The sequence below is a fragment of the Nelusetta ayraudi genome, unplaced genomic scaffold (genome assembly GCF_046127955.1).
Source record: "Nelusetta ayraudi isolate G7.1 ecotype Tasmania unplaced genomic scaffold, CSIRO-AGI_Nayr_v1 ptg000005l, whole genome shotgun sequence".
Lineage (NCBI taxonomy): Eukaryota > Metazoa > Chordata > Actinopteri > Tetraodontiformes > Monacanthidae > Nelusetta > Nelusetta ayraudi.
This window is the reverse complement of record NW_027466055.1, coordinates 5,848,695-5,920,610: the sequence shown is the minus strand read 5'-3', so window position 1 is coordinate 5,920,610 and position 71,916 is coordinate 5,848,695. Positions and strand designations below refer to the sequence as shown.

The following is a 71,916-nucleotide window of genomic DNA, read 5'->3' as shown; positions in this document are numbered from 1 at the left end:
TAGTCAATTCTTTTTGATCTGATTTGCATTTTAGTTTGCCGGCTGATCCTGTACTGTAGGCTTAAAAAAAAAAAAAAGGAAGAAGCAGCAGCAGCATATGAGAAAATCCACAGTGTGCCTGTGACATTCATCTGGAACACAGCACATTAATCGGTTACACAGCCGCTGTGACAAGAGGCGACAAAATGTATATTCCTAGCAACGGTCGATACCCGCCGGAAATCCTGTCAAAAAAAGTCATTCGCACCAAATATATTTACACATTTGCTCGGCGAGCACTCCGCATCACTCTCGCAGCGGGAGAATGGCACAAGCACACATCTGCATGTTTTGCAAAAGGAATTACGCGTCAGCGGATTGAAAGGACATGCAGGGTGACAGGTGTGACAAGTCAAAGAAATCATCCGCTTCATGAATTATTATATGTCACGCATCTTTAATGCATCAAGGCATTTTTTTCTCAGGTTCTAATATCGCCATGTGTGATTCAGCCGGCGATGGCAATCTGACCTTTTCAAAGAAAGGGGACGGACACACACACACACACACACACACACACACACACACACACACACACACACACACACACACACACACACACACACCAGTGACTGCAACATCTGGTTGGTACCGTTGCCATTCACAAATGAATTAGTCAGTTCAGTCGATTTTTTTCATTAGTCACCAGTTCTCAATTTTGCCATCACAATCCAGCAGCCTGACGTGCAGATATCCTGAGAAAATATTCAAACTGAATCACGTTTCTATGATGCGCACCGAGAGGAATGCACTACTAAGGAGTGATCGCAATCTCATCAGCCACTGAAACCAACACAAAACACTCAAGGTTACTTTTTTTTGGATGCAAAAACTGGCGCCGATAGCGTTGACGGGCGAACGTCCCGATTGGCCCGAGTGCAGACAGACAGCCATTCAGTCGAAAGTAACTGGCTCACTGCAGTCAGTAGCCCCGCATACTGCAGTCAAACACTTGGGACCGGTTGAGGCAAATCTCCAAAAATAAAGCCCATCCATCTCTCTGCAACATTTTTCTCCATTGGAGGCGGCGCAGTGACCCGGGCAGAGCGCTACAGCCAGAAATAATACACTTTTCATGGCCAGTTGCTACAGTCCCCACACTTGTCTTAATCTGTGAAACTGTGGGAAGAAGCAGATGATGCAGGGGGCTTCGGCTTCTGAGCCCTTTGTTGTATCATTTGGAGAGGGAAGTCATTCCGAAGGACATTATTTTTGAGGTTATTACATGCTTCATCAAATTTTTATGATTAAAACGTCAAATATGTTGCCACCTTGAATGGAAAATCATTGGAGTGTTAGCAACAAAAAAAAGAGTCAAAACTGGAGAAATAATCTACTCGAGTGGAAATGAGGATTAACTTTATAAAAAGCTATTTAGTCTCTGATGAATAGAAAGGAAGAAACAAATGGAGGGAAGGATGAGGGCATCGTGTTAATGACAAACACGGTGTGAGTCAGGGGTGAGGAAATAGTATTTTTCTAATATCTGGCAGAGGGAAAATACTTTTCAGCCGCTCGTCTATATGTTCAATTGAGTACTGATCCATCAACATTATGCCCAGTCGCTGAATGATTTCTGACTTGTTCTTTAAGACCCACTGTGTACATTTTAGGAGCAACTTTTAATACTAATCCCTCTTCCCCTTTTTCTTACTAGCTGTAATGTGAAAGCAAAACACGTCACAAAACTTTAAGCAGATCCACGTTCTGAGTGAATAATGGCAGTATATCTACAATAGATAGGCATGCCAAAATTCTAACTATATATTCTATATAAAACAATACATTGCAAAAAAAAATAAAAAATACCTAGCTGAGTGTTTCCAAAGCCAAAGCCCTGGCTTCCAAAGCCTAACAGGGGCCTCCCCACCCACCGGGTGAAGACCTTCCTCTTGCCGTGACATGATGTTCACTCCACTGCAGCTCCTCGTGCCAAATCACATTGGTGAAAATGCTTTTCCCACATTTTATCTTGTGAATGTGTTGAGAAGAATGTGTTGCGTGCTCGCTTTTGTCCCCATGCTTGTCACAGGGAGAACCCAGTGGCGCGGAGGATTTTTCAACAGCATACAGTAGTTTTTAAAAGACAGACTTTGCATTTCTTTCCTTTTTAAAAAAAAATATATTTATTTAACATGCCCCTGTTTTTGCCTCTGTGTATTCTCATGCAGATGCTGGCTAAGTAGCTTAAACTAAGCATTATATTCCTCCAGTGGGTCTTAGCTATAATGCGCAGTGTCCACAAGCGCTTTCTTTCACGGGGCCGCCGCCGTCGTCGTGTTCTTGTTATTGGTAATGAAAAGAGCAGGCTGCGGCCTCCTTCCACCACACAAGCGTCTGCAAAAAGCTGTCAAAGCGTTTGAGCTTCGCCAATGATTTAGGACCATTCCTCGCAACAAACAAATTTGCAATTGTATCAAGAATGTGCTAACGGGCGCTTCCCAAGTGAATCCAAACAGTGTGAGATTCTAAGTGGAGCACATGAAAATATCCCAAGGGCTGCGCGGAACAAAATCCAGCCGCCACACGCTGTATCGCTGAGATATGGAATATACATGACACAAAACGCCAGAGATGCCAAAGCAAGCACATAAAAAGTAGAACAGAGAGTGACTGGAGGGCCAAGAAATGAGCAGGACGAGCAGCGAAATCAAAAGGAAGCGCTCCTACGGTCAGAACGGGTTGTCAGCACATGATTTGTAAGAGTCAGGTTTTGTTTTTATTCTCGCAGCGCCGCTGTCAGAATATGCAGTGTCATTGCTTCTAACGACGCGCGAGTTAAAATTAAAGGCTCAGATAGCCGCCTGCCAAAACGGAGCCCATTAACGGCGCTACCTGCTGCAGTCATTAGACCCGGGAATAACTGCACGCCGTCCTCCTGCCCACTCAAGACAAAGGAGGGACATTAGCGGCATTACCGACTTTTAATCTTGTGGTGAGCGCATAAAATGCAGGGCTGCAAATGCATTCTGTCACAAATAAAAAATATTGGGGTGTCACGTGAGGGTGCAGGCAAACTCTGGGTTTGAACAGAAGACTACAGAAGAATAAACAAAAACTCAACTAAAGGTGTCCTCAAAGGGAACATAAACATAAACCAAAATGGGAGACTGACACTAAAAATAGGAAACAAAACTGAAACAGACCTTGCCGCCAACACCAGACCGCAGCCAACACAGGCGAGGCAATCGATGACAACCGGATACAAAGGGAGACAAGGACTATTTATACAAGAGGGCAGGAGAACACAGGTGAGAACAATCAAGGGGCAGGACTGGCAACGAGACACAGGTGTGGAAATCAAGGGTTGACAAAAAAAAAAGGCGGGAAAACAGAGACAGGAAGTAAAGCACAGAAAACACAAGGAGACAAGATGATAAAAAATAAAACAGGAAACACAAAAACAACAGGTCGTGACAGGGGCAATTAAAGGGGCCGCATGCAAAATAGAATTGCAGCAAAGTTTTTCACGCCGTATTCTAAAACTGCACTCACGAAAAATTAACTTCTCAAATACTTTTCATAAGCGTGCAATAAAACTAAATATAATATGATATAAAATATTATGCACATAACTAAAATTAAACTGTTCTTTCTTAGTCTGTAAGTCTTTAGTCTTAGTCAATAATTTTATTTTATTTCTTTATTGGCTTTTTGGGTTAATATAATTTCTCTTTTTTTTGCAGTGTATTGTTACTGTAATTAAGCAGCTGTTTTTAGCATCTTCTTCTTCTTCTAGGAGAACATCCCTCTTGGTATTTCTTCAGTGATGTGTGTTTTCCTACAAATTGCAATTCAGGCTGTCATTTTATCACGCTGTGCTATTGTTGACACTGGGAGTTGTCTGTTCATTCTGTTGTTAAAGGACGTGGTGTCGTGAGATCCACACACGGCAACACCAGTGCTGATTAAACCACCACACACGCACAAATGGACGTATGACATCACTGTCTACTCTGTGTAATTTCACCTCTAGTTCTGTTCATGGCAAATGTGTAACAAGCTGAACTTTGCACATGGAGGAGGTAAAAAAAAAAAAAACAGTTGCGACAGTCCAACATGTGAACTTGTGTGGACACATTGGCAACAACTTAGAAGCATCAGACAACCAAAGAGAGAAATGAACAATTAAAGTCTGAAACATGACCTGACCTGTGGTGTGCTTCAGGCAGTGAATTTTAGGCATGGCTCAGTCTTTCTCTTTCTCTCACACACACTCTGCGTGTCACACACACAACAAGCAAACAATAGTTTGCAGATGCATGCTTGCAAGCTAATTGCAAGAAAGAGATCACGTGCAGCGAAGCGGAAGTGATTAGATCCTCAGTCGTTCTCCGTGGTGAGACGGCGGCGAGTTGCACACACAAAAAAACAACCCCACAGCAGGAGAGGAAACCATGGGTGTCGGCTGCTGACGCCGTAAATGGAAAAACATGAGGAAACACCTTATGCCAGGCTCTGACGCTGTCAGTCATGGACAAATGAGGGCAGCACTTCAGAATAGCCATTCGAAGGCAGGAGGAAATGAGGATAAACCGTATTAGCACAAAAACACTGTAAGGATAATATCGACGTGTTCCAAAGGCTAAGTGAGCAGGGTCAGATTACAGAAAGTGCTGTTGTACTGAACATCATCATAAATGTCCAAGATAACGACACAACCTTGTGTGCAAGAGTAGCTCAAATATAAACTTTAGTGTCAGTATTAAAAGTATATTTTGGAGCCGGTTGAACTTTTCGGTGGCTGCAGTGCGCCGCAGCTTTAATCGCGTCCGCCACTTCTACCAAGACGAACACAGCGAGCTACGCAATCCAGCGTCACACAGTGGGGCCCTGTGAGGTTAGTGACTGAGACCCCGGGACTTGGTGTGAAGAAGTGACTTGAACACTTACGAGGTGGAATAAAACATGAAGGTGGAATCTCGTGGAATACCGATTCAAAATTTTACTTTAATTCAGGGAAGAGGTTTAAGTGAAACATGGACACTTCTTACAAAGTTAACGGTGGTGTAATCTTTTGCCTGGATTCAAATGAAAAAAAACAAACACAAGGACTAACTCGTGTGCACCTATTAGATATGTAGAGGGATGCATAAATTCCCTTGATCACACCAGGCCTGAGCGATCCGAGTGTGTGACTGTCTCTTTGAGGTCAGTTCAGACGACACTCACCGGGGACTGCTCTCGCCCTCCATTGCACATCACAAAGCATCTTGAGCTGACGTGCCAATGTGAACTTGTCTCCCGGGCGACAAAATGATGTGCCATCATTAACTCAACTCTGACCTTCAACCCCCTTTGCACGTTCTTACCTGGCGCAGTATGACGTGCTTCATCTTCAGCTCAGGCCTTCACGCTGAGTGGACGGCTCTATATTTTTTGGAACTTTAAACCTTTCGGTGGCCTTGCTGCAGAGCGAGGCAACGACAAAATAAAAACCTTGACCTCACAGTTGTCTGGTTATGAGAGATGATGATTCGGCAATAAGCAATATCTCAAGTCTGCATACTTTATGGAAATCTGTTAAAACCTAAGTGTGATTCCAAATTCGTTTTATCGTTTTCTAACGATATGTGAAATGACAGCAGCCCATATTTTATTGCTCAATGTTTCGGAAATGTATGGTAAAACATTCAGTGCTGTTAATTATGCACATAGGACATTTCCCCTCACTGACTCCCTGCCAATGTTTCCATTTCCGCGACCACCTCATGACCCCCTTGATTTCATCCCCTTCCAAACAAGGGGAAGGTCCAACAGTGCATCGCTTTTGGCAGGAAGCTGAAACTGAGCATTTTTGCAGGAGGACTAAATATTTTTGTAATTAGTTGACAGGCTGCTCCTCTTGAGTACCAAAAAGACAGATGTGTAACCACGTCATCAGGACCTTCAACACTTACAAAATGGCACTTGCATACTTTATTTAACTTAAAACCCGCATTACACAGACAAACAATCAGTTCACTCCAGGAAAGAATATTCTGTGTCTTCCCCTTTTTTTTCTTTTTCCCTCCCGTCCACTGTGCGCCATATATTTTATTTGCCCTGACATTTATTTCACTCCTGCGGCGCATAATCATAAGTTTATTGGCGACACTGATGACAAGGTGACAGCATTCGGCGTGGGTAATCTTGTCTTATTAGCTGCCGCCCGCCCGACGGCCGACCCATTTTTAGCCACCGTGTTTTGTGGTTCAAGTTGAGGTCACTTCATTAGGGAATGTCGACACGCACATTGTGAGCGTTATTAAGTTTGGCTCCTTTTGTTTGGGCACTTTGCCGCCTCAATTTAATGCACACCGCTTGGAAAAATAAGCTTTCATTGAATGTATACCACTTTCTGTCGCGTTTTTCCTTTTACATGGAGAAATCTACAACTGATGTGCTCTTTCACCACTCTATATATCCAACTTATATGTCTAAATGTAGGATGTATCCAAATCAAAATAGAGTATACATATCTATATGAAGGCTCAAACTGCTTCAACAATCCTCTTCTAAGTTGACTCCCTCGCTTAGAATGAGAAAGGGCAGAAAGACATGGCTTGAGAGCCCTTCATTCTTCACTCTAGCAGGTTTATGCGAGGATAATTAAATTTAGTGGAAAGAGAGAATAGGGACTAGATGAAGAGCCAGCATTGCCAAAAAGCCCACCTCCAGTCCTGAGGTCTAATTTTTTCACAGCCTACTGCAGAGAGATTCAGTGGCACAAAATCAAGGGCGTGGGTAATTAATCTTCTGGCTCATGCTCTGCTTTTTGACCCAATTAAAGTAATAAAAATGTGAAGGAATCTTCATTTCTGTAGGGATAAACACGCGGAAGAGGTTCAGCTGGCTTTGTTATGGGAAATGAATAACCACTGGCTGCAAGATAGTGAGACAGTTGAATAGAAGGAGGTGGGGATTGGTGGATTTCCTTGCAGCTGCAGGCACTCGCTCCCTGGTCCTGATCATAGCTCGTCCCTGTGCTGAGCATATATACGTCTGAGTTTACAAACATTCCACTGCTGGCATCAATCCTCCTCTTTAAAAATGATGGGAGTGTCATGTCGTAAATATCTCTACGTACCGCCTGCCTTAAAGGCCTAGTGTGTCAGATTTAGCTGCAATCTAGTGGTAAGGAAGCATTATGCAAACAAATTAATACCATTATTCTCACGCACGGCTACTTTACTTCAGCTGTCCATAAAAAAAAACAAAAAAACAAAACTGAACCTAAAACCATGTGACTTCAACCTCACTCTGCGATGATTCTTGCGAGGGGATTTGCCAATGTTACCTCAATGGATCAGCTTTGGCAAACGACGACCAACTTCTGGGATCCTTTTGGTTTTACCAAGTGGGTGGAAGACATTCTGATATCCAGGCATATACACATATCTGGTGGGGAAAGCTTTCGTGTTCACGTGAGAGATCTTTGAGGAAATGAAGTCACTGAATGACTTACATAAAACTTTGTTATCTCCACTTCCTCGTCTGAATCTGTCTGAGCAGCACTTCCCTGCTGAGTGCATCTCACATACTCGCCATGGCCTGGGTTTATATTAGCTTCGAGTAGAATCACTAAACCATTATTCTTTCGATGGATCTTAAATGTAAATTCTTAGTGTTGGCAAATTGAAACAGCATTTTTTTTTTTTCATCTTCAGTGACCTTAACTAAAAACATCCTTCTATCAGCTCCCTCTTCCATGACATCGCGGCTGATCCCAGCAAGTGTTACACATTGGGCCTTCAGAAACATCTGTCTTGCATTAAGGGCTGGCCACCAGACAAGCGCTCTCACTTATGTTTCCTCATTTTCCTCCTCTCATCAGTTTTTAAGGAGTATGCAAATTTTCCAATCCCTCCTGGCACGCCGAGCGGCCCATACGGTTACGGCAACGGGGCAATAAATTCTCATTAAGGATCTCCCTTCCTTTAAGGGCCGCGGCCGAAGTTTGGATACACGTGTTTATAGTCCGGAGGAATTGGAACAAACGAGGAGATCTTGTGTGGGAAGATGGGCTTCCAGCCTTAATCAGGTCTCCCGCCCCTCCGCCAGGCTCTGTGGGGAGTGTCGGTGATGAAGTCAGCGGCGGCCCCGCTCTGCTGTGCTCAGCCCCTCTCCCCGCTGACAAAGACCATATTTCATCCGGCTCTTTCCTTCTCCGCCGTCACCGGGGCTGCTGCGCTCACAGCGGCGACGACTCCCATCATCATATCGATGATTTCACAGGCTAGTGGCGACGGTAGCGCTCCTCCCTTGTTGTTTGCTGACCGCCACGACCCCCCCCACACACACACACACACACACCACCTGCTGCTCTAATTCCTCTTATCGTGCACGCGTCAAGATGAAGGGTCGGATCGCCGGCCGACCGCAGTCGCACGGTTAACAGACGTCAAGACGTTTGATTGTTTTCCGTGTCAACGTGAATATTTTGCCGTGCCCTTCTGGAATGGGAGGACGAGAAAATAAAAAAAGAAGTGAGTTGTCGCGACTGCAACCTCACGGTTCCGAGACGTGACAGCAGCATTTGTCACTCTGGCTGCTGAGGAAGTGCTTTGACATTTGGGGAAAACACATGTCTTTGCTGTCTGGCGGAGGAAAGCTATTTTCAACAAACCGGCCCGGCGGTTCAAAATGCTTCACACGAGGCGATGCTAATGTCGGCGAGTGAATACAAAGACACACACACACAACACAACACAACACAAATAACTGAAATCTAAATTTATTCCAAATGTAATTTATATTTTTGGAGTTTTACACCAAAAGATGCTGGACATTAATGAGATTTTACAAAGGAACTTGAGGCACATTTATACTACAGTCCAAATGAAGGTAAAACTGAAAGATCATCTCAATAACGCCCAGCGCACTCATTTGCAGAATAAAGTGTTTGTGTTCACACTTTCTAAATGCATTTTGAAAGTCACATGCTATCATTTTCATTACTTATTTTTTCATCCCACTCTTCGGTGCAAAGTGCAAAAAAAAATGGTGTAGTTCTGTTAGTTAGTTAGTATAGTATAGTATAGTAACGGATGCTTTTTAGACCTTCCACATATTTGGAAGGTGACGAGAACAAGGTGTTCACATAGTGCCCGCTGTGTTGAGTTGTCACAAACCTGCGAGAGCTATCAGTGCCCTTGGTGACATCAAGGGCACAAGGGCTCTTTTTCTTAAAGAGCTGCATACTTCAGGGCCAGTCTCTGAAAAGCTGTAATAGTAGCAGTACTAATAGTCCACTTTTCGGGAGAGTTCATTGACAGGGCTGAGAAATGTGTTGGTAAAATGAATTTTAGACGTGGGTAAATTTATTAGGCAAATTTATTTAAGGATTTGAATGACCACATTTTTCATGAAATATGAAGAGAACGCCCAGAAAAGGGACAATGCAAACAAAGGTCTTCCCACTGTTTTAAATGAGCCACCAAATGTCGATTTTATGAGAGGCTCACATTTGCGTTTGATCATTTCAGGTCACCGCAAACGCTGGATCATCTTGTCAAAGAATCTTTTGATTGGGGTGGATTTTATTTTTTCAGGTCACAGGACTCTTAGACGATAATGAGCAGTAAAGGAAAAAAAAAGAAAAAATACAAAATTCACAAAATATTTTTTTGCAAGTATAAGCATACTTAATTAGGCATTCCCCCCTTTGAGCATTAATCCCCTTTGCCAGTCTAATCGTTATCTCCACTATAGGCTGCAGATACACACTCAGAGGCAGAGGTAAATGACTCACCCACAGCCATTGACTAGGCTACAGTTGTTTTCTTTGGATCACATTTGGATTCATGTCGTGCGCTCACTATTAGTCTCTGTCAACTTAGTCTGCCTCTGAAGATGACGGTCTAAACAGGTCGCCGGTGGGAATGGCAGAATGAATCAGCGGTATTTTAAAGCCGCACGCCTGTCCTCATGTTTTAGGGAAAGGTGCTTCTGTGACCTCTGAGACGTCTTTTGTGCGTGACATGTTGGGTACCGTGTGGCGCCATGTGTGCCTGATGCACGAGCATAAATGCAAGTCTGTAGGCGCATGACTGCGTGATTGTACCCTGCTGAATGAAAGGCCACTCTATCGCCCTGAGCGGCAGAACAAAAAGACTCTGTTTTTCCTCAACCTTTCGGTCATAGTGTCCTTTTTGTCAACCTGACTTCTCCTCCAGCCACTCTGTTCTCCCATGTTGGAATAAATCACCGTTCAAACGTGGCTCTGAGTGTTGCAATTTAGTCATTAAATGCAGGAGCCGCGCGTTGTGCCGAGCAGTGACGTTCCAATCCTGACTCAACCGGATCGTTAACACTGCACATCAGTTCAGCACTGATGAATGTGAGGCAGACCTCAACCAGTGGTACAAATCAGAAGAACAGTTTTGCCTCCCACTCAGACTCAAGCAACATGTTACAGTAAAGTGTCAAAGCCCAATATCTACTAGTTTGAGAGGAAGCACACTTGATCATCATCTCATATGGCACTTGGCTACTTTTGGCCGTTCAGTCTGTGCAACGTACCAGGCCGTGATGTACCTCATCAGCAATAGCACAATCCAATTCTGTTCGGCACAGTAACGAAACCCTGGCACAGCAGAACTACGTTCAAAAGTCTGAAATATTCCTTCCCTGTTTAAAAGATTCACAGGTTCAATCTGAGCTCGTGTTGTGTAAGCGTTGTGTTGACCAGAGAAAAGAAAACTGCTGCAAGTCAGTGTGGGGGAGTGCCGAGCTTAATGCAGTCTAAGTAACAATCTGACAAAACATCCAGTCTTGTGATAGAATCGGTTCCGCCCCACCCAGATTGTTTTTAAAAATGTGAGAACAGAGAGTGCAGAGTACAGTTAAGTAAACGATTCTTTCACAATTTTTGCATGCCTGTCTCCTCGTCTTCCCTCAGAGACATGGCTTGAAACTGAGATGAAGGAGGGTGCAGAACACAACGCTGGAGAACCGTGCCAGAATCAATACGGGGGGAGAGAGAGAGAGAGAGAGAAAGAAAATGACAGTGGATACTGAAACATGATGTTTTGCACCACCTCTCTGTTTATCCACATCACAGTTTCTGTTATTTTTAAAGAGGTCCTAAAGTCATTTTGGGAACAATGAAAATGTGCCAAATGTGGACCATTGGCTGCGTGTCTGCATCGTCCAGCTGCCTGCTGGGGCACAACACAGTTCCTGTCTTTCTGTTCTGTAGCGCAATTGGAATATCGAAAGACCAGCAGTTGTGTTTCCATCCACGTTTGACATGTGCTTCTCGACTGCAGGATTTACGCTCATTGATCCACAAGAGATCAGGGCTGCACAGATGACTTTCCCCCGGCCAAGGCGTGTTTGGCTACCTGAAATCTTTACTGTCGCATAAGATTTCCACGTGTGCAGCGATCTTCTCGTTGGTCGGCGGCTCGCTGCCAGGGTCCTCTGGGAATCTGCACGGCTGCATAATTGAATCCTCCCTTTTTCTGTAGAGTAATTCTATCACTTTCACAACACGAGCAGAGGTGGTCAGTAGGGAGGCGGACCTTCGCTGGTAAATCCATTTGCAGTGTGTTTTGAATCAAACCGACGATGCGTCACAAACTGGTAAGATGTCCGGACAAGAAATGCGTGCGCATCATGTTAGTTTTCAAAAACAAACAACGACAACAACAGCAACATCATCAGTTTGGGACTAGCAGCTAATGCTAGTCTAGCTAACTGTTTAAGGTTTAGAAAGTATCAATGCAGACTTACAGCACACAGAGATCAACGTTGCATCAGCTGAGCTAAAAAAAGAGTCCTGGTGCGCCCCTAGTGGGCAGTCAGAGGACCTGCAGTTGCCCCTGAAAAACTCAAAAGATTGTACCTCAATCTCCTCTGGCCGCGTTATTCATTTCTAATATCTCATCTAATTTTAACACCAATTATGTGTTGTTGCAGTTCAATTTGTCACGTTTAATCTAAGTGAAACTATTTGATATTACACCTGAGTGACGGAACAGAATATGTATATTTAATCAGACAAAGACTACGATTTATACGCTGCGACAAAAAAAAAAAGAAAAAAAAGAGAAAATGATTGTCAAACACGTTCTGTTTCGTATTTTAACGCAGTGACATGGTCAAGTCAATTAAATGTCTATGCACTGTTGTAATTCAACAGCATCTGGTCGTCGAGGACAAAATAACAAAAAATAAACTTAATGTGAGGGAAACGTCTTCACAGAACATGGGTTGCATTTATAAACGACTCATACGCATTAATGTGAGCTGATACAAACTTCATTTCGTCATTATTTTTTTGTTTTTTTAACAAGCGTTTCCAAAGTGACATTGTACAAGAAGTGAAATTGATGAAGGTCTATTTGTTGGAGGTCATAAAGGCAGTTTACTAAATACCAGCGAAGGGAGGAAAAGTGAAAGCGTAAATGTGGAGCGAGTTGCTGGGAGGGATGAACGAACACAATCTGGAAGTGGTGGAGCTTTTTTATTCCATATTAGGTGCATCAGCACCTCTCAGTGGACAAACCGCCACACAGCAAGACCGAAACTATCTTCTCAGGACTGCAGTTGTTATATGTTTATAAAACAACACACGCTGATTTGACATTCAGTCCTAAGCAATCACTTCTAATTAAACAGACACTTGTCACAGTCACCCTATTCTCCTACACAGGGTACAGAGATCCATTAACACTGATTAATCTGTCATTCTGAGAGCGTGGTTACGCTCTTCAGGAGGTACGTCGGAGTCGTCGTCAAATGCATTTGTTGGGGTTATCAAATAAAGTGGCTGTTGCTAACTTAAAAACTACTACTTTTTCCTATGAATATTTCACAGTACAAGCACTGATTGCGTAGTAGAAAAACAGTTACATCATTCTGTAGAGGTCATGTAGAGTAGGATGTTTTTAAATAAGGTCACAATATTGTATCTGGTTTTTCCTTTTACCAACAATTAAAAGGGAAAACATAAATATCTGATTTGTTCTTTGGTTTAAAATTAAAATACAACTCTATGAACACACATCAACACAAACGACACATGAGAAAACAGCTCCCAATGAGCCGCTAAACTAATGACCACATTCCCTTCGCAAAGCAAACAGACATTGGAAATGTATAAAAGGCTAAAAATGTTCAGCTTTACCTTATATAACAGAACAGTGGAAGACAAGTTTCCCACTGGTGTGGAATCAGTTCTGTTATTTTTATTTTTATTTTATTTTTTTATCACTGATGGAGCCAAATGAGAAGGAAAAAAAAAATCAAAGTTTTGCTATTTGGTACTTGGTCAAAAATGAAAATGAACAACGCTGACGGCTCCCATGTTGAAGGGGCTACATCTGGTTGTCGTTGTACTGCGGGCTGGAGTACTGGTCCTGCATGGCTCCACTTGCTGCACCCATGGCCGCCTGCTGGGCCGCTGCCTGGACATGAGGGTTCTTCCAGGCTCCGGTGGCCCACTCCTCCTGGGCTTTGGACATGCTGTTCCCACTGCCACGGTAGAAGTTATGAATCTGAAAGTGAGAAGAAGTCAAGGAGCATGCTAGTTCAGCCGAGCGTTTTGCGTAGGGAGGCGTGTCTTTTATGTTTTTGGAACACAGGGACATCTCGTATATCACCATGACGTGGAAACAATAATAGGGAGTAATAAAAACCAACAAATGCAAAGTTTTTTTTGCATTTCATTTATTCCCGCACTTGGCAAGGGCATCATCTTGCTCCCTGGATGGAGCAGTGCACGTGCAGAAGGGCGCGTGCGAGTTAATATCTGCTGCCAGCACTGCAATAAACCACCGATACGCGGTGTCCAAAAACGTTACCGTATTTGCAATAAAAAAGTGGAAACTTACCCTGGTGAGGGCGATGAACGACAGCGTGGCCACGGCTGTGAACATGATGGTCGGGACGAGCATGATCAGAGCTATTAATATGTTATAGCTGAAGAAGGAGATGGTTGCCAGCCAGCCGCTGGGGGGAAGAAAAAGAAAAAGCAGCATGCAGAGCAACAGATCAATCTTTTAACACAAGCACAAACAAATAATACTTATCCGTTATTAGACTGGTTTATTAGATTGTGTGCTTTTCCTCCTGATACCGCAGCTTAACATCTGGATGTTATATGCAAGTCATTCTCAGGCGCTTTGCGTGCAGCAGATATAAATCCTAAAAGCTTATTATCTCATACATGATGACTTCCCATAGCTCATGGTGACATTTATAAACTTTATGTAGGCCGCCATAATATTAATCTCTGATCATCAGGTGACATTTTGAGGAGCTCTCTACAGCCTCTCCAAATCTAATAACAGGCTCGTCATTAAAGTTATATGAGGGCAATTTCAGATGTTCCATCACTGTCAAATTAATAAAAGCCGTGAGAGAAAACGAAATTCTAATCTCTTTAAATGTTTCATGCAGGAGTCAGTGTTGCGATTGTATGAAAAAAAAAAATCCTGTCATTTTTCAATGCAAGCTTGTAAAAAAAAAAACACACATTTAGCACAAGCGTTTTTTCTCATGAAAATGAAATAATGCAGTGACTTTGATGCACATGACTGCAAAAACATCAAAAAAGGAAAGAATAACGTTAGGAGAAAATTTAGAACAGGAGTGACTGAAGTCTGTTGTCTTAATATATTGTGTTATTTTTTATATTAATAATTGATTTAACTGATGTTAAAATGAAACATAACCAAACATAACCCAAAATACCCAGAGCCAAATATAAATTATTTATCTTTGCCTTCCTACATATTATTACTACACATCTATTATCTACGACGTGCAGCGAGTAATTTCATATAATGGCAGCAATTTGATCATATCAGAGAAAAACCATGAACGAAATATGTTGATTGCAGCTTTTGTTTTCTAAACCTACCAAACCCCCCAACCAGGGATGCCGATACTTTGGATGATGCTGATGCCGACTTGGGCCATGAAGACGAAAAAGAAAGCCATGAAGTTGAAGGAACTGTCGCTCCTGTGAAGAACAGAAGGATTAAGAAATATTTCAAATGTGTAAAGAATCCTTCATCCTAAATCTCCTCCAACACTTTTGAAGATGCAGAGATTTTGGTTGCAGGTTTCTTCCTCTTCCCCTTCCAACACTTCATTTTTCCAAACGCTCACTGCGGCCTTCATTTATCAAACAACGGCGCTCCGCAACAGCAGGTGTTCACTCATTTCCTTCCTAGACAGTGCAGACATGAAAGTACGACTGGATCTCGCATCACACCGTGTACACAAGTTTTCAATCTGTGTGCCTCTGCACTGCGGCGTGCTAAGATAAGAAAGAGGGAGGAAGAAAATGATCATAGTTGCTGATCAGAAAGGCAGACAGAGGTTCAGGGGTTTGCGCTTCCACAGATCAGATACGGCATCTGACATGTTTTGAATTACAATTAACCAGCGGTGATCCCCGGCTAGAACGCCGGGCAGCGGGAGCTCTAACAGGATTACTTTTTTGCGCGTGTTACATTTGATGAATGAATGTTTACTTGATTAATTAAATACTTTCAAGATTAGCAGGGCCGCGCTCAGACATTTACACGCATGCCAACACACGGACGGTGCAGCAGCAAATATTGAAGATTCAAACGTGCAAAACTGTTACTGTTTGACACACGAGACGTCGAGAGCCACTCGGAAGTTACAAAGTTTAGCTTCTGAAACGGATGTTGCGGGATATCAGCTGTTCTTTTCAAAACTTTCAAATAGCGCAATTTCATCCTTTTCAACTTCTCTTGCATTCTTGTAGTTCTAATCTGAAAGAAGTCTGCTGGCTTTTCATACTTTAGTTTGATTTTATTCACTGGCATGGCACTGGAGGGCTGCTGGGAAAACACTTGATAACATGCCTGTGAAACAGCGATATGACAAGAGTCACTGCCTCGCTGCAGTGTGCAGGTCATTGCTGCGATCGAGACGGAAAGACGCACCGTGGCGGCATCTTTCTCCTGCTTGCCGCTGCGGTCAGATCACACAGAAGCCGACTGCTGCGGCTGTGGGTGGAATAATGCCTTCCCCCTATGGAATGGTGCAGCGTGCTTTTACAAGTGCCGCACTGTGCTTTGTCTACCGTGTTGAAAGTATGTCTGTCGGCCTTGAATTGACTGAGGAGGAATCTTACATTAGCCAAGATCATAAAGACGTGCGACTATGTGTTGTTGTGGCATGCAGCGGCCCTTTGCTGAGAAGAGGAAGCTCTTGTTCCACCACTGTGTCCACAGGGTACAGGATAGTAAAGTGATAGATTCACATCATAGCAAACATTGTTTTGCAAAACACACCTTTACGACTCTGTTTCACAGCCGATTCAGTTTCACTCTCGCGTGTCAGCCGTGCCGATGACATTTTACTTCATCACAAAGACGCAGTTGCACAAAACACCCCATTTCGACGTGACGCAGGTTCATCCGGATGTTGCCAGCTCACATTTAACTCACTTGAAAGCCTTGTAGAGGGGCCTGAACCAGCAGACGTAGGAGCACGGAGTGAACATGAGAAGCCAGATGATAGCCATTCCGAAGTTGGTCACGCCTCCCCCGCCAAACATCCAGGCAAAGCAGCCAATGAGATTCACAGCCAAAGTAGCGCTATTCACTGAGGTATACAAAAAACAAAACACACACACACACACACACACAAGATGTAGTTAGAGATATGAAGGATTTCACATTGAACCCTTTCTCCAAAAAACATCATACCTTATTGTGTTGTTTTTTTATCTTAAAGTTTCCAAACAGTTTTATGATTCATTGGCTCGAGACACGGAGAACAGCAGCCCCGCATTGGAATCTAACTCTCAACACCCCTCGTTTAGCTTTAAGAAGTTAACTAGCTCACGAGTCTCCATATTTTGGAGGTTGCTGAAGGGAATGGGGAGAGCAAGACAACAAAGCCAAAAAGGCTGGATTATTGTAACTCGTTATATTCTGGCATCAGCAAGTGCGATGTACAGAGACTCCAAATGATTCAGTATTTTTTTTATTTTTAATAAGTGCTATATACCGTAAATCAAGCTATTATTATTATTATTATTATTATTATGAAGCATGTATAACGTATAACCTATAGGGAATATAAAGACGTTCAAAGGACTGGACAGGTGTGTTCTGACCAGAGGGTGCCAGGCAGGCACGACCAAAGCTGTATAGTCCTATGTCACACCAGCAGGGGGCACTGTGTTAACAACAGGGGTATTATTCGTACAAGTTATGAAAGGTAAAAAATATTTCAACACTTTAATTTTAAGGATGTAAACCAACATTGCCTTGCTTAAAACACGTGATGAGTCCAAACACAGTGATATTGCATGCACATGCAAACACAGACTGAGCAGTGAAAATAAGGCAGGCCACAACAGCAAGATGTGAAATGTGAAAATGCGTATGACGACTTGAGTTTCTACGCTGCTCGTTTTTTTTTAGGTTCTGCTCTGTAATGGTTTCAGGCAGCAGCACAATTGGCTCTTTAAGGTGCCATAAATTCTGATTAAAGCTGTGAGCTTTAGCCCCATCTCTCTCGTATAAACCTGCAGAAAAGGTCAAACGGCCCCAAATTTAGGGCTACTGAGAACGCAGGAAGTGCTTTGCAAGAAATTTACGAGGCCACCCGCTATCACAGTAAGAACAGCTGGAGCCAAAGCATTTCCTGGGTTAAAACAAACAAACAAACAAACAAACAAACAAAAATGAAAAAATGAAATTGTATTCTTTAAATCATCTCCATGCATAACATAAGATTATAAAATCCCGGCAAACAAAATGTAAAAAAAAAAAAAAAAAAATCAACTGCACTGGCGTATAATGAATGGCGTTTGTGACATGCATATACATTGTCACACGTGGCACAAGGGCTTCATAATGCAAAGTTTCAACCAAGCAGGAGAGTTGAAAGCAAGACCCCAGGGGAGCATCAGACTATAAATACCTGCTCACGGTTACACTGTAGGAAAATGTCACCTGCAGAGGGAGAAGTTTTCAGTCACAATAAAATATACCTTTATAGTTTTACCTTTACCAAACCCACGGGAATGATTGCAGTGGACAATATACTTTCATCACAAATTCCATAAAAAGGAATACATGGACAGCAGAGGGTCAATATCTGGAAACGTTTTATTTACCCTCACAAATCCTTTTATGGGATCGCGTCACCGCACCAGTGTAAATATTGCATGCCTTAGACAGACGAGGAGCATTCTGGCTGAGATAATAACCAAAAAAAAAAAAAAAATCACTGTGCAGCTTGTTCATGGTGTAATTAACTTTGACGGAATTGCTTCTGGCAGATACTGTTTCACATATTTTTATTGTTAACAACTCTGTTCAAACTGAGGCCATCTGGTCACTGCTAAGACTCATTATAAAACAAACCAGTCAGGACAAGGGCCAATTAAGAGAAAACAAGTCAATTTGAACCAAGAGGAGACAGCTGTCATTCTTTTGAGAGAAGAATTTGTAATACTTGGACTGTTGAATTTCTATATGTTAGTAAGTAAGAAATCCTATATTATAATCATATGCTCTCGCAAAAAAAAAGTAATCTTAAAGATTCACACTTGATTTTAATTATGCAAGAGCTCAGTGTACGTTGAAACATCACTTTTGTCCACTCACATATCCACAGGTGGTACATTTTCTTGCACATGCTGCGGTGCTGCTCTGGGATCTCATCAAAGTCCTGGTAGAAGCACGGCTTCATGGGGATGAAGGCTGGCAGCGGTGGGAAGTTTGGTTCTGAGACCAAAAAACAAAAAATGAGTCAATAAAAGATTCCACATCTCTTTCTCAGCCGATGATATCGTTGTTCTTTTACGGAAATCAAGTTTCGGCATTTGTTGTGTAAGTTGAAAAAAAATGGTAACCAATGCATACTCGCAACAAATAAATTGCATGGCTGCATATGCAAACTATTTTAATATGGGTTAATATTGGAGCAGCAGATAAAGTGTAGCATTCTTATTGAATATGGCAAATAATGAATCATTTGTCACTAAGGTGAGTTTAGAAATGGGCGTTAACAGGATGAGGCCCCATATTATACCCATTCAGGGGGAAAAAAAATATGTGTGCAGTGAAGCAGCCCAACATGATGGAGCTCAAGTCTAACAAATCCAAACTTTGGGCTTTTGCTGTGTAGTTTAGTGCACACGTGGTCTGAAGGCAGGGCTGTCAAGAGACATTAAGGACTCACTTTTCTTATTCCCGACCAGTCGTGTCAGCAAACTATGACTAAAATATATATATTTTTTTTAAAACATTGCCGGGCCTTAACCACATGTTGAGACTTGCTAACACTCACCCGCCATTTGGACAAAGTGGAGCTGCTGTTCAGGTCTGCGTCTTCAGTCTGTCAGGCCTTTCAAAAGGAAAGAAAATACATGTGAAGCTTTGCGGAGAGGTTAATTCATTTTTGCTTCATAGGCACAACGGGAGCAGATAATATCATCATGACTGTTGCACACAGACAAACGAGGGCCTTTAAACGAGTGGTGGGCCGGGGATGCGGGGGTGGGAATTAGGCGTGTGAGTGCGGCACACACCGTGTTCGGCGATGATGATCAGATTTAAACGACGGAGGCTTTAGGCGACACACACACACACACACACACACACACACACACACACACACACACACACACACACACACACACACACACAGAGAGAGCTACTACCTCTCTACTTGCTGCAATGAGCTGTGAAACACGGGTGCATATTCTCACAGAACGTCTGCCTGAGCAGACAGGAATTACACTCTACAGGAAACATAATCTCCTTACTTCCTCCAACTGAGCGGCCGCTTCTCCTGTTTTTTTGCGCACACTGCCTGCTTGTAAAGCCTCCAATAATGAGCGTTTGGGACGCTAACACCGCAAACCGCTCGAGGTGAGGGGGGGGGGAAAACAAAACAAACGGTTGAGCTCGTATAATTCTTTCCTCTCCAAAGTAAACGCAAAGCCCTAAATCCGGACTACTCCGCATTCTCGGCCAATCGCCGAGCTCTGATCCGCTGTCGCCGTGACCCAGACCAATAGGATGATCGGTCTAATCCTGAGCGTTGCCGCGATGAGCCAATCACATCGTCGCTCTCTGTCCGTGGTGCTGAATCTGTCCCGCAGGTGATTCGCGGAGCTCGGCGACGGCTTGGCGGCGCGGCGCGGCACGGCACGGCGTGGCGCCGACGAGGTGAAACCAACGCTAAGACCACCAAGGTGTTGACAGAGTTCGAAGCATCAAATCGTTTTGCCGACTGTTCGTACGAGAATTTGTACGGGGTGGGGATACTTAAATATAAACCACTGCCATCACTTAAAGCATGACGTAAGATACTAATACGTTTAGGATTGGTATTAGTATATTAACATAATAACTAATAGACACAAAACACCCCGTATGCAACTTTGGCAAGTGTTTGGATCTGTCGAGGTTTGGCCCTCTGATATAGGACAGATGATGATGATGTTAAAGGGGGACAACAGATTGTTTTCTGGCGACTTGTCCAGGGTGCACCCTGCCTTTGCCCTATGACAGCGGGGATAGGCTCCAGCAGACCCCGTGACCCTGAGCTCGGGAAGAAGCGGGTGTGGAAGATGAATGAATGAATGAATGAATGAACATATTGTTTTTTTCTCTTTTTCCCTAATATAAATATGAGAGGTCCTGACCGTGGTCAGAAGTAGAGGGTTAAGTTGATGAATTACATCAATTGTTAATAGGGTTGACATTTTTTATGGAAAAAATATGTGTTGTATGTGGTTGTTTATTGCATTTTGTCAACATTAATTCTACAGTGGGTTTGGATTGGTTTTCGCAGTAATTTGTATGCACATGAAATGATAATTGAAAAGTGAGAACCAAGTGTACACGTCTTCCAATTCCCCTTTAAAGAGATATTTGGGTACTAAGACCATTTATAGTGTGACCAAAAAAGTTTTGACCTCTAGGTAACATCACCGATGATGTACCTGTAGCAATACATCAGAATAGTGTATTGCAACAACGACCTTTATTATTGTTTTAGTCATGTAGCGGTCTCTCTTTTGACATTACACATTAATAAAGCATTATTTCATTTGTTACACTTAAATTAAGAAAATAAGACCAACGCCTCTTTAACTTCACCTTTATAAACCTCAGTACTTATATGAAGAATAGGCATTCTACCTTAACTGTAACTTCAAAATAAATAAAGTGATATTAACTCTTTAAATGATTCTGTGATTGGTCCATTATTTTTCATTGCTTTATTACAGGGTGCAGGAAGAGATTTGAGCTTTGCTTGCAATGCATATACAGTACAATGTCTATTGGAGTAGGCCAGCAGAGGGTGCTGTTCCAGCACGAGTTAAACCTCTGGAGAGAGAAAAATAAATAAATCCCCAAAATGACATATTGACCACACACAAAAAAAAAATCACATTGAAATGCTCTTAGAGTAAAACACAAGCTCAAGGGGATCCAGAAGGAGCATATCTAATCCCGCCATGACAGAGTGTTGTTTCTAACTGCCTGATATGAGGGGCAGGATACTCACCTCAGCAATAAACCAGGCAAGGACACAGTGAGTGGCTTCACTACTGCTGGGAATTTCAAGTACGTGAAGCACTCCAGCTCAAGACCCAATGCACCTTGAGTCTCATCCACTGTCACTGTGCTCCCTCTTTGCAGGAAGCGGAGAGCAGACAAGGAAGCAGAAGGTTGCATTTCGAGGTTGAGGACTCCATAGGGAACGTACGGAGCTGCCGTGAAATACGGCATAGGATTCTTGACAAAGGGGATCATAGCGAAACCATAAGGCATCAAGTAGCCCAGGTTTCCAGGTGGTGCAATGGAGATGAACGGTGGTGTTGCTGGACTAAGGTATGTTGTGGCAGACTTCAACCACGTGTGCTCTTGTACATTTTAGACATCTCGTATTATCTTATCAAGTCACTGTGGATGCAGGTAAGCAACTGAAGTCTTTACACCACACACTTAGCACACACTGGATCCACAGGACTTGATTCTCTTGGCCTGGTATTGAGCACAGTTACTCTGATCAAAACACTGTGGATATTCAAATCTGGATTCTGAAATTAGGTGGCCAAGTTAATCTCCAGGGAGTGGTTGAACATATATTTTTTTCCAAATCTCACCAAACCTCCCTCTACAATTTTAAAATGGAGGAAATACCAGACCAAGCAAATGAAAACCAGAGTTTCGAGTCTGGGCTCATCTAAACTCCTACAATGTGCTGAAGTACTATGTGGTGGCACTGGGAAAGAATAGAAAGGGGTGTGTGTGCAGGAAGCACACAAGTTACTTTTTTACTTTTTCTCTGACCTATAATGAAGTTATTTACATTGCAAGACACTGACTCGGATGATGAAACCAGCTGTAACTCCAAGGTGCCCCCGCCCAACTCCTCCCAAACACTCAGAGGGGAATCTGCTTGTATTCAAATTTGCTCTCTAGAGTTCCTTCCTTTAAAATGCCTCCTTATTATACTCTCTAATCACTGGTGCTTAAAGCTTTGCATGAGCAGAAAATTAAGAAGAAGAAGTGCTTTAATGTGTCACTTGTATTTTTTTTTTTTTTTTTTTTTTTACCTGCTCTGAGTTTTGTGTTCTCTCAGCAGCTAAGTTGAAGCAAAACCAGGTCAAACAACTGGGACAAGGTTTTCTAAGCCGTGGAAACTTTACACTAATGCAAGTATATCAGTTAAACAGAGTTAAAAACAAAACAAAACAAAAAAACAAACAAAAAACAAAACATGAGCATAAAAAACAAAAACAACCTGTGTTGACTGGATGTGGAGTAGCAGGTGTAGTTATAATCCAACCGTCACTACACCCATAGTGTACTTTCCTTTTCATTCAAAACAATATGGCCTATAAGGCCTGTGCTAGCCCTCTTAATTCTGAGCTGTCACCCCATCCTTCTCGCTGTCTCCTCCCCCTATAGAAAAGCTAGTGACAGTTTGTTCAAAGGCTGCCACAGAAAGGGCTGAAGAAGAGAAATCTGGCAGAGTTGCCAGTAAGTCGTCACTCCATCTTGCTTCTTCCTCTGCCGTTCTCACCACCTCTCTCTCCACCAAACACAAACCACGTTGACAGAACTATTGAGATTCTATGCTTCGCTCTGCATAGATTACAATGCCGATTCGGCATTGATGCAACACAATGAGTCCTTTCTGCATCCTGTTTGTGGCATTCTTTGTCAGCGGCATACTTGATGTGATGCAGCCTGAAAGGCAGGATATTAGGTGTAGGGTAAGTACATTGAGAGAATGAGAGTGGGAGGATGAAAAAAACAGATGATGGACAGAAGGATGGAGGAAATGAATTGAGAGAGATGGGCTTGATATAAGCAGCAACATTTATTGAACGTTAGCGGCAGAGATGGAGTTTCATCACATTCCGCAGCAGCTAATGCACAAAAACAAAACTGCGCATAAATATAAAGCGGTTCAAATATGGTGGAATGATTTAGTTCTTGCAAATCAAATAATTAATTTACCAAATATACAAATTTACAATCACTTTTTTTTGTCAGATTGATGGTTTTTTTTTTCAACTTTGACACTTCTGCTTCCACTTGGACACACACATTTTACTTTGCATTGTGTCCGATAATGAATTCATTTATGTGTCTCCATAACTGGGAGTGTAAATGTGCTTTAAATGAGGTATAAGTAAGCGGCCCGTTGTTCCCCACTCAGTATCCCTGCTTGATACTCTCAATTACGGCCCAGTGCCAGTGCGTCGCAGTGTCATTGTTCTCCCAAAGAAAACCCGTCCCTCCAGTCAACCCCTACCCCATGTGCCACCGTTGTCATGGTTTCCATGGAGACGCTTTGCTCCAGACCAAGCATGCGGAAGGCACCCCTCCAGCGGAAGGAGGTGGAATAACATTGTGGCAAGGCGATCATACACCAGCCTTATTTGCATAACCAAACATGGACCATGAACCGTGCCGTACAGTTTGTACTCAGTAGGGGTTTTACTCTCTCTCCTTTTTGGTCGTTGAGGAAAAAAAAAAAACAACAACAACGAGAACTAAGTGTAAATCATTCTTTGTGCTCTGACTTTTGTTCAGCCGTGTGTTCCCATTCCCCGAGGGCGACAATGCACCGAGCAGTCCGAGCCTGGTGTCGTGACTCCCACATCCAGATGGGGGCACTGTTCAAGCTGTCTGCCATCAAAGCAGGCCGTTTTTTTTAAATTTTATATTCAGGAGATGAAGTGCCGTCAGATCAGTCTGTATGCCTCTGACCTTGATGAGGAAGAAGGGCAGTAAACAAAGAGGCTACTGTACTCGCCATTAAAACACTCAAACATTAAATATTAATAGCTGCAGTGGTGGCAGAAACAAAAGAAAGGACAAACAAAATGGCAAATCGCTTCATTTGCTCATATGTTTTTTGTCATAGTAGGTTTAAACCGCAGAGGACGTGCATTATCGACTGTGCTACTCACAACTTTATCCCCCGCTCAAAATCCTGTCACTAACCAAGCTTTAAAAGTTATGACCTTGTTAAAAAAAAAAAATTCAAGAGGCTCTCATGTTTGAGAGTAGTGACAAGGCAACAAGCTACAAATTGTCCATTGATTTTTGTAATAGTAAAAGGACTGCACTGAAGGAAATTGATGAACCTGATTGTCCAAAGTGACCTTTACAGACATTAAAAGAAAACTAGTGGAGGCCATTTAGCAGGCAAAAATCGAGAAAGAATTATAACATTTTGCTCACATTAAAGCAGCTCGAGGTAACTTTCGGTGGAAATGGCACCGTTGATCCTATTAATCGGTCATGTACCTCTTTACTGAGTTCGGAATCATAATTTTATGGTCGAAAAGTTACCTAGAGCTGCTTTAAAGGGATCATTTGACATTTTTTGGAAAATTCCCTTATTACCATGACCCTTGTAATATTACGTACATTCCCTTTAAGCAGTGGCTGTTGTTTTGACGTCCAGGAGGCAGAGATGCAAGCCGCTCACCCAACAAAATGTACCAATATCATGGTAACGTAGATTACTAAAATACATGCTTGGTCTGGACATTGACAAGGTCCACAAAACATTGATATAGCCCCCAATTCTATCCTTTGTTCACACTGCACTGAAAGCTGAAGTGGGGCTATACAAGGTCCTTAAGGCAGCTCAGTGCATAACTTTGTCATGGATCTGTCTCATTTGACACTTTGTTTGGCTTTTAGGGGCTATTTTTCAGAAACTACCCCCTGGTTTCATCACCGCAGGCCAGGATTGGCAATGACGGATTGGTCGCAAATTCAGTGGTGAAACCTGAGCTATCCAGCTGGTGGCAAAGCTCCATGGTCAGTCTCAGTGTGGGAACGCAGACTTCTGGTACACTCTGGCCTGATCGTGTGAGGTGCTCATATATTTCTTTTTGAAGTAAGACTTATTTTAGATGGGTAAGAATAAAAAAATAATGCTTCTTGGCCCCATGCTAAGGCATCCATAGCTCCCCTGCATGACCTTTATTGGCTCACTGGTTCTACAGACTGGGGAGAGTGCCCATTTCTGCCTTTGGTAGATAATCCAAATCTCATTTCACCACACTGTCCCTTTAGCTTTGAGATTGTGAACGCTCTGTAGCGCAGTGCATAGCTGAAGATGCATCTACAAATTTGTTTGGCTTTTAAATAATTTCCATCAGCTGTTACAGAAACATAAATTCAGCAGGGAAGGAATATTTAGTCACAGCAAACAGACGGGATTTTCTCTTCTCTGCTCAAACATTTTCTGCTATGGGAGAGTGTACACTCGCAACCCACGCCGCTAATGTGAGAAAGGTACATCGACAACACGCTACATGAGCACGCGCAGGGACTCCCAGTTCTCTGCCAGCAAATGACACTACAGTAGGAGAAAACTCTGTCTCCCAAAAGAAACAGTGACACCTCCCAGCTTGTTTTGCCAAGAGGAACTTAAAAAAAAAAAAAAAAAAAGCCTCATGTTTGACTCAAGCCAGACTAGTTTTCTGTTCCACGCCTCTAATTGGTCTCAGTGGGCACACCATCAAATGTGTAAATAATTTTCTCGGCAAGTGGACTGCTCCATTCTGTGCTGTCTGTTTCTTTAACACTTCTTTAACTGGAAGGGCTATCTTGCTCCTATTATTGTGAGATGATGTGGACGGCTTTAAAAGGCTGATGAAGCATTAATCATAAATCCCCAAGGCCACAAAAATGTAACACAGGTTAGGCACAAGCACTGCAAAGCTTGGCGGAGATAACAAATTGCACATGGGTTTCTCAAAGTTGCCGCTGCGTGTCAAGGTTGGATTGCTGGTGAAGGGAATCAGTTAACTCATAATGAAGAACATCAGCTCTATCCCCCCCTGGTTCACCCTCTATGAACCTGACCAAATCCAAATCATTCCATATCTGTTTGCTTGGCTCACAGTCAAAGCTTCGGAGAGTCAAAAAAGAAAGGGGGGGGGGACTAAAGCTACTCCTCGCTGATTATCTTGTGCATTCAGATCACAGAGCCTTTGTAGAGTGAGTTATGAGCTGCAGGTCGTTTGTGTTCATTACTCTGCGGGAGAGGGGAGAGGAAAAAGGAGAAGCGGGGAAATTAGAGCTTGACCACAATCACAGAGGACACGGTGTTGCTATTAGTTTCCCAGTGCAATCACGTAATCTGATGGCCCAGGCATTTGCTTTAATCACACACCTGGGAAATGCATCCATCCCATTTCATTTCATCAGCTCAAATCAATCTCATATCAGTAAATGAATATGCCCAGACGAGAAATCCTGCCGGACATGATATTATTAGACTTCCGAAGGGAACTCCTTCATTACTGATTGCCTTTCCCCCACCACGTGCTTGGTATTATTTTCACACTCTTGCGTTGTATACACATTTGAAAACAATGTGGAAGGTGTGTGTTTTTTTTTTTGTTTTTTTTAAGTAATGTGTGCTGTACTCACAAAGCAACAAATGACACAGGCTGACTCTATTGTGGTTTTTGGATAAATATGAGCTCTCACGGTGAGTAAACGGTGGCTGGGTCGGAGAGTTTGCATGTTTCCCCTCCATGTGTTTTGCTGCTAGATGTTGTGCTGCTGGTGTTGGCGATGCCGAGGCGGGTCTTTGTCTGCTCTGGGAAGGCTGGGCTCCAGCTGGCTATGTGCAAAAGTCAGTGGGTCCCTCGGCACTCAGGAGGAGCAGGAGGGAGAGCGGCTGATTGACTGGGACCATCACTCCCCCCCCTCCATCCCTTCCTCCCTCCCTCGCTCCACCACTACAACCAACGCCCCCTCCTTCATCCCCGCCTCTCCTGCATCTCCTCCTCCTCCTCGTCTGTTCCTGCACAGGGAGCACATTTGCCTGTCTCTACCAACCCCTTCCTTCCTCCCCACCCACCACCAGCAGCAGCCATCCCCTCCTCTCTGTTTTTACACACCCAGACCTGCTTTATTACACACACTCCTTTCTCCCCAGCCGAGCGTGTTCAACAAAGGGGGCGGGGGGGAGACACACGGTACTTCAATAAAATAAGAAAAAAAAAAAAAAAAAAGGACACCGGGATGGGTGGTGACGGTGACGCTTGCGCTACTGATGCGCACAATGGGACGGGAACATGTGAGCGCACACGGAGGGACCCAAACGTTTGGGTTAATTCAGGGCAGCGCATCACGGGGCTCTGCTCAGTTCTCACTAGTTAGAAGAATGGAGCCTGCGTCCCACCGCGGTTCATCTGGGGGTAAAACAGATATCATTGCGTGAATAATAATAATAATAATAATAATAATAATAATAATAATAATGATAATAATAATAATAATAATAATAATAATAATAATAATAATAATGATGATAATGATGATAATAATAATAATAATAATAATAATAATAATAATAATAATAATAATAATAATGATAAGAATAATAATAATGATGATGATAATGATAATAATAATAATAATACATTTGTTGTAGATCACAGTCCATATCTCTGGATGCATGGTCCCGTAGATGGAGGGAAAATGAATAAATACTAGTAGGTGAAAGCAAAGGAAAGAAGAGAAGGGGTGTGTTGCATTCACCGACTGCCGTCCAGGACTCCAGCGACGATCCAGCCAGCCAGTCAGCCACTGTCTGTCTGCTTGCAACGCTCGTGTGCGCTCTCTCTCTCTCACTCTCACTCTCTCTCTCTCTCTCTCTCTCTCTCTCTCTCTCTCTCTCGCGCGCGCGCACGTGCCAGTGGCGTGAGTGTGGACACACACACACACACACACACACACACACACACACACACTTTACATTCGCTCGCAACATGGCGTTGGAGCGCTGAGAGACACGACCGCTCTCCCTCCTCTCTTCTCTTCTCTTCTCTTCTCCTCTCCTCTCTTCTCTCCCCACCCCCCGCCCCCCACCACACTGCCCCACCGCCGGCGTCGACTTGATGCAGAACCCGGCATTGTTCGTTCGGAGAAGCCCCCGGGCTCCGCTGACCGCACGGACCTCAACGTTCGCCGAGACTCCCGCTTTACGCACCCCGGCCAGGAGACAATAGCAGATTCCAACATATTGCATGTCGCCCCCGGTAGCGTAGCCCCCCAGCCTGTGTGCAGACGACGTGCCGCCGCTACCCCCGCTGGTTGGTTGGATATCAAAGGCTGTACATGGCGGTGGAGAGCACAATTTGGCTCCTCTGTCTTCTTCTCTCGCTCCTCTGTGCTCCATCCAAGCAAGGTAACGCGCTCTTCTCTCCCCTCCACCCGCCTGTTGTCTTATTGTGCAGCCAGAGTCCATGTGCGGGTTTCTTTCTTACACTCACAGCGCAGTTTCTCCACAATATTAGTGGGTTTTGTGCGCGCGCGTATGTGTGTGCGTGCGTGTGTGGGTTTTGTGCGCGCGTGTATGTGTGTGCGTGCGTGTGTGGGTTTTTTTTCCCTTTTTTTGGGGGGGGAGAGAGTGGGATATGTGCACCTTGCGTGCTACGCGCGGTTGCCGACCCGTTAGTTGTTCTGTGGTAATCTTCACCTTCTGCACACACTCACTCCCCAACTCACACTCTCCCTTTTTACCCAGCGCGTGTTCGGTTGTGTCTCTCCCGGGACAGCGCTGCCCGCTACCGCAACAAACTTGCAGCGCTGTCCCCCGGGGAAGGTGGACGACGGGGCGGCCGTCAGTGGCTGGATCTCAGCGGCCAGCCGGGAAGTTTGAGATCAGACCGGTTCGGTTCCGGAGACCCAGCGGAGCCGCCGTGGCCACGGATTTTTTTTATTATTATTTTTTTTTATAATTATTATAATTATTATTGGTATTATTATTATTATTATTATTATTATTATTATTATTATTATTATTATTATTATTATTATTATTATTATTTGTGGTGGTGGTGGGAGGTGTTGTGCAACTCGGTCTTCGTGTTTCAAGTCCAAGTTTTGTTTGTAGCGTGAGTATGTTGGGGGGGGGGGGCTAAAAACGTGTGCGTGAGAAACTTGCTAGGCAGCAGCACCCCCCCCCCCCCCCTCTCTCTCTCTCCCTTCCCCTCTCTCTCTGTCTCTCTCTCTTTCTCTCTCTCTCTCTCTCTCTCTCTCTCTCTCTCTCTCTCTCTCTCTCTCTCTCTCTCTCTCTGGTTCGAGAGGAAAAGTCTGCCCATACCGGCGAAGGCGACGAGACGGCTGCCTGATTGATTTACATGACAAAGACCACCTCTTTTTTCGCCCCTCCACTTTTCCTTTCCCCTTTCTTTTTTTCAACAGATCGTCAGTGAAGGCAACTCAGTTAAATCCTCTTCTGGGCAGGGAGCCTTGTTGACGGGGTGAAGGTGCCACCCGCTTGTTGTTGCCGCTGCAACTTCATTTTTGACGTTGTGCATGCAGCTGTTTCGTGGCATCACAACGGAGGCAACACAGTTGTGTTTGCGCAGATGTTAAGGGAGTGAGGAAATGGGATGGAAGTTGGGAGGGTGGGTCGGTGGATTGGGGGGGGGGGGGGGTACTGTACTAGTCCTGCACGACTGTGGTACTCTGGACACATTTTCCTCGGCATATGATGTTAAAACGCTCAGAAGCAGCGGCGATGCCTCTGTTACACATTTCTACACGCTGCCGTTTTCACGCCGGCCGAGTGGGAACGAAACAGCTGTGAATATGGAAAACGTTGCAGATGTTACCCGCAGCCAACCGGCTCTCTCCGTGTTGAGAGGCGCTGAGCATATATGGCAATATTTACATTAGGCTCGCACCCCGTAGGAAACCCTCGACTTCACACCTGCTGCAGAACCCGTCTTTGATTCCCGCCGAACTCACGTCATTCCAATTAGAGAGAGCAGGCCCAACGCCACGTCTGCTGCTCTACCTTTGCCCCGTCCCTCAGGATGATTTAGTGGCATATGTATAAATATTTGCCATTTTTTAATTGCTGGGATCAATCATTGGCTGTTATTCGAGACGAACGAAACACTATTCATTTGAATTATCATTATTTAAAAGCTTCCCGCACCATTAATCTCAAAGAATACCTGTCAACACCGACCTGAGCGCGCTGGTCTTATTGTTGCATAGTTTTGTGGGTGTAGAATCTGTTTTCCTCCGGTTACCTTTTGTCACGCGCATCTGCATCTTATCCCTTTCTTGTGTCAGGAGATTGCCTGCACTGCTGCTGCTGCTGCTGCTGCTGTCGCTGCTGCACGACGTGCTCAGCAGTGATTGCCACTGGGACGGCAATGAGATACATTGTGTGTGTGCAAGGGTTGGCAGAGTGATGAAATGTCAAGGGTGCTGGAATATATATGAAGACTCAAAAGTACTTGGATGTCGGCGCAGTACATACAGGCTGACGACTCTTGACAGATATCCGCAATTTTTCCTCTCTTCTCCTTTTCTACAACTTTGAAATATCCTGCAGGCGAGTGGCTGCTGCCTGTGCCAGGTGTCACTTTGAAATGGATTTAGTCGGTTCCGTACAGACGGAAGAGCCCTCCAGACGATAAATAAATTTTTTAGGACGCCGAAATAACAATTGGACAAATCAGACCCGCATTGAAACATTCAGTCGCGTGTCCTGTTTGTATTTACGAGCAAAGAGAGAGAGAGAGAGAGAGAGAGAGAGCTGCGCCGATGACGTTGTGTGGTGACACCGACAGGAATTCCTCGCTGGCACAGCCGTCCAGTCCGTGCACACTTGGCTGTGTTTGGAAAGTGGAGCATGAATGCTGCTGGTGTCGCCGCTTGTGGGAACCGAGGCCTGCGGAGGGGAGGGGAGGTGGGGGGGGGGGTTTAGGATGGCGATGAATCGGTGGGCGCTGGCGGGGCCAATTTGAGGGCAAGGGCCGCGGCTACGCACACAAACAAAGGGGCCTGTTTTGATCAAATGAAAATATGTCAGCTTCATTTACATTTCATTTCACCTCATTTGGAAACTGTCTGTTGTGCGCTGCTCGCGTACATCAAATGGGCTTAATGAAAACACCAGCCACACCTCCTGATGAGACAGTCACTGCGTATGTGTGTGTGTGTGTGTGTTCCAGCACCTTTGGTGTCTTTTTTTTTTTTTTTTTCATTTATTAGCATTTGAAATGCGACAAAACAACTTCAGCATAATTGAAGCAGAAGTCTCATACAAGAGGTGATTATTTGATCGTTATAAGTCATCACATTATTATAATTTTGCAATCTGGTACATTTTTTTTGCTGTTGTAAATTTGCTTGGTCAGATTTTTTTACGTATTTGGTTGCACACTTTACTTTTATATCCATATATTTCCTCAAAAGTGTTACTGATCAATTGCAGGTGTGTTTTTTTTTACTGTCTTTAAAACTTATTTTGTCACTTTTTGTTCCGCAGTACATGTTCCAGATTATTTTCTTTTTCTTCATTTTTCAACCTGTCCTGTCTCGCCACCTTGATCCGTTGATCTTCCGAGACTTGATTCCATCTTCTTCAGACATTTGTCAAATGGTGTGAGTCCAATTTTTTTAAAAGCTAAATGTCCCGAAGACAGAAGAGCTAATTATCGATTTTAGAAAGAAGAAAAAAAAGACATGGTCCACCCTGTGTTGATTAAAGGCAAGCAAACTAAAGTGGAAAGAAAATGCCCAGGCCTCACTGAGGGAGACCCAGTCCAGGCTCTTCTTTCTCAGAATGCTTATATACGTTTACTCAAGGGTTCCGAGTGTCTTATCAAAGCATCCTTGGCCAGTGCAGCAGATCTATCGCTGATAAAAAAAAACAGGATCAACCAATTGATTAAGAGGGCAGGTTTGTCGCGTTATCGTTCTAGTTCCGGAGTCTCTTGGGGTCATCCTTAAGAAAAGAACTAAATCCAAACTAAAACTCATCCTGTGCTATGAGAATCATTCAAGTCTTGAAACCTCATTTACTGAAGATTGGCGCCCCGGTGCTCTCCCGAATGACTCAGGAAGTTCTTTGTTCCTGCAGCAGTCAGATATTGAAGAAAACAACATTTCTTTCTGCTAAATGATCATCTTTTTTGTCCCATCCTTCCATTTTTAATGATGCTCTATTCTTAGACTATGATTCATTCGAGTGTTTGTTTTTATTGTGGGTATTTGCGCTGTTTTGTATGTCTTAGTTACCTGGCTACTTAGTTTCCCATGTGGGATCAATAAAGCAGACTTAACCTAGCCTAACCTTGATTGAGAACACTGACACAAACTCTGTCTATTCCCATGGCCTCTGTCTATTCACTGGAGTTGAGACATTTCCCCATGAAGTTAACAGTTTAGCAGCCAGAGTTTCATCTCATGGCAGACCACAATTATGTCGTTGTTAATATTCCTTGGTCAGTCTGGGTCTTTAAACCACCCAGTTTCATATACAAGTTGATTTTTGTCCCAACACCAGAAGAGTGTTGGCTCACAGAAATCAATTCTGCGGCTCTGACCTCATGCAGTCGCAGGGCAGCTGGTGGGAGGGGGATGTTTTTTGAGTAAACCCCCCCCCCCCCCAACACACTGCACTGGGGGTTTCTGGGGCAAAGTCCAGTCTCTACCTTAAATTTAATGGAGATGTAAAGCTTCACAAGGGTCAACACAAGAATGTTGCTCTGACTGTGGTGAGAGTCACGTTATTTCTCCAAGAAGCAAATCTAAATAGCACCTTGAGGGAAGAGGAAACTTATTGCTGCATATTGGCAGCAGTGCAAGGTGGATGTCACACTGGGCTACATGACTCAGCCTCACTTGTCACTCTGCAGATGTCACGTTTCACTTTACCGTTGTGTTTGATTTTGTATTTTCTTTGAAGGAGTCGAAACTGAAATATGTTGCTTCATCAACAGGTTGAACAGCAGTGTAGAATAGACCCCAAAGCGTTTGGACTTGAAGTTCTTTCTCCATTAATTATTGGTGAAACATGGCAGAAGCCACCGCGATTACACAACAAAACGAGCAAAGGTTTACATCTGTTATACATCGCGGCTGGATAAATTTCTCAAAAGCCGCTGTGAACGAGCACAGCAGCCTGACGTGCCAGGTTGGGACGCACCAGGTCTGCGAGGTCGCTGTGAGGTTGAGAGTTGTTATTTTGGAGGGTGCAGTCGGGTCCCATATTGTCGAGAAGCAGCGGCAATCAGCCCTGCGTTCTCAGCCTTGTCTCCACACTTGTGACTCCGCACAATCAGCAGGTGCGACCAATCAGGTGCTAATTAGCCACTTCTCCCAACAACTCGACACGACACCACCGTCGACACCAAGGCTGCGTTCAGACTGCAAATGAAATCTAATTCCTTCTCAAATCCAATTTTTCGGGCTGACTGTCCACACTGTTTTTTTTAGCAAGTGTCCAAATGGAATCTGGCTCTGTTCAGACTTGGCCACATTATTGACTCATCTGACAGGTTGCTGTAGCAACGACGTCAGAGGGGAGGCGTCGACCAGCGTAGCGTGTAGTGTGTGACGTCATACAATTGCGACAGCGGCACTTGTTGCGCTACCTGTCCTGGAGCTTGGCTTGAATGGAGCTATCGCCCCACACACTGATGAGCCAATGATTTTCCTCCCCTGCTGTTTTCTACTTCTTCTGTCCGCTCCATTACGTTACAGCTCCGCACCTGGAATGGGGCTCTGTGGTCCGGCGCATTGGATCTTACGAACAGTCAAAACCCATCTGTGTGTTTGGAGCTGTTCACACTGAGACGCATCTTTTACCAAATGTGATTTCAATCGGTGGTTTCAATCCGTTTCGCAAAAATCGGATTTCGTGTGATTTGTGACTGTTCAGACTACAAAAGAGCCATTCGGTTTCAATCTGGATGGGCTAAAAATCGGATTTTGGCTGGCGGTCTGAACATGGCTCAACAGACGGATAAACAGTTTTAGGAAACTTTTTAGAGCGCCTGCTATGTTATAGAAACATGAACGTGTGTTTTTTTTTTCCTCTGCACAACACCTGTGACCGTTCACACAAGTGAGCATTAATGCATTGGGAGGCACTTTGTTGTCGTTTGCAGTTTGTCGCCGTGACACTGAATTGCTCCCAAAAAGGAAATGAAACTGAAAAGCTAATTGACGCAGCCTTAATGCTTTTCAGAAATGCCAGTGCATTCTGTGCCAGTGGAGCCAATAAAGAAGAAAACAAAAAGGCTTGATAACTCTCAACAGCCAGTCAGTTGAATGGTCAAAACACGCCTGCAGGTTGCTCATTGAAAACAGCAAAAAAGCACCCTTGTCTCTACGTCCTGGCTTTCAGACACCGTTTTCCATAGAAAATCTAATCTATTTTTTTTTTTTTTTTTTTTAAGAATGCAATTATTCAAGAAAACCTCCTTTTCTTCATGGCTCAACGCGGTCATTTTTCCAGCCATGTTCTCAGACGAAAAACAAAAAACTCCAAATGCTGCATAGGCTTCAGCTTCAATTTGTGCGTCTATATATATATATATACTCGGACACCTTTTTTTTTTAAATTCCTGTAGTGCCCGAGGACCTTAAAAAAAACAAAAACAACAAAAACAGAGTGTGTTAGTAGCTAAACTGAACTCTAATCTGTGCAGTCAGTGTCTCCACTGGGCTCTGGGGATTGCTGCTGTGCAATGTTAGTGACCGTGTTCATGTTGTTGTTGTCATTGGTTAGACAGGGACATATGTTAATCTTTACATTACATACATATGCATACGCAGACATAAGGCCCTTGGAGAATAGTGCAGTACTTTTGAGTGGTAAATGAACTACGTGCGTGTGTGTTTGCGTATTTGCTGTTTGTGCTCTCGCCCTGTGCACATGCTCTTGTTTGTGTCAGCCGCATTCGTGAGTGCATCTTGATATCCTCCCCAGAGCCCATGCTAAATTAGGATGCATATTATTTAAAGATGCCCTGGGCAGATGCTCAGCTCACTGTGTGTGTGTGTGTGTGTTTTGTTTTTTTTCCTCTGTGCTGTGAATATGTTGATATTATGGTGCCCTGTGTTTGCCTAATCACACTGCCAGGGAGGCAATCTTTAGCACTGCAGCGTGTGTGAATTCAATGGGAGGATCTCGTTTTTCATTTGCTGCAAAGAGCTTCAAATCATTTGAGACTGAAGCTGAATCTAGTTTTTATTTTTCCTTCATCAGCCATCTATTGACCCACCTGAAAAGGAAACCTCCTGGGATACATCGTGACTTATCTAATGTTTGTGTGTTTAAAAAAAAAAAAAGAAAAACACATTACACAAGATAAAGCTGGTTGAAGCAGATGTTCCCATTGTCCATTTTAATATTCCTTGTGCTCCACCACAATCTACATAATTTGTACGACAAGAAGGTGCTCCGTGTACAGCCTCATCTTAAATTAAGAAATGCATCATCCCTTTGTGTCGTGATTGCTATCGAATAGAGAAAACACGAGGAAACAGACAGAAAAAAAACATCCTGCTCTCAATGAACAACTTCGCAATGAATACATGTAGGTTGCCTTCTCAATCATGAGATGAGCAACTGAACAAAATATGAATTCAGGTACAACGTGACAGGGAGAGTTGATTGAAGAAGAATAAAGCAATATATCAATATCTGATTCATCAGTGTTGCTTACGTTCCCTAATATTGATGTGATTCCACATCAACGACCAGAGCAACAGAACAGAGCTGATCAGAGAAGCAGCAGTTCCTGTAGAGAGGACAGTGAACACCAATGTGGAGGCAGGGAATCAACCCATTGGTTGGATTTTGAGAACATATGACTTTAATTGGTGGGTTTATTACACTGGTAAGGTCATTAAACCTAATCAGACTCATTTCTACATATATACAAACATGCTTTTACTTGGCTTTTACACTTTGGACTCGTGTATGAATTTTGCTTCATGCATGCATGTTGGTGGGAGAGACTGTAGCAGGGATATGGATTTTGGTTAGCCGTTAGCGACACAACATTGCCAGGTCTCTCGAGTCTGCTTTGTCATCTCAGTGCAAAATAATTTTGTGGAGGCTGAAGGGCAGGTGATGCAATAAACACACTTTACAGCTGGGAAGGTTGCTCTCACAGGGCCTGAGAACGCCGAAGACTCGCTTTGAAAAGTAAGTAGCAATCGAGCTAATTACGCCTGTATAAAAGGAGGCAAAGTGTTTGCCACACGAGACTGTGTCCTTGTCCTGTCGCTTCAAAATCCTATTAACTCATCCATAAGACATTTTGAAAATAACTTTTTTTTTTTTTTTTGAAAGGTAGGCATGATATAAAACTCTTACCGTCCATTAAGAAAAAAGATAGTTTCAGTTTCCCAATTTCAACTAAAATTTAATTTTGAAATGACAACCAATAGCAGGCCGCTCTCTTCTCTCATTGAACACATTTTTTTTTTTTAAGGGACATGTATGTCCACAGTACCTCAACTTTGGTATCTGGAACACGATTAAATTTAAAGTATGAGATGGAGTCCTGTCGCCTTCAAGTGCACTCGTCGCCGTGACTGCTTTGTCAAGCGGTCGCGTCATGAGAGCACTCGTCACGAGTGTTGAAACAGGAAAGTCCGTCTCGCAATGTTTTGCCTCTTGTGTTTTGAGTGGAAATGGGAAAAGATCAGCCGCCACAATCAGTGGTGTCTCTTCGCTCTCCAGAAGGAGCGTTGAGCCATTCGCCCAGTTGAAGGAGCGCTTTAGACGCCAGCGCGGATTGTGGTGAAAACTGGCACAGGAGCTTTCGGGCTGTTGTGGAATGTTTGATTCCAGCACACATTTGACTTTTGTTGAATCCACGAGAGGCTGAAAGTTAATTAAAAGAGCAGGGCACTTTGTGATGAGCATGCTAACAAACCGCACTCCCAGCAAGGAAGTGGCAGCAAATAATTTTCAGTCATTTATTTCTCTGACAGTCGAACTCCCAGTAGTCTGCGCCGTCGCACCTTCGCAATAGGCTGAAAAACGGCGGCGATTGTCACCAGAATCAACAGGTGTTTGTAAGGCGTTGTTGCGCTGCTGAAAGGGAAAGATTAGCGATAAAAGATAGAGTTCATCTGTCTGTGTGAAGCAGGCCACTGTTGAGCCTTCCATTGTGAGCGTTTTATTGGCGCCCTCTCGGTGCAGCACGCCCTTGCCAAGGTGCTGTCACATAGCAGTCTCATTCCTCTTCTTGACATGAGCGAGCTCAACCACGGCCTTTACACAGCGCGCGCGTGTGCATGTGTCTCTCTTTAAAGAGCAGAGTGCTTTATGCAGACGACTTTTTCCCAATGTCGAGTCGAACTACGGAGTTAATACGACCGTCTGCACGTCAATGTGCCAAGCGTCTGGGGGCTGCGGGAGTCCTGCACATCTCCCGCAACCCGGCGCGATTGAACAGATTCCCACTCGGGCTCGGCCCTGTCACTCCTTTGTTGGTTTTATAGCTTGGCCTTGTTGACTCATGCAACCGGGCCTGGCAGTTGACACGGCCATGTGGAGGCCCTCCTACGTGCTGGGAGGCCCCGCATGCAGGGACGGAGCTCTGTGATTGGAGGAGGTCTGACTGGGATGAATGAGCACTGTACATAGAGCAGAAGGCACGAGGGGCTTGACCGCGACGCTCCTCCCACAGTCACCGCTCACCGCTCACCCCCCCCCCCCCCACACACACACACACACACACACACACCTCAGAAATCTCCCTCTTGTGCGCACACTGGAATTGTGACACACTGGCCATGTTTATCCAGCTGCGGAGCCTCCCGCCCTCTTAATTGTGCACCACTGTCAGAAGATGGTTGCGTAAGTGAAGACGACAAGGTCAGGACCACCGAGTGACGAGGCAAACGCTTTCGCTCTAGCGGCTGATTGTAGCCCTCGCACCTCCAAGCAGGTCGAGAGATGCGCACAAGCTACGCAATGTCAGGTCCAATTTTAAGCAACTTGCAACGAGAGTTGATCCACAATGAAACAAATCCTCAAAAATATGTATCCGTTTCACCTTATATTTTGATAGGCCTGTAAATGTTGATGGATAAACAAGCCAATTTAATGAATGTCATCAAGTATGGATTCCATTAATGTCATAAATCAGCAGGAGTAGATACTGAGTGAAGAGAAAAATACATTTTGTGACACAAAATATGAGAAGTATGCTTTGGAGGACGTCAGAGTCAGCACTCCCACATGTTTTACACATACCTTTAAAAAAAAAAACACGCTGTATGTCTCTTGAGCCTGTCAGTCAACTCCTCCTCCTCTGCTTATTTTGTACAATCCGCTTTCCACAAGTGTTTGCTAAAATGCCAGTGTTGTTAATCGAACCTTTGCGATGTCAGTGCCTTTCGCAGGTTCAGACCAACAAACGCAGGCAGGCAGGCAGGCAGGTGCCAATTCCTCCAAGTTTGTTTTTAGTTTGGGTTCTTCACATTTACAATGTACAACAGACCATCAAGGAAAAGCAGGGAGCCAAAACCGGGTGTTTTTGCTGGAGGCGAAATAAGACTGTTCTTCTGATCGTCTCTGGAGTTTTTCGGATGGCTGTCGAGCTAAGAATATGTCACGATGCACATAGTCAAGCTAGCCGTTAGCAGCACTCCACTTTACAGTTGTCCGAGCCGCACAGTCTCTGATTCACTGATTAAACGTTCCAATGTTGAAAATGAGTGTGTGTTTGTGGTTGTGACGACGCCGTATTGCCAGGGGAGGAAACACAGCTGGAACATCCAACACCTGACACAGCAGCTGCTGGGATTGTGGGCTGACTCACTGGAGAACTGTGGGTCCAGACAAAATGTGGGGGCACTCCTTAACACAGACGGTCTTAACTGGCCTGCAGAGCTGCACAGATACGACGATGTGTGGCGAGTGATTTGTGCAGCAGCTTCACAACGTGACTTTGCTGCCTTGGTTTCTTTGATGCCTTGGTTTCTTTGATGCAAAGGACTCGCTCAGTGTCAGCGGTAACATTTTGAACGCGGAGAGACTTTCCGTTTAGAAAGTAATCTTGCACATCCGTCTCCTGTATTGATTCTGAAGGCATTCACGGTTGCACACGGGCAAGCCGAGAGGTCACATTTCCATTTCAGCCTGACCTCTGTTCCCCTTTCCCAGGTAGCCTCGTCTGTAGACGGACAGTATGCAGATTAAATTGACAGTGTCATTGTTTTCTTCTTAATCTTTCACCTCTGTGTGTCCAACCAATGTATAGACACTGTCTGCTGCAAAAAGCAGCCACCAGAAACAGCGGGCGAGTGCTAGTTGAGCTTGATTTAAGGTTTGGTTGGTGGTGCACACACACACACACACACACACACACACGCACACACACACACAGACACACACACTTACAGCCAAGTACTATCAATCAGACCATCTGTCCCTGCTCAGTCAGCCTGGAATTTGGTTCTGAGCGCAGTGTGTCCCCCACTGCCCCCCCCCCCCCCCCGACACAAGCACACTGTATTACTACTTATGATACAATTCTTTTTTTTGACATTGTGCGAGAGTCACTGCAGCTGTGTCCGTCTCGTTGAAGGTACAAAAACGATGCTTGTAGCAGCGTTGGAGTGTTTTCTAGTGGTCCCACCTCTCAAAAAGTATCTGCAGTCTCATTATGCTGCGCCCTCTCAGCCTCGCCTCAAAGCGGTGGAGATCTTAAGAGCACTTCTCTGTCTGTACTTTGGAGCGACTCTCATCGCGTTGTGCCCATATGTTCCACACTTAGGCTCGAGTTTTTCATCCTTTTCTTCTAACAGTCAGCATATACGCAGCACAACGGTGGGCTTTAATGGCCGGCCTGATCGATTCAAGGCTTCTTCACCAGACCTTTAAGCTGAACTAATGTTGTGCCTGGAGAGCTTGGTGCAGACATACATTCTTCTCCTTTCAGAGCCCAGTGACCTTGTCAACCATCTGTAATTAAATGGAAATGTCCCATATTATTACAGATGGTTTACATATTACATGCATCCATATTCAAATCTTGATTGTTCATCCTGGATAGCCTGGCATGATAATTCTATGAAGAAAGCTGTATAGTTTTTCAGAGAAATTTGCATTTAGCCCTCTGTTTACAGCCTTCCACAGAAGCTCAGGTTTTGTTTTTTTTACCACTTTGCTACAACCAATGCCAGTGGAACAAATACCTGGCCGGGGATTATTGTCACCAAGCTGGGAGAAGTGTCAGTGAGGTATCATAGCTCCATGTGACATTAGGAGGGTTGAGGAACAGAACTGCATGTTCTAGCGTGGACTCTCTGAATAGTGGAAGTTGAGGATCAACCTCACAAAGTTGGACACTTTATTTGAAAAGTTAGAAGCCATCACAGAAGTTCTTTTTATTGGCATGAAATGATAAAATACAGTGGAATCTGTGGGTTTCTTTTTTTTAACTACTCTATAACTCTTTTATTACTCAAAAATCTAAGATACATTTTCATTGCACACATGACAAATTGTCACACTAAGTAAACCTCTGCCAGTGAGTCAATGTAAATGTGCCAGACACCAGTATCACAATTTCATGCCATTATCGGCGGCATATGAATGGACACGCAGCTTCTTACACTGCGGTGGCTGAGCCTCCTTCTCTCGGTATTGGTTTCTTAAAAAACAACCCTCAAGTATTGAGCTCAGCTCCTAAGCTTGATGAAACCTGAGCTGTGGCCTCTCACCCTTGGGGTGTCTAGTCTTTCCTGACAGTGAGCTGGCCTGGCTGGAGGTAATTGCTGCGTTATGTCCCTCTACTCCTCCCTCCAGCCTCCCTCCCACTCTTCGTCTCAATGTTTGTCAATAGGTGATTCAGTAGCTCAAATCCTGGAAAACTGGGACACCCCTTTTTGTTTGCACGGCATTAGAGAGAAGTCAATTTACCCAGTTAGCCGGACGGAAGCGGCACTTGAAAATAACTGACGGGTGTATTTCACAAACATGCCAAGATAATTTGGTAACAGCTGAATGAATCATGCATGAAGCGCGTCATTAACCGCAACAACACTGAACCTAGAACTGATTTTTTTGTCTGTGTCCTATTATACGTAAATGCTTCAGATAGATAGATAGATATATAGATAGATACTTTATTCATCTCCAAGAGAAATTCACTTTCAATATCAACATTCACGAAGCAAGGCAAAATAAATGAGACATGTAGCCATCCCACATAAGCAAACACTCTACATAGCCAATGGCAGTGAGCTAACTTTTTTTTCTTGATAGTTTGCTTAGGGCCTTAGTACATGAAATTCGTAAAAAAAAAAAAAAGTCCAATAATCAGCAAACTGGGAGGAGGCATATATCCACCCTCGACCAAACCATGCTCTGAAATACTTCAGTCAATAAATTGATTCCCCTGCCAGGCTCCAATTTTGGGTCAAGGACAGCAGTCCAAGCAGAGCAAATGACCCTGTAGTCGCGCTGCATCTGCAGCAGGACTCGACTGTGCAGAGTCACGGTGATCACGGCGCTCCAATGTCTTCCATTACCGTCCCTTTCCTTGAGCCTTACCTCTCTGCTTGGAGACGAGGCGACGGTTGTTCCCCATGGGATAAGAGGTTGTGTTATTTAACACAGGACAGTATTTGCTTCGCCCCCTCAAGCCCGCTGGCTTTTTTGGAAACTATACCCTCTAGTTAACGATGAACCATTTGGCGCCGTGCCATCAAAGTCCATTCGCCACGGCTCAGTGGGACGGTGCAGCCGCAGAGCTCCCGGTTCTTCCCAGTAGCAACCAGCTCCACACTGAAGTGGGAAAATGTCCACCTCAGCCACACACACACACACACACACACACACACACACACACACACACACACACACACAACATTGTCTCCTAATGAGATGTCCACTATTATGCTGTGTCAATGCATGCCCTTATGTGTGCTACAATGGTTGCGTGTGCATATGTGAGTTAGTGAGTGTGTGTGCATGTGTGTAGGTTCATGGGTGGTGGGCAAGTGTTGCAAGCCAAGTTTTTACACGTGAATATCAAGGATTTGATGCATTTCCTGTGTGCAGGCTTCAATAAAACAAGAAAAAAAACAGCTAATTTGCTCATTTGCATCCCAGAAAAAAACTTTTCTGGGTTGGGCTGCCTTTGTTTCTCTTTTCTTCCCTCATTACACCACTTCCCTGTAGTTTAGTGATGCACAATGGCCTCCGTATCCAGCACAGAAGCATCCCCGCCCCTCGCCAAGTCAAACCGTTGGCGCTGGGCTGGAATACGGCTGCTAACGTTTTAATGACTTAATGAGACCTAATTAGCCGAAATGGGAGAGAAGAGCTGCGGAGGTGCTGCGTGTCTGTCGGTGTGTTGGCACGGCTTCACGTGAGCGCTGCTCTCCCTGCACAACTGCACGCCTGCGCCTCTGTTTCCTCCACGCGCTGTCCGATGGGATGTTTGTCTGTGGGTTTAAAATATATGTTGCGTGTGTGTGTGTGTGTTTCAGAGTGCTGTGCAGCCTTTCAGCATTAGCCGGCCTCTTGGTGGGGAAGTAATGATGGGGGGGTCAGGCCTCATTTAATCAAGGAAAAAATTCCATCTCCCATTAACTTAATTAATCCAGCGCCGGTGGAAGAAAAGGCAGGAAGAAAACTGCCTGTTTGTGTGTGTGTGTGTGTTTGAGAGAGAGAGAGAGAGAGAGAGAGAGAGACTGCTCCTGAACTTGTCAACCTAAGTGTAACATGATGGGGCCTTTTGATGTCATTTACTCTTTGTGTTCTTTTTATTAATCCTGCAATTGCTGAGTGATGATCATATTATGTTTGCTTGTTTGTTTTTAGTGTTGTGTCTCTAAACCAAAAAGTCAAGTAGCATTAGATCCCAGTACACGTTGTACTTTTTGCTCTCGTGTAACGATATTCACCCGCACAGACCCGGTACAGCTTGTTTCTCAGCCCGCCATAAGTCCCCTGTCAGCCGTGGGCCAGTCTGAGTCTGACCTGGTGACACAGAAGGAATAATAACTAACCAGTAATAGAGTTCTGAGAATGAACCAAAGAATCCTACAGGCTGCAGCAGAAGCTTCATCTTGGCTTTGGTACTGAAGCTTCTGCTTCCTGTGGATTTGTAGACACTGGCTTTAAAGAACATGTATATTCCCCTCATTAACCCAGCTATATTTTCTTGGTTTGACCAGACTATAATAACTGAGGCTAGGAGGGATTCACTGAAAATAGTGCATTGAAAAAAATCACCTGTTTTTATGAAGCTATTTGTTTATGTTCAACCTGTGACCGGCATGAAAACTGCTTATTTATCTTGGAGAAGTTATTGATCAGCCCATTGGTTCAATAAGGTGAACAATGTTCTCGACCTGTGGCCAAATGAGAAGTCTCTCCTTCCTTAGGACAGCTAATTAAAAGTCAAAGGACGGAAGGTGAGAGCTCAGGAATGAGGCCTGATGTGCTTGTGTTTCCACGACGGTGACGTTCCTCACAGGAATTCCTCCGTCGGGAGTCTGGTGCCGTTTATGGCGGCATTTCAAGATTCACAGCATGCTCCATCCCGTGTCGTTTTGCAGTTTGTATTCTCTGGTGTACTGGCTGATTTGATCCATAGCAAGGCAGCCCATGCTCTTGGACAATTGTGCAGATTCCTGCTTGAGCTGCTCCCACATGTAAATCAGGCAAAGGCATTTTCACTGTCTGCCGTTTCAACTTGAACGACTCTACAGCAGACTCTAAAACTGACTAGCTTGAACCCAATAGCAGATTTTACATTGACATTAAGGCCATTGGATAAACAATTGGGTGAATTTGCTTCTCGTTTTTTTACCGCCCTGTTTGCGTTCTTTAACACCGTTAAATGCTGCGTGGACTGCACTGCACCTCCAGGCTGTATTTGTGTACCGTGCCTCTGTCTGAAATATGATCACGTGACGTGTGATGGTGCGACCAACAAATCAGGAGCAATCACAATCCAAGTGTGCGAGGATCCGCGCAGCAGCGCGTCTATAAATGTTGCGTTCGGTGAAACACTGAGTGACTTTTCGAAAAACGTCCCGAGCTTCACAACAACATTTCTTGGCCACAGTTTTCCGTAGAGTGCTGCACTGCTCATTTTACCAGCACATGAACCCCTCGCTCCCCCCCCCCCCCCTCTGCACTCTTTAATGTCCTGCTGCTGACAGCCAAATCCCCTCATGCCACTGCACCCACTTCATTCTCGGAGCTCCTCCTCCTCCTCCTCCTCCTCCTCCTCCTTTCTTCTCCCTTTGACCCCGAAACACCCTGCTTCAGGAATGCACCGGCCCTATCCATCTGCGCTGACAGGGCTATCGGCTCTATTGAAGTTATGCCACGAAATGATGACTTCTCAAGGGGTGAAAATTGATCAGGGATGGGGGGTTGGTTAAAAAAAAAATGATGAATGACTCAGGTGCGTGATTAATTTGGCCAATAAAAACAGGGAGAGATGCTTTATTGCTGAGCTGTGATTCATCTCGAGGAGAGAACAAAAGGCCTGCAGTCCAACTCCAACTTTTCTGCAGCCACTTGACTGCACCTGCCTGTTAACAAAGTCCCCCCTGTTCCTTTTTGTCTCACGCAGAAAAGCCCGTTTCGCTGGAGCTGAGCTGCGGCGCCGGGCCCAGCCATGTAGTGTTGGAACCGGGTCTGCCCCTCCTGCTGGACTGCAACCTCGGCGCCAGCGACGCGCCGTTCAACGTCAGCTGGCTGCAGGATGGCCGGCCTCTGCCTCTGGAGGGGGCCGACTTCGTGCAGTATTTGGACAACGGCTCCCTCCTGCTGCTGCCCGCCTCCGAGGACGGAAACCAGCCTCGAACTGTGGAGGGGGGCTACAGCTGCGTGAGCGCCAGCGCCCTCGGAGCCCTGACCAGCCGCACTGTCAATGTCCTACTAGCAAGTAAGTGTCCAGCAGGGTCCCGCACAGCTGTCGCTCGCTGAGGTCCGACTCCCTCAGTCTGCCGTTTGTTTTCGTACGCCGAACACGTCACACAGGCTGCAGAGGTTTGACCGCCGCTTGCGGCTGTTGGGTTGAGTTGGGCCTGAAGTACGGCTGTGCAACCAACACCACCCGCCAAAAACTTGAGGATATTCGACTTGCAGCTAAAATGCACGATAAGCTTTACTAGAGAATTTATTTTTCCTTTGTGATTGTATTTCAAAATGTTATTACGTAACGTGCTGATCTCAAACACCAGTGTCTGAATACAAATGGACAAATTACTTCCTAATTCCTGTATCAAACAGTCCTTTGTGACAGCCAACAACAGGGTTACATGCACGTTATTGAGATAAATTTATGTTTATTGCACCCCTGTTATTTTGTTATGCTTCTACTTAAAAACCCTATAAGATGATGATGTGATGTGACATCACCACATCATCATGTATAAAAAAAACATTGCCAGTGAAATAAGATACAAGTCAAGTCCAAAAAGCAGCGGTCTTACAGCAGAACCATGATTTAAACACTGGGAGTTCTCCACTGAGCATGATTTACGACAGCGTCTTCACTTCCAATGGATCCATGGCTGCCATGAGCTGGTGACAGCAGGATCAGTGGCGTTGAACTGTGGTTGAACTGATGCATAAGCTAATACACTGGCTGGCTGATGCACACGAAACTTGGGTTAACCAGCTTGCTCTAGTTCTATACTGTGCCCGTCATCTGTCGCAAAAAGCTACGCTGGACGTGCGCCGGTTGAAACTACACAATTTGCCAACGATTTTCTTAGCTCACCCGCAACGACGTGGGTGATTGGTGGCGGGATATATTACGTTATATTACGCACCAACTTTCCCATGCTGGATCTCTTCATTCAAAATGATCCGAGTGCTGCGACGGTCCCTGGATAAATGTGATATAAGCAGATAAACAAAAAGAACAAAATGGAAGAATGTAATTACAGACAACATTTGAACAGTTTGGAGCCTCGGGGAGGAGAGAGGTTGGTCGTGTCTGGTGTGAGTGAGTCGGCTGGCAGAGTCAATAAACTCTCTGAACTGTACATCAGCAGAAGAATGAAAAAGACACTTTTGTGTATAGTATTTAGCATTCAAGATATCTCAGATATACTGTACGTCATGGGATGCAGCCGCGGCCTGAAACCAGAACAATGCAGAAGGGTTATATAACCAGTTCCAACATGACTCGACTGCCAAGGTGTGTTCAGTTCAAGGTGAGCGGAGTCCATAGACTGATCTATAGCTGAACAGTCACCATCCTAACTGTAACTTTCCAAAGACAAAATCAATTGATCCTGAAGTGAGTCAATGACATTATCAGTCCAATTAGGGGAAATATTCTGCAACGATACCAAAATAAGTTTTGGCAATTTTTAAGGTGAAAATGCCGGCGTTGAATGAATAAGTGTTTTTTTTTTCCTTTCATGGCCGACTCACTGAGATATCGGCTTACATGCCCCCCCCCACCGCCGCCGCCGCCGCACCTCCTCCCCCCACACACAGGATTGGTTCAAATGATTATTCAAGGCGCCACGGCAGACCTTCAGATGTACATCGTCTAGTAGTCTGATGCATTAGAGAGTCAAGAGCTATAAGGCAGGTTTCTAGGTCATTTACCATGGACAAGGAGGGGGAAAAAAGCAAAAAAAAAAAAACTAAAACGACGTGCCGCCGCAGAAATCAGGAGGTTTGGAACCCGCGAGGACGTGATGGATGCGGCGCGTCCACCGTGGCCAGAATAACGAGCGTCCGATCGGCTCTGGCTGATGAATGAGTCCGTCTCCCTCCTCTCTGCTCGGCTGTTCAGGTGCAGCCACGCTCCGCTCACTGAAGGAGTGGGTGGACGGGAAAATGAACTGGGTGGTGGGTGCGCGGGGCGTGAAGGGTGGGTCGGCGCTCTTTGAAAGGCGCTCTCCGTCTCTCGCAGTCTTAAGTGGTTTGCTTTATTATTATTATTATTTTTTTTAAGTCATTAGCTTTGTGTTAAACGAGACAGTATCCTTTGTGGATGCCCCCCAGCTTTTGTCAGCTGTCACATGCCTATTTGTGAGGGGCTCTCGTTCGAGGGATGTCAAGGAGTGCGTGGGTGCGGGGAAGGAGGTTTGGATGAACGCCGCCAAGGCATAAAAAGGCCGCCGAGAGTTCGGAGAAAATAAAAAGCTTTCAAGATCATCCGCAGGAGCAGCCTTCAGTTTGTGTTTTGCTCCTGTACAGGAGGTTTTTTTTTTCTCCCAGAAATGAAGTCAGCAGCGAGGATGACGTGTTTTGGGTCCGTGTTCGACCCGGCTACCTTGAGGACATTGACATCACTGGGTGCATCTGCAAGTCAACAATAGCTCCGATTCCATTACCCCTAGAATCACGCAGCAACTAAATATTGCAATAAAAAACTGGTCATGGAAAACACCTGTACGTCGAAAAACCTCAAAAATCACTAAAAGGTTTGAACGCTCTCATGAGGTGGTTTTTCAGACGTGTCGATATGGAGCTAAATCGCAAAAGTCTCATGGAAACACTTTTGTTCGCATTTGCACGTCAGCGGACGTGCGGTACAGGGTCATGTGACAAGTTGTCAAGTAATCAAGGAGAAAAATATAACAATCATCCTTGACAGCAAACATTGAAATGCAGATTTATCGCAAAATGTTCTGAGAGAATTACAGATTATGTGCTTCACACCATTCAATGGAAACACCTGAAAAATCACAATTTGACTTTGTCGAACTTTTAGAAATATCGCTTTTTTTTGTGAAAACCTGTCATGGAAACGCAGCTAGTGACTCTTGCAACAGCAGCATGTTATTGATTTGAACGGCCGACCTTTTCTTCAGTGGAATGCAGCCGAGGTGAGCGTCAGTATCTTCCTCGCAGCTGCCAGCAGTGCTGCTGTTTGAAATGTGTAAGTCAAACTCATAGATGTCTTTGGTTGATCTTATATTTCATCTTATTTTTATCATTTTTTTTTTTTTACGATTGGAAACGTTAACAATCCTTGCGATGTCCAAAAGACTTTGTGGTTTCCCTTAATTTTCAAATACTGGGACAAAAAAAGCTAACAAACAAAAAACAAACTACTACTTGAAACAACTCTCTGTAATAGAAGTGTCATTCTATTTACATCATGTGCACTACTGTGTGACTTCAGTGTCTAATACATAACAAAGTATGAAGTCAATGCATGAAGAGAAACAAATGCAGTCCAGCTCACTGTCCTGACAGTGCACCACCAACCAGTACACTTACTGCTGCTGCACTCCAGCTGTGCATTATCTGCCATCGGCTCATTTACACCAGCCAGCCTTTCTCGCACATTTTTTGGCTAAGAATCCACCTCGGCTAAAAGAGCTTTGTGCCCGAAGCTGCCTTGACATTTTGACTTGCCTAAATTTAAATGAGCAGCACCTGTATAACACTGGCAGCAATCACTGCAAAGTTGTGGGAGCTGGAGAGGATGTTGTTACACTAATAGTCAGCTTGAAGGCTGAGCAGCACAAGAGGTCACGGGGGTGGGGTGGTGGGGGAGGATTATCCACTTGCACGAGTGTGTGTGTGTGTGTGTGTGTGTGTGTGTGTGTGTGTGTGTGTGTGTGTGTGTGTGTGTGTGTGTGGGGTGGGGGGGTGGCTGTGCAATCTGATCGCTGTGAGGCCAAAAAGTGGGGGATAGATAGAGGGAGGCTCAAAGACAGATAAAGTCGGGGTAAAGTCAAGCGCAGGCAGACTGAGGCTCAAAGGGAAACCAGACGACGACCTAAAGGGGCCCCATTGTGGCTTGTTTTCATACATTCATTTTGCTTCTCTGCTTCCAGCGGTAAACAAGGTGTGTTGTCAAAGTTGTCATAACACAACAAGATGAGGTGAAGGTGAATGCTGGTAGTGAAGCACCAGTGAGAGGCTGCACTCAGTGGTGCGCTATTCTCTGGAGAGAACAACTGCTCTCCATCTCCACTTCAAGCAGATTTCCTAAAATGTGGAAACCAGGTCTTTGTCAAAATCCATTAGAATGTATTTTAAAACCAATGAATGTCCTCAGCACGTTTCAGGTCCAGTGTGGTGGAATGTAATTGCAGGGAGGGGGTGGGGGGGAGCAGGGTTCTTTCATAGGCTCCTCAAATATGTTATTTTGCTTCGACGCGGCAAAGCTACGAGCTAGCTCAGCCGCTTTGCCTTCGTTTCAGCGCAGCGTGCGAGAAGTGCCTCCTGCGAACACACTCGCCCCCCTCTCGGGCCGCCACGGCCGTGAATGCGAGCTCCTGCTGGTGGCCACCGCTGGCCCTTGGAGCGCATACAAGCTTGTACATGCACACGGATGAAAAGGAGAGGCGAGCCGGCTCATTGGTCAAGAACTCTCTCGGCAGCCATGCTGCGAGGAGGCAGGATGGTCGAAGATGAATCGAGCCGTCTCTGCCTGAGAATCTCTGCGCCCAGTTCAGTGGGAGAACACAAAGACGGAGCGGCCCCTTGTCGCGAAGCAGTTGGGGTTATCTAAACATCATCTATTTTGGATCGAGTTTGGAAATCTTCTTGCCTAAGATTTTTTTTTCCCCTCGCCAAATTTAACAACGTTCACTGTAACTAAACATTTTGGGTACCAGACTTCAGTAATTGGTCCTTCCTACCTACGCTGGAAGTTAAATGACATCCTGCTGCGTTTTCCTTTGCCCTGGACCCTAAATGACACCAGATGCCTGTGCAGAAAAACGTGATGGCAGTGGGGAGCCGGACACAGACAGAAAATAAGTCAAGTGGTTCCTTTTTAATGTAACGAAGATGGAAGATTGTATCGAGTCTCGCTTATTATTTCAGTTTTCAGTATTGAGCTGAAACAAAATAAAACACAGTTTATACTGCAGGCCGATCACAGTTTGCCAGGTCAAAGGAAGCAGGATGCAGAATTCCTTCCCAGAACTCTATTTTACGCATCCTTTTTACCAACAAGCCAAAAGTTGCTACTGTCTTTTAATAATAAAAATGTACACTAACTGCAAAATGTTCATAAATCTAACAAAGTTTAGTCGTAAACCAAACGATTCTGGTAGTTGTCCAAGCACTAAAGCCTTGGCTGACTTTAGAAATATGTCATCATTTAGTTTCCGTTGCTTCACTATACTTCACATTATCATTATTCATCTTTCTTAGTAGTTTGCTATGAATAACTTGCCCCACTGCCATCCATCTTCCGCTCTGCTTGACTCGCCTCCGAAACAAGTGTGCACATCACCTGGCAGAGCAAACAGTAGTCACTACCGCTTGTGTCCAGAAACTGAGAATTCCATGTGAACAATTTAAACTGGGTTCCAATTTAGAAAGGAGTAGTTCAATTCTAAACAGCTTCTGATTCACCGACATGCAGAAGCACAAATAACTCTGAGTCACTCCATCTGCTGCTGCTTCAGTGACAACAACAACCTCCTTCTGGGTTTGTGCCTTCTTTTTATGTAAACCATATCAAGTTCTGTCACGTTGTCATGTGCAAGTTCTCCAGTTCCCGTGGGATCCCGTTGGTCTCAAGAGGTCCAGCATTAGTCATCCTCCACACATGCAGCCGTCGTAGATGAACAGCACAGGCACAGCTTGCAGCAGAGCAGCATATCTGCGTGCCGCCTGAATTTTGTTTTTGTTTGTTTTCTTTTTCTGAGACAGACAGCGGGAAGTAGCACTGACTGCATCTCGAAGTTTAATGCCTGCATGACCAAATCTGGCTCGGACTCATCTTGACCAACACACTGAAATTTGTACAAACTAAAATGTGATCAAACTTTCTCCTTTATAAATCCCCTAAAGGAAAAAAAAAAAAAAAAAAGAAACCCAAAGAAATACTAACAGCATCCCTTTTTTTGCGAAGGTGTATCATTGATCACTTGAACGCTTCTTGTTCCATTCGAACACAAAGCTCTTGCAGAGACCAAAGACGCCGGAGACGGATAAAAGTCCTGGGAAAAATTGGGAAATGGCAGCGCTATTTGTTCCCACTTGATCATTCATTGGTATAAGATCTCTCAGCCAGCGCGTCATCTGGCTGGAATGTGGAAATGAACCTTGTCTTTGCGGAATGCTGCGCATGAATAATGCAGGCTCTTGGCACATTTGCATGTTTTCACGCGGCGCACATCTGAGGCGGCCACTACAAAGCGCGTTGGGCGCTCCCAGTCGCTGTTTAGCGACGCAGCAGCGGGGAGGCGTTTATCAACTCGCTCACAAATGATGTGCGTGGCCCGTTTTTATCTCGTTCAGTGAAACAAAGAGGTGGGGAAAGGTAAGAGCTGACATGCAGCACTACAGGAGTTGGCAGCGCAATTTTTAGAATAAAGGGGAATTTACGTAGTTATTTATATATATATATATATATATATATGTATATTTTACGTTTTCAGTTGAGTGTGTTTTTGATACACAATTACTTGTTTGAGGTTGCTTAAACTGCAGGCTGCCTGAGCAACAGCATGTCATTGGTGGGGGTGAAGTAGTGCTGTAGTATTTGTAACAACTGACCATCTGTGTTTGATGTTGCCCGCCAGTCCGTTAAATGGGATCAGTTGCCGATTCAATTATTTTAAGCTTCTGTCGGTGTGGGTGGAAATATTTTTATTTTTTTTTTTAAACCGGAGGCCCCAAAACAGTTCAAAAATAGCCATGCATGTGTGGACAAGGTCTAAGTTACCATGCCAGTGCAACTGGGTAAGAGGTTATTAACAGTTAATCATCCTGTGTTTACCCTCTCTGCAACTGTAAGTCAGGGCGACTGAATGAGATACTTTAAAAATAAAAATAAAAAAAGATAATACTTTTTCATGTCAAGTAGCCTTTATGTGTTTTGATTTCCTCCTGTGTTTTATGACAATGTTAATATCAGGCTCCTTTGTACTACTACTGCTTTCTGTATAAGGTATTTTTTTTCACCCTGCCTCTCACTAAACCCTGTTGCTGCCTCCTGGTGCTCAGTATTAACCACAGCATTTTTGATTCTTGCAAAAGTCGGCACAGAGTTTCTGATAAGTGGGACTGGCAACAGAAGTAAATGATGGAATTTTTCAATGTTCACTGACAGGTTACTGTTTACAAACCTTGGTAGTGAATTTTGAGAACAGACATTACAATATGAAATACTTTATCCTTTGAATAAAAATTGAAAAGAAGCTTACCTCCAAGTATGTGGCTGTCTTGTGTGTCTTTTTGACTTGTACAACTTAAATATACACACAATTATTCATTAATATTCATTTTCCCTTGTTCAGAATCTCAAAAAATTACAAAGTTCCCCCTGCTGAAACATTCTTGGCTTGTGCTCCCAAACCCATCAGGTCTGCTTTGATTGTCAGGAATTCCTGCTGTTTACGGCCGACTCACTCCATCTCCTGCCTCATGTGCCTGTCGATATATCCAGGCCCTCAGCGCAGATGCAGCCCATTTTGTTGTGTTTGGCCATTGGAAAATCACAACGTCATGCTTGGAAAACACTCAAAACACTGTCACCTCTTTATCCGCAGGTCTATCAAAGTTCCATCAGCAGCCGTCGCCCCAGAGGGTGAATGTCGGGGGAGCGGCCCGCTTCGAGTGCCAGGTTGAGGGAGTCCCGACCCCTGTCATTACCTGGGAAAAAGACAAAGCAGCCGTCCCACAGGAGGCCAGGTGAGGCGTTGGGTTTCCTGCTTTCTGGTCAGTGAAGTGAAGTCAGTCAGTGAAGGAGCCGTGTGTTTTGGATTTTTGAGGTTGAAGCAACACAAAAGATGTGCCGTCTGCCACGCAATCTCTTTTAAATTGCATAGGAATGGAAAGAAAAATGGGAAAAGATTTTGCCATGTAATTATGCCTGTGGTGATTTTCTTCCATCCGTCGATCATCTACACCTGCTTACTCCTGCACTCGAGTGTCTGCTGGAGCACATCCCAGCCGTCATGGGTCATGGTGTTTTCTGCAATGACCCATTCAAAATGAGCTCCATAAAGGATCAGATACAAAAGAAAAGAACCTTGTGATTGCTAGATTTATTTAATGATGAGTTGATGATGATTCATTATGAAGCAAAAAGTGGATGAATATGAATAAGCGTTAAGAAATGCAGCAAAATTGTCAAGGATATTTTCATGTTTTTATTTAATTTTTTTTTTTTTTCTTGCCACACTTCACAAGAACATGCTGGTTCGCTGATGACGCACCAGGGTCCATTTTCAAATCAGTGCCACTGATCAAATTCCCCTGGTCCCTCAGAAACACAGAATCAAAAGGTGCACTGGTTGACAGTGCTTCAGAACTCCTTCCCTCCCCTGCCGTCAGCTCTCTCTTTCAGCTGTCCCGTAAGAAATATCCTCATTCTGTGCCACTTAACCATATTGACGTTTCTCCATGGTCCATGTGGCTTTGTTGCCTCGGATTTTCTCTCTTTCTCTCTCTCTCTCTCTCTCTCTCAGCCTTATTGATTTCGCGCTAATGGCTGCTGTAGCCCAACACAACCCCGTAAACAGCTCCCTGCTTAGAGATCCAAGTGCTTGGATGTGCTACTCCCACCCCAGGTGCTGTTAATGGCCTTTCACGGGAGGAGCAGAGGGAGGCCTGATACATGACTCGCTTTTTTTTCTCCCTCTCCGCGTTGTCTCTGCCTCAGATGCTTCATTTTTCTTCTCTGGAGCCCCTCTCCCCTTTGCTGCATCGCACGTCCATTTCTTCTGCTCAGCCAGTGCCTTATCTCACTCTTATCTATGTTGATTTGCCTGTTTGCCTGCATTTGTGCACAACATCTGAAAAAGAAAATTTCAAGGCGATTAAGTGAGGAAATAATCAACTGCATTTGCAAGGAAGTAAATGTTTTAATAAATAAAAATAACACATTTTAATGAAAATTTAAAAAAATAATTTTGAATACTGTAGCTGAAGGACGTGGCTTCAATATGTTTGCACGGATGAAATATGAATAAAATGTAAAAAAATAAATAAAAATAAAAATAAAAAAAGCATCAATAAATTCATCAGTCTCCATTTGCATATTCTCACTCAACAATAGTTGTCCAGTTTTTGATTCCTTCAAGTCTGCGGGCGAGCCCCCATTTTCAAAGATGTGGAGCGAGCTGAACAATGCAAAGAAACCAAAATCAACACCATCAGAAACAGTTACACTCAAGAGCAGCACTATCAGCAGCCACAGACTGGCACACAGCAAGTAAGCGTTGTGTCGAGATGAAAAACTTCAAGTCTTTCCAGGCTTTCTTTCAGTCTTTCAGTTCAGAAGCGGGAGACGTAAATGCCCATGTTGCCATCAGCAACAACAGATGTGTTTGCGTGTGTCTGTCTGTAACATTCAACCATAAAGTTAATTCAAGGTTTATGTCAGAACCTTTTGGTAAGAAGGATGCATTGATGTGTCACCTTTCCTTTGTGTGGGACTTGTTGAAATCCAAAATACCATCACAAGCCCAGCGTGGACATTAAAATTCTTATCATCATCAAATATCACAGGATGCTAAAATTGAATTTTTATTCCTCTATAAACAGGAATAAATATGCATTTGGGTGAGGAGAATTTTTTTTAATGTAATTTGTTTGTGCAAGGCTGCTCCACTGGAGCCCAGACCTCAAAATGGGTTTAATATTCCTTATATAAAGGAGAGAGAGAGCAAAAAAAAAAAAAGTCACATCAGAAGATTTTGGAATAATCCCCATCAAGGCCAAGAGAGGACAAGAGAGACTCGTCTGGACTCGTTCTATGTTGGCCCCTTTTTCCTTTAATGCGCAGTGAGACTAATACCTGCTGATGTACGATGGAGTCCTGGGGAGCCACAAAACTATTACTTAAAAGACTCATTTGCTTTGTGGATTTCCACTTCTCGACTGCTTGCAACAGGTTCATTTCCCTCCCCACCGGGGTGCTGCAGATCCTGGAGGTGGCCAAGGAGGATGAAGGGTCGTACCGCTGCGTCGCATCCAACTCTGCTCGGAAGGACATCAGCCATGAGGCGAGGCTCACCGTGGCGTCAGGTGAGGTCTCTTCTGTTGGTCTTTACTTCTGTTATTTTCTGAACAGGCCGGCCGTCCCCACTGGCTGGATCTCGACCTTTGGGACTGTTTGTGTAAAAGTATGAGTATCCAGTGCAAACAACAGTGACCCAATAGCACAGAGCTTGGATGGCTTGCTGGTATCTGCAAGATGACCTCAGTAGCGTAAATTTGAAATATGTAATCCATCCATTTTCAATACTCGCTTCTTCCCGAGCTCAGGGTCACACGGGGTCTGCTGGAGGCTCTCCCAGCTGTCACAGTGAGAAGGCAAGGGGACACCCTGGACATGTGGCAAGTTCATCGCAGGGCCACATAGAGACAAACGACCATTCAGAGTTTCCATTTCACCTCACTTGCATGTTTTTGGACTGTGGGAGGAAGCCGGAGAAACCGGAGAGAACCCACACAGACACGGGGAGAACATGCAAACTCCACACAGAAAAATCCTGGGCCCGGAATCAAACCGATGACCTTCTTGGAAATATGGATTTTTTGTTTTGTTTTGTTTTGTTTTTTATTCAGTGGCATGCTGCTTGAAGTCACTGTGATACTGGGCAGTAAAAAAAAAAGAGGAATAAACGAAGAGAGTCACGTAGTTTCCGAAATACAGTCTCTGTTCAGAATAACAAAGCCGAACAGTGCAGCATTGTAAAACAGCCCTGATGTTATAATAGAGAAAGAGAAAGCTTGAAGGTCTTGCTTGCACGCCCGCTGGGAAGATGATCACCCTGTCATGGTGGATGAGATGGAAACGTGTGGGTTTTTTTTTTTTTCCTTTACACGTGCAGAAGAATCTTGGGAGCACTCAAGTGACAGCTGAATGGCAGCGGTGAGACAGTCGACCATTAAACACTGACAGACACCAGTTACTGGCTAATGGAGAACATGACAGACTGTTGAGTGGATAAAGAGAATTATTTAGTGATCGTTTCACAGATGGAGAAAATCTTTGCGACCTTGTGGCTCTCTCAAGATGAACCACCTCACTGAACCTGAAAATTAATTTGCATTTGCAAGATTTGCACCGTTCAAATCTTTGTTCCTTTGTGTGATGTCATTTCCTTTTCTTTCCCTCATAAGAAGCACTTGCAACATAGAAAATACTTTGAAGGTCATATTCTGTGAAATGGCAATGTGCTTCTCTATCCTGTCAACGAGCTGAAAGGTCCGAGAAAAATCAGTGGCAAAGCGTTTGCAGGACGCTGTAAACAAAGGGCTAAATATACAGTTTTACAGAGACCTACAGCGTAAAACTGAAGAGTCCAGATTGGACAATTGAATCATTCGAGGGCGGCTTTGACATCACATAGGATTTCAGAAGTTTCAGAATGTTGCTGGCAGAGCTCTTAGAATATGTTACCGTGCAAGGTCACTCCAGTGGAATACAGGACAGAAAATGAAAAGCCTCTGAAAGGGAGTATAATATGTGCTCTTTAAGCCAGGGTCTGCTTCCAAGAGTTGTTTTCAGATTCCATTTTCCTTTTTGATACATTATTATCAGAAATGGGGCTTTAGGTGAAACTAATTTTGCATCAGAATTCAGAACTCATGGACTCATGACATCGAGACTACAAAGTCTCATAAGCCCATGCGTGTGTTGTTCTCTTGCTATTGAATGCAAATTGTGTCTTACTGCCTTTCATACCAATAATATGTAACCTTTATATCATATAATGTATTTTCTATAAAGGGACTATACAATATAATATACAATATAATGACGGTCATGTTACTGCATATCCTTGTTTGGACCCCATGACAGAGCATCCTAAAGTGCTGTCCTTGCACAGGCAGACTGACTCACTTAAGCCTGATTGATAACCAGTGATTACTGAATGACTGTGATTAATGTATACAGTGTTTATGTCAGACCTCTTTTCTGCAAATTACTCACATTACGTGCACTCATCGTTGCCTGGGCTGAGCAAATTTGCTTGTTCTCCTGCCTCCACGTCTGTATTCGTAACGGACTCAGATTCTGCATCTTGAGGCATGTGGAAGGATGCGTGTCATTATCGTAACCAGGGACTATCACTGAGATTTCAATGGAGCACTGCTTCCTTCATATTGGTCCGTCTGCTGATAACTCAGATGTCCTTCGGTCCCTTTTTAAATCTCTTCTTGTTCACCCAATACCTCTCCACACGAGATACACACTGTAATGGGCCTGTGTGGCTTTAGTTGTGTAAAACCTATTGCAAACTGATTCAACACCAGACCCATTGGCGAGGGGAATCCATTCCCAAAAATGAAAATGTGGACTGTGCCCGTTATAATATAACCTCTGCTATGTCAATGATGGGTACAGAAGAAAAACACCTTTTCTGACTGAATGCAGCTGTATTTAATTTTCGAACAACAGAAGTTCCAAACATTTAAGGGAGAAATCTCTGCATGTTTCTGTGTTGTAGGCGGCCCTTTCCAGAGGAATATTGTGATAATAAAACATTCTCGGTTTGTCACTGTGGTATAGCTTCCAAGTATCATCCTACTCGTCTCCCCCTAGACAATCAATCATCTTGGGAAAAGGAGATTTGTGGTTTGACAGTGGTGTTTTTTTCAAAATCAAATATGGAGCTATACAGGTAGAAGGCAGTTCAGTCAGTCTGTTTCTTTGCAGTTACCTCGGCTGGACTTTCATACCCGAGGCCAGACAATTCATGACAAGGGCACTTGTCAAGGTATTCAACATACATTAACAAGTTTGAGTTCAATGAACTGGAACTGAAAAAAAAAAAAAAATTGTCGTGAATGGCAGACTGGCTTCACATAAGCACTGCAGACACCAACCGCTCAGGCATTTTTTTGAGGTTCTTTTAACAGCAACACCTTTCCTGACGCAATGTTGGAGTTGAATCCCAGAGCAGCCCAATTTGGCCCATAAGTGACTGATTGATTACTTAAGGATGGTTCAGTTGGCACAGAACTGGAAGGGTGACATTCCTTGTTTCAGCCAATCACTTGGGATTGCCAGTTTCCAATGACGGGTATTTCCTCATCTGAGATATCAATCAATCAACTTTTATTTGTGTGGCGCCAAATCACATTCAAAGGCATCTCAAAGCTCTTTGTGCAATCAGGAGAACCATCTGTACTGAACTGGTACGAAGATAATCCTTTATCCTGTCATTTATCCTCTCTTTAAAGGCTCTGTGGAATCCCTGAACAGAGTTACAATTGTCGCGCCACCTCAGAATGCCACGGTCATGCTTGGACGTCCCACTGTGATGGAGTGCGTGGCGCAAGGCCAGCCGAAGCCACTGGTATCCTGGAGCAGACAAGGTGAGACCCAGAAAAGCTTCCATCTAATATTGTTCTGGCGAGATTTGTGAAGACACAGTGGATTTAACATTTGGTTGGAGTTGTGACCCAACTGAGGTGCGTTCAAGAACTCAGTGACCTCGCACAGAGAAACCACACAGTTTGTCTGCTTCCATCTTTTTTTGGCTGTTCTCAGGCAACGAAAAGCCAAAGCAATGACATTTTTGACTTTTTTTCCCCCCTCAGTGCCATTGACGTCCGTCTGACTGCCCTGGCTAACCTCTTTTTCCGTCTTTGTGCAGATGGGAAGCCAATGTCCACTGATGTGGTTGTCCTCGCAACGAACCTGGTGATTAGGGACACAAGGAGCCATCATGCTGGCGTGTATGTCTGCCGGGCCAACAAGCCGAAGACCAGAGAGTTTGTCATCGCGGCTGCTGAGCTTCACGTTCCTGGTATGATACGGTTCATGAAATGCACATGTATTTTCCTCATTGCTTACTTTGGGGAAAGAAGTATTTTTTTAAACAGGTTGTAATTCATAGAAAGTCCCTTATTGTGCTAAATCCATTTTACCAATATTTTCTTTCAATAATTTTTTAGCATGAAGCCAAAACAAATTGTAAACGTACTGAAAATACATCTAGAGCCCACGGATAAATGTTGTGTTTTTTATGAATGTTAATAATATTGCAAACTTTGGTTACAGCTGAGAAATAGACAAGGTCCCATTGAAGATGTCCCACATTTGCTTCCCACTCAAATTACAGTTAATCCATCTGTTGGTATTAACTCGGCATGTGAGAGAATTGACTATTTATTGTCTGACTGAGCTGATTGAGCGTTTGGTATGGACAGTAAAAAGGTGTGAGGGGGCATCTCAGTCAGTGGAAAAAAAACTTGCCATCACTGAATGCAATCTCTGCTGTCAAATACACTATCGGGTTGGCAGTGGAAACTCCATCTGAGAGGATGGAGTTTCCACCACTGGTCCCCGAGAGCCACGGCTGAGGTAACCTCCAGAGTAGAGAGGCCTGCCTACAGCCCAGACATCAACCCTTTATTTAATTAATAAAACATTAAACTACCTGTACGTGTTGTTTGCACCTTGCTGCTGATAGAGTTGACTCATCCAGTCCTCCAAACAGCACACAACAGTCAATACCAACAGGGGAACAACCTTAGCTGTTCTCCACTGGGAGGGAATTTTGGTCTTTTTTTCTCTTGGGAACTTGTTGTTTATCAAGCAAATGTCCTGTGATTGAAAGCTTTCCAGTGACACATCACACCAAGTGATAGTGTGAGATCAGTGCTAATGATAGGATGGCAACAAACATCACGAAAACCAAAAAACAACTTGTTTCAAGTGTTAAAATTAGTTCAAGCTTCTGAGATTGCGTAATATGCGCTTTTCAATTCGATCAATTTGATCATAGTGGAAAAATAAACCCAAACAAAAACAAACAAAGACACCCGAAAAAAGCGACATCTCAGCCGTGTGTCTTTCAGGCGTGCGGCCCTGCTATTGTTTCACTTTGCGAACCTTCTCAAAGGGAATTCCTCAAACCTGCTTCCTCCTTTGAGCCCGAGCTTTGTTCCGCTCTTCAAACAGCTCCTCCAGTCATTCTCCAGCCCCCGGAGACGGCCTCCCTTTCCAGGGGAAACACGGCCAGGTTCGTGTGCAACAGCTCTGGGGAGCCTCCGCCGGTGCTGCACTGGCTGAAGAACGGCCAGCCCATCAAGTCGTCCAGACGGGTCAAGAGCCAAATCTGGGGAGTCCTGCTCATCAACCAGCTGGCGCTGGAGGACGCCGGCTACTACCAGTGCATCGCCGACAACGGGCTGGGGACGGCGTGCGCCACGGCCAAGCTGACGGTGATCGTGAGGGAGGGTCTGCCCAGCCCGCCCCACCACCTGACTGCCGCCCCCTACTCCAGCACCAGCGCCCTGCTCACCTGGGAGAAGCCAGAGTACAACTCGGACCAGATCATCGGCTACTCCGTGCACTGCCAACGTGCGGCCGGTGCGTCCCGCCCCACAGCCACGCCTCAGTGAATGACCGCAAAGAATTCATGTGTTGACAAATCTCGGTTCGCCCTCTCAGGTTCAGACCACGTGGAGTACCAGTTTGCCATGAACAACGACACCACGGAGTACCACTTCAAGGAGCTGCTGCCTCACACGGCCTACACATTTTTCGTGGTGGCCTACTCCCTGATGGGCGCCAGCCGCCCGTCACTGCCGGTCACTGTGGAGATGCTGGAGGACGGTGAGTAATAAGAAGATCCACTGAAGAAATGAAAGGTGGAAAGATTACAAAGGAACGTCGTATTGCTTTCCAGCCTTTTTTCTTTATTTGCTGTTTTTCTCTCTTTATTTATTTATTGAGAAAAAGTGCTTGTACACCATAGGCATCAAGGTATGCGTCAAGTTTCTGTTGTCATTTGTAAAGGTGGTCCGTCCCAACCTGATTTTATTTCACTTTGAAATTAAAAGCTTGTGAGTTAGAGGGGGAGCGCATTGCAGATAGTATTTTTTCACAGTTGATGAATCTATCAGAGATTAACAGTTAAAAGTAATTAACAGGCTACATATGCAGTGCTACTCCTCTGAAGTAATCACCTTGAAAATTTTCCACAAAAACATGCTGGGATAAACATGTCAATAGATTGTCCAGCATGTTTCAAGGGCATAAATTAGACAATCAGACAAAAGACTCGCTGGGTTGTCTCGGCCTCATCAGACGCTACCACAGCGATATGTTCCTCCGCATTTGTCTTTCAGGGCCACCTTATACGAGATATTTTAATAACTGCCTTTGTGTTGCCCCTGCAGCTGCCATTGAGCAGCTCCATTATATTTACCAGTTCACTCACATGTAATTAACAGAGGTTGGAACTTGGTTCCTGACCAAGAAACAATGATTGTTTTTTTTTTCATCAAGTAATTTCCATTAATTGTTTTTGCGCCTGTTCAACGAGTATGTGTTTACGGAAGTGTACGTGTGTGTGTGTGTACATCGTGAAGCTAACCGACGAGCTTTCCCATCCCGCCTGCAGTGCCCAGCGCTCCCCCTCAGCTCTCCATCGCCAGCACTTCCCCCACGGACATCAGGCTCATGTGGCATCCGCTGTCATCGCAGCACAGCCGAGGAGCCGTGACGCGCTACCACATCGAGTACGGCACCCTGGATGACGGTCAGTGAGCCGGTCTTTCACCCCTCCAGCGCCGTGTGCACCGGTGACTCTGACTCCGGCACCTCTTCTTCGTTTTCTCCGCAGCAGACAACACGTTTTCGGTTGAAGTTGGGGGCAACGAGACGCAGTTCACGCTGAGGGAGCTGCAGCCCAACCGGACCTACCGGCTGAGGATTGCAGCCGGCACTGTGGTCGGCTTCGGGGCCCCGTCTGAGTGGGCCCAGCACCAAACCTTAGCGCACTACAACCACAGCGACCACGGCGTCGGTAAGGACGCGTCCACGTCCGACTCTCATGGCAATTGGCAAAAATCCGCCGTGTCGGCCGTGCGCGTGGTCTCCTGCGATTGTTTGTGGAAAACAGTGAAATGAGCAGCGCGTGTCGTCGGGTCGTCTCCTGCAGAGGCAGCGAGAGGTGAAAGTCGTGTGGTTGAACGTTACAACCTGCGTTTCCTGCCTTTCAGTGATTTTTGCCCCGACCGAGCTGAAAGTCAGAGCCAGAATGAGCACGCTCAACGTGACATGGCATCCCTCACCCAACCACACACAGGTCTCCGGATACAAGCTGTCGTGTCGCGAGGTCGAGCCCGATGAGGCAGCTCATGGCGAGAAAATGGCACAGAGCCACACCGTCAGGCTCAGAAAGAAGGCCAGGTATCATCTCCTCAACGGGCTGGGTGAGTCTCACGCAATCCAACATGCAGCTTGTGTGTATGTGTGTATGTGTGTCTTTCACTCAGTTGTCTTATTAGATGTCTGTACAGATCTTCCCAGTTTTAATTGTAGCAAGTGAGGCAATACAGTAGTATTTCAACTGGTGGGTCGCGACCCACTTTTGGGGCACAGAGCTGTTTTGATTCTGTCATGACTTTGTGGGCGGGTCCCCCCTTTTTTCTTTTTTACTTAAAGAGATTTAAAAAATGTATATCTATATCTATATATCTCATATCTCTATATATCTCTATATTATTTATATATATGTATATATATATACACACACACATCTCTATATCTATATATCTATATCTATCTATATATATATATTTACATACGTATAAAAAAACATTGGCCACAATTCAATAATTTCAATGATTTATTTACTAGACATGGTATAATGTGGGCTAGCGTTTTGATTTTTGTGGATTAAATTTGGGTCATGACTTCATTGTAAGGAAAAGAAAATGGGGGTCTTAAGTCTCCGCCACTTGAGAACTACTACAATAGAGTGTGTTGCATTTCTTTCAAAATCAGGGCCACACTTTCTAAAATCACATTGTGTGCAACCAACCTTCACTGACATCCAGCTGAAACTCTGCGCAGTTGGAAAAGTTATGCTGACCATAATGCTTTTTTTTCTCTCTCTCTCTCTCTCTCTTTCAGTCCCTGACCGCCAATATGAGGTGAAGGTCTGGGCTTTCAACAAGCAGACTGAAGGAGCGGCTGCAGTCTGGAAAGGAAGGACAGACAAGCCCCACGATAGGCGTAAGAATCAATCACCGTGCTTTTATTCTGAAAACGCCTTGGAAAAAACGAATAAAAATAAAGCAGAAAAATCATCCTCCCAATGTTTTTGTACATGTGTCCAGCACCTACGCCCCCCATGCGCCCCCCTCCGCTGCCCCCGAGCAGCATCCAGGCGGTGACCAACAGCTCCACCTCCATCTGGCTGCGCTGGGAGAAACCTCGCTTCAGCAACGTGCGCATCATCAACTACACGGTGCGCTGCAGCCCGGCAGGAACCACCAACGCCTCTCTGGTGTCCTATCACACCAGGTCAGAAAAGCAGCGAAAAAAGTTTTTTGCCCCGACAACTTTTCTTGTGCTTCATCGCATGGAGTGATCGTGTGTGCTCAAGTCAACCCGACCTGTGTTATAACACCACATTCGGTTGGCAGCTCTGCTCAGGAGTTGCTGCTGGTGGCGTTGAAGCCCTTCACCCGCTACGAGCTGGCTGTGCAATCCAACGGCGTGGACGTGGTGGGACCCTTCAGCGGCACCGTCGAGGAGTCCACCCTGTCTGATCGTGAGTGCTTTGCTCCTTATCGCCATTTCATTTGGATGGAATAGACATTTAATCAGGTTTTTTTTTTTTTTTTGTTCTTTTTGTATAACAAAATCAAACTTCTGAACCGATTGCCTGAAGTGAATTTCTTCCTCTTCATCCTTGCAGTGTCCTGCGTCGTCGTAGTTGTGCATGTGGTAAAAGCTCAACATAGAAGCAGTGGCTTCATGAATGTACTGTATGTGAGTACAGAAAGTGGGTCTTTGATAGAAATTGAGGTTTGCAAAATCACTTGTGTTGCCTGCGTTGTACAGTACCTGTGTAGAGCTTCATTTTTCACCCTCGACCTAAATAAAATAAACAGCATATTTAGCCCTCTGTTTATAGCCCTCAGCAAAAATGCTCAGTTTTAGCTTTCGGATAAAATCGATGCTTTGTTGGACCTTTCGCAAGATGCAAGGAACGAATAGCCTGACTGAGGGCGCGGTCATTAACGTAAGAGACGCAGCGGTTCCCTTTGTGACATCACAAAGGGCTCATTTCAATGTAGTCCTGTTTTTCTGGGACACTTGTTGGTGTATTTTGCGCGACATGGAGCCTTGAAAGACTCACAATCTCCTTTCTCCCACCATCAATAAGGCTGCTGAACGCATAATAAACTGTGAGTGAATGATGAGGTGATGAAAATGGTTTCTTTTGTAGTTTTATTTTTTGTTATGTCGTTGCCATGGGCGAGACTGGCTGTGAAGTTAATTGTCCATTGGGACTAATAAAGTAATCTGAATCTTAAACCTATGAGGATGTATGTGAAACAGCACCAGATGTGTTCCTGTTCCTGTTCCAGTGTTTTACACACCAGGGTTTTTTGTCCCGTCTGTATCAATAAGAAGCCTGAAAACGTCACCCTCCTTTCACTCTGTTTGCCTGCAGGTGCAGGTGTGCTTAAGTGTGCTTGCTCGTGCATCTGTAGGTCAGTGTGCTGGCTGGCCGATGTCCAGGGTCTGGGGTTGGGGGAGGAGGTGCAGTTGGCATTGAAGGCAGACGACGAAAAAAAAAAAAAAGTGTAGTAGGAGTGGAGCTCACTCTGGCCACCGGCTCTGTCCGTCAGCCAATTGGGGAGCGGGATGCTTTCAATGACATTATTAAAAGCAGTCACCCAGCCACTGCCATCACCTGAACCCCGCCGCTCCCCTCCTTCATTGCCCTGCCCAGCTCTGCTTCTCCGCACCCAGGTGTCGGACACACAAGGGGCGCAGATGGTCGTCACACAACATGTCAGATCCCCCAGCAGGAACCAAGAATTCTACAGCTGCCAGGCCTTGTTTCTGGACTCTAATTACTGACCCTCCACCCTCCACCCTCCCTCAACTCCCCCGTGCCCTCCTCCACAGGACCGTCCACACCTCCAGAGGAGCTGCAACTCAACGCGCTGGACTCGTCCTCTGTGCTGGTGAGCTGGCGCCCTCCGCTGGAACCCAACGGCATCATCGTCGCTTACAGGCTCCTGTTCAGCGGCAACCTCAGCCAGCCGGAGCACTCGTGGGAGAAACTCTACCAGGATGGTGGGTGTCGATCCCCAGAACCTCCCTGACGTATTTCAGTTTGAATACTGAGGGGAAATTGTGACGAGTGAACTTGTTTCTCTGTCTCTTCCTCAGGGAGCATCACCAGTTTAGAAGTCCAGGGTCTGGCCAGCGGCACTCACTACTTCTTTAAGCTGGGGGCCTCTACTGAGGTGGGCCCAGGGCCTTATACTCCTGTAAAGGACGTTCACACCCCTTTTCCACAATATGGTATGTTCTGTACTTCATACACAGACACAGATGACGTTTATACCCATCCATCTATTTTGTATCGCTGTGTGCATCCTGTACTGTGGGTCACTGGGGTTCAGGATCTTAGTGTGAGCACAGGCTCCCACACTTGCACAGCAACAGTTACAACAATAGTAAATATTGCTATAATAATCAAACTCATAACCATAGTCGTTAGGAGAATTAGACGGATTATAAGGTCTGGGACAATGATTTTATTTTATTTTTTATTTTTTTTAATTGACTCGCAGTTGAAGGTTTTATCGATTAGGTGTTATGCGAGTACTTAAGCGACTGGATAACCACTTTTCTTTTAATTAGCCATTAGTAAGAACAGAAAAACAGAGAGAAAAAAAATGGTAATCAGGGCTCCAGAGACTTTCACAGTATAATTACTCATTTTCTTTGCTTAAGCAGGCATCCCCAAAGTAACACACCAGCCATTATCATAGTTTCGCTGTATCTCTGTGCTCTGTCTTCCAAAAGTTCTATATGGTCTCTTCCGAGCACTGCTGCACGCATGAAAAAAAATGTTCCGATGTTTGGGAATATGGTAGAAAAGGATTGATTGATTTTACCAAAGGAAATATTTTGAACGATGTGACTGTTGATTTTAAAGCAGTGGCAATGTCACCAAAAACCTTGAGCACTTAGGAGCGACACAATTGTAGGTAATTAACCCAAGTAGCATTCATTTAATAAAAATGACCAACATTCTTTTTATCTGATAAATCTCGTGACTCTGTTGGAGTTTCTTCTTCCACTCACAGCTCCATTAGAAGAAGAAGGCTTATTACAAATGGAATGAATATGTTCTCACTGAGCTGGACGTAATTTGGCGTCATTGACGATCCCAACTCACCTTGACTTCTGACATGTGCCTACATGAACGCATTTGCTGCATCTGTTCATGGGATTGTTTCATAGTGGTCGGACTAATTGACTTTGCAGACAAAGTCCACCGTTGACGAAGTTATATTGAGTTTTCCTTCTGCCATTTAAATGTTTATTTGGTGAGGGTGGAGGTCTGCGAGTTCTGCAGTTGCTGAACATCTGGTTGCGCTTCAAACGACAAGAATAAACTTCTGACATGTATTTATTTGTTGTTGTTTCTTTTACCCTAAAGCCAGAAGAGAGAGCAGCATTAGCTTTATTTTGCTCACATCATCTGTTATGGCTTTCTTAGAGCGCAGTGTGAATAGTGGGTAAGAACTCCCACCATCTGTTTCCCCGTCCCTCACTTTGTTCAGGCTGCCAAGGAATAGATAAATGTCAATGAGCGTCTATCTACCCTTCACTGTTGCCTCACATCCCCTGCGCTGAAAAATAAAGAAAATTAATTCATAAAATAAAAAGTCCCATTTGCATTTCCGTATTGTTTTCCAAACACTGGTAAAAAGGCAGTTAACCTCTGTACTCCAACTCATAAATTACAACATTTGCCCAAAGATTGCTTCATAACTTGCTTGCACATGTATGCGTAATACGATCATTGTTATAAAGTGCGAGTAAATTTACAACATTTGCATCTTTCAAACTCCTTTCTTTGACTCTTATGTCTTTTTGTGGTATCCAGCTACAATCTAGCAGCTTTCTGCAATTACCTTATGCATAAACCTTGCCAACTTTGTGTATCGTGAGATTTATATTTTGGCAAACACCACTCTAACCCAAGTACAGATACACTATTGATTGGGACAAGCACTGATGCTTTAAAGTAAAATAAACCAAGTACACTATGGATGGGGGCCAAGACATTTGTATGTTTTCTTCGACTGTTGTCCCTTACAATGCTATTCCTGTTTTCTGAACTCCAAACAGAGCTGGACATCCACGCGGTGACAGGCATCATCGTGGGCGTGTGTCTCGGACTGATATGCATCCTCCTCTGCATGTGCTTCAGCTTCCGGAATAGCAAATCCAGGTAGGGGATCTCCAGAAACCACAGAGCGGCGGGGAGAAGCCGTGCCGAGCAGTGTTCGCATATTGCTGTCGTTCTCGCGACCAACAGGGAGGTGTCGGGCGGCCTGGACCCCACAGCTGTGACCTCTCAGTACAGACGAGGAGGCAGCCCTGTGCCTTCCAGCGTGCCAGAGTGCAGCGATAGCCACGAGCTAGAGACCCTGATGGCCCCGGGCAGCCACGAGCGTGGTCATCTGCTGGAAGATGCCTCAGAGGAGCAGAGCCTGATGGGAAGCGCTAATCAGCGGGAAGAGGAGGACGTCCCTGCACCTGATCCCAAGGTCATGGTTTAAAAGAAAAAAAAAAAAAGAAAAAAAAAATCTTCCTCTTTCTTTCCCATCCTTCATATGTCAATTCAAGGAGCGGATACCTCATTTTTGCCCCTTTGCCTTGTGTTGTTTTTTTACAGGCTGCTTGGAACGGCTCCATCAGCCACAACTGGGGCAACAGAATCACCAGATACAGAGACACTGTGACGGAAGGCTCTCCAGCGCTCATTAATGGAGCTCTCACTGCATTAGTGAGCACGGTAAATAAACAAGCCAAACCATTATTGCGACCACTCCTTGTCTGAGCTCAAGTCTTACTGGCCCAGTTGTGCAAGATCCGGCATCAAGTGGAGGGGTTGAGAAAAGAGGCTGCAGCAGATTCCACTGTGAACATACACTACCAGTCAACAGTTTGGACCCCCCCGTAGTTTCTCACTGAAGGCACCAAAACTACATATAAACACACATGGAATTATGTAGGAAACAATTAAAGTGTAAAATAACTCAAACATGTTTTATATGTAAATCCTTCAAAACAGAGCCACCTTTCATAAAAAGTATATATAGTTATTGAAGGTGTTTTCCATTGTTGCACAATTACATATATCTTGCTCATATATTTGATGTCTTCAGTATCTATCTGCAGTGTAGAAGTTGTAAAGATTAAACAAAATAAAAATTGCATGAGAAGGTGTGTCCAAACTTTTGACTTCTAGTGTCCACTCAATGCTGTGAAAAGTAAGGCTAAACTTTAATTTGGCAGAATGTGATGGTGGACAACAAACACTAGTACTTTGACCAGTGCGTCACTGCTGTTATTGTATACTTGGGGACTTTCAATGCTGTGGGAAGGGCTCCGACAGGCTGTTTAGCCTCACATACAGGTACTACCCGAAAAATTAGAAGATCGAGTAAAAGTTGTTATTAAGTTAAGTTATTTTGGCAATTTAACATAAAAGATGAAACCAACTAATTTTGTTGAGCCATTCCACGCAAATTGACATCTCAAGCGGTTCCTTGTTGTAACTTTGCTGATTAAGATTTTTTTAGCTTATTAAAACCACAAACCCACAAACTCAGAAAATGATTATAAAATTTGAGGGTTTTTTTTAAGCTGCAAGACCTGATCAGCAAAATCCAAAGAAATAAACAACTTGAAATATATTGATTTGCATATTATTCATTTATATAATATGTCAAACTCACCTTTAAGGTTGAATTGCAGAAATACAGCAACCTTTTCAGGATATTCTAATTTTCTGGGTAGTACCTGTACATCCAGTATTTTTCACCACACACTCGCTCCAGCGATGTGCATGAAGAAACCCGGACAGAATCATCGACAGAGACAAACGTTTTTTTTTTTCCTTGCAGGACTCAGAGGACCACCTGTGCACGTCCGTGTGCAGCAACCAGGTGGAGGCGGAGGTCATCGTCCACTCGGAGCGCTCAGACGTGGGGAGGGAGAAAACAGGAGACGGCGAGAGGGAGAACGATGTCACCACCCCCAGCGGACCCTCGTTATCAGAGGGCAGCTATTCCCCTCTGAGCCAGTCGAGCCCTTCAGGGGAGGAGGCCACTCTTCAAAAACTAGCGCTGGCCCAAAGCCCCCCGACTTTCCCCTCAATAAAGCTGGTGGCCAACCACAACGGGGAGCTCCGAGCCTCGGGGGACGGCGGGAGCGCAGACTCTGAGCCGCAGAAGGACGCCGGGCTCACCAACGGCTTCCACTCGCCGGGTGAGACGTGCTGCGTGCTGAGGCCGGAGCACCTGGAGAGCAGGGACACGAGACACTGCGCCTCCGCGTCGGAGAAAGGCCCGGTCCCCTTCGTCAGCTCCGGCCTTGTTCACTCTTCCTCAGCGGCACACACATACCTTTGCCCGTAGCCTCAGTGTGTCGGACGCCAAGCGCCAGCCACACGGACTTACCTCAGACTCATTGTCTCTTTTACATACCCTGGAAGAAAAGAAAACTAATCCTAAGGATTATTTTTAATGCCTCTTCATATTGGATTCCTTCCTCTACCTTTCAAAGTTTTTTTTTTTTTTATAGCTACTCTGAGGCCAATCATTCTATACTTGTGTGCGTGTATACATTCATGGTATATTTTTTAGTGGTAGAGCACTGTACACAGCCATGCGTCCTCTGGCATGGCCTCCAGGTTCCCTCCCAGGTGTTCTCCCCTGTCCTTCCACAGAGAAAAGAAAGATTTTGCATTAAAACAAGCAGCTGTGTGACGTGATGGAGACGTTTTTTCCAGTAAGTGGCTCGGTTTCACTCAGGACGGGGAAGTCCCAGAGTGCTCCGGAAGACCAGCTTTTTGGAGGGCTTCCTGTATGTGTGTGTGTGTGTGTGTGTGTGTGATTAGGTTTCCTAACTGGCACTGCAGGAATAAGCCTCAGGAGTATCCGGACACCAACACCTGTGTCTCCCCTCAGCCTCCTTCTGTCCCGACAAACACACAGAAAGCGGACTTTGTCGCTGGGTGCTTTTACACTCACACCTCCACAATTTGGTATTGCTCATTTGTGCGTCCCGTTCATTCTCCATTCTTTTGTACAGTCAACCAAAGCCCTTGCCCCTTACCACGCCCTCAGACCTTGCCTGTTAACTTAGTTCCCCACCCAGTCAAAAGTCAAAATGCTCTCCCATCTAAACTGTCCCTGCTAGGAAGGTAGTTTGTCAGTGGTTGGTTGGTTGGTCTTCACAAGAACAGAAAGCCCAGTTCCCCGTGTGCACAGACACACACTCACACACACCCACACTTCCTGGCTGGAGTGTACGAGTCTCAGGTGCCTAATTCTTCTAGGTGCATTTGTAACCACTGCGTATTTCTACAGACAATTTCATTCAAACATGAAAAAGAAACTGTTGATAACAATAGAGGGAGTAAAAAAAACACAAAACAAAAGAACTTGCCACATTGGGAACGGTTGACTTTTTTTTTTTTTTTCAAAAACAGCTCATCTGTGATCATGTAGAGGAATTTCCAAAGCGAGTCAGGGTTGTGAGGTGGACAATGGGAATGACGTGGTATTTCCGTCTACCACACGGTGCGTTTAGACGAGAAGGTGAACTAGATGAGATGTTACAACAACAAATCCATGGAACGGTCTTCTGATCAGACTACACTTTAGGGATGCACTAATGTTAGATTGTGCCAATAGTTATTTCCTGGAATCTGTTTCCCATAAGTTGAACTTCTTTCTGTTTCCTGCCTATTTACTCAGTTATACTTTTGTCACTGAAACACACAAACCTGTCTTAAAAAAAAAAATAAAAAAATCAGCCTTTAAACAAATGAGGTTGTTTAAAAATGATACATTTCTTAAAAGGCACAGTTCAGTCAAAAATGAAAATTTGAACCTCAGATTGGTGAGACTCAGGTGACATTATCTAATCCTCATAAGCTGATTTGAGGTTTCATGGAGGGGAAATTTGAATGAATTATAGAACAGTGAAATTAAAGCCTATGCTGGTCCATGTGCATCAGACTGCATGTGTGATGGCCTACTAAAGTCTGGAAGAAGTGGCAGTCTTAATTTGTCACGAATAAGCCTAAACATCCTCTGACATCTACAGCCACCAGGGGGCGCATGAGTTCTGGTGGTGCGAAAAACGAACACTTGTGATCAGACTTTAGGCTCTCGGTTTTTCTCGTATTTGAATACATGCCACAGACACAATTGGCTTCGACTGAGGGGAATTCTTTCCTCTGTGAACCTCAACAGAAATTATGAGGATTGTAAAATGTCTGGTTGAAATTCCAGTGAACAGACCTCTTCAGTATTCGGTGAGATTTGTTTTTTTTTATGCAGCCGACAGTAGTTTCATGGCAGTAGTATAAATGAACAACTGGTGCATCCCAAATCTTATCAACAGCACTACCTCATTACTATCAGGATGGTTGCCATTGTGGTTCCGGCAGTTTCATGTTACTAGTGTGTCCCTGCCCCGCCTGTACTGTTTCTATCTCATCAGTGTTTTGTAGCTTCCACCACCAGTAAGGTTGTGTCACTCAGTGTTAGAAGTACTAACGATGCTCCAGCGTGTCAGGAGGAAGCACCTTAAAGGCTTGACCTTTGTACAATACAATTAATTGGGTCTCGCCAAACCAGTTTAATTGG

At 44.6% G+C, this 71,916-nt stretch overlaps 2 protein-coding genes across 3 annotated transcripts; one reads left to right on the top strand and one right to left on the bottom strand.

Annotated features, from left to right (window-relative positions):
- Window positions 1-12,985: 12,985 nt before the first annotated feature.
- LOC142904907 (secretory carrier-associated membrane protein 5-like) lies at window positions 12,986-19,920 on the bottom strand. Of its 2 annotated transcripts, none has more exons than XM_076051309.1 (7): window positions 19,796-19,920; window positions 19,318-19,374; window positions 18,633-18,752; window positions 16,458-16,614; window positions 14,891-14,992; window positions 13,860-13,977; window positions 12,986-13,523 (listed from the first exon to the last, which is right to left on the bottom strand). In XM_076051309.1, exons 2-7 carry the CDS (start codon window positions 19,322-19,324, stop codon window positions 13,344-13,346), a joined length of 684 nt encoding a protein of 227 aa, XP_075907424.1. In that variant the 5' UTR covers window positions 19,325-19,374; window positions 19,796-19,920; the 3' UTR covers window positions 12,986-13,343. The 2 variants fall into 2 exon arrangements, with proteins under 2 accessions (XP_075907424.1, XP_075907432.1); XM_076051317.1 differs by having other exon boundaries at window positions 13,860-13,947.
- An 8,329-nt stretch (window positions 19,921-28,249) lies between these two features.
- igdcc4 (immunoglobulin superfamily, DCC subclass, member 4) lies at window positions 28,250-70,721 on the top strand. Its single transcript, XM_076051296.1, has 20 exons — window positions 28,250-28,725; window positions 44,918-45,232; window positions 52,782-52,923; window positions 55,130-55,263; window positions 58,432-58,566; window positions 58,848-59,000; window positions 60,158-60,568; window positions 60,650-60,814; window positions 61,605-61,742; window positions 61,827-62,009; window positions 62,206-62,418; window positions 63,122-63,223; window positions 63,328-63,514; window positions 63,637-63,764; window positions 65,135-65,305; window positions 65,402-65,536; window positions 67,379-67,481; window positions 67,569-67,800; window positions 67,929-68,048; window positions 69,163-70,721. Exons 1-20 carry the CDS (start codon window positions 28,656-28,658, stop codon window positions 69,673-69,675), a joined length of 3,750 nt encoding a protein of 1,249 aa, XP_075907411.1. The 5' UTR covers window positions 28,250-28,655; the 3' UTR covers window positions 69,676-70,721.
- Window positions 70,722-71,916: the final 1,195 nt, after the last annotated feature.

Excerpts from the sequence above, each read along its gene's own strand:
- LOC142904907 (XM_076051309.1), bottom strand. Across the intron at positions 14,993-16,457 it reads CCCCTCTACAAGGCTTTCAA|GAGCGACAGTTCCTTCAACT; the intron begins GTGAGTTAAATG and ends TGTTCTTCACAG. Across the intron at positions 13,524-13,859 it reads CGTTCATCGCCCTCACCAGG|ATTCATAACTTCTACCGTGG; the intron begins GTAAGTTTCCAC and ends TCTCACTTTCAG.
- igdcc4 (XM_076051296.1), top strand. The coding sequence starts at position 28,656 with ATGGCGGTGGAGAGCACAATTTGGCTCCTCTGTCTTCTTCTCTCGCTC. Across the intron at positions 45,233-52,781 it reads TGTCAATGTCCTACTAGCAA|GTCTATCAAAGTTCCATCAG; the intron begins GTAAGTGTCCAG and ends CTTTATCCGCAG. Across the intron at positions 65,306-65,401 it reads GGAGAAACTCTACCAGGATG|GGAGCATCACCAGTTTAGAA; the intron begins GTGGGTGTCGAT and ends TCTCTTCCTCAG.